This window comes from Semicossyphus pulcher, unplaced genomic scaffold, assembly GCF_022749685.1.
Source record: "Semicossyphus pulcher isolate SPU_LCO1_2020_fin unplaced genomic scaffold, fSemPul1.0.p SCAF_16, whole genome shotgun sequence".
NCBI classification, from domain to species: Eukaryota; Metazoa; Chordata; class Actinopteri; order Labriformes; family Labridae; genus Semicossyphus; species Semicossyphus pulcher.
This window is the reverse complement of record NW_027211670.1, coordinates 17560091-17618111: the sequence shown is the minus strand read 5'-3', so window position 1 is coordinate 17618111 and position 58021 is coordinate 17560091. Positions and strand designations below refer to the sequence as shown.

Below are 58021 nucleotides of genomic sequence, written 5' to 3'. Positions count from 1 at the left end.
TCACATTACACACTGACTATTAAAAGTACTGTCATGTGATTTATTCCTACTTTTACTTCTGGATTTTCTCCGCCTCCGAGGTTAAGATATCCTGTCAGGACCTGCTGTAGAATTGAGCCAGAAAAGCGCAGGCCGGAATACAGCGTCATGATGAAGGCTGAGTTGGGCCCCGTTCATCATTTAAACAGCAGACGCTCTGACAGCGTCTGGCCCCATCCTTCACAGAATCAAGATTAAATGCTTCCTGCTGCGGCTCGGACTTAACTGGGCCTGCAGGAGCAGCCGGATCGTCTGTTTCACTTCTGACAGACCTGCCGTGACAGTCAAAGTAAGAACTCGGAAATTAAAAGCAAGGTCCAGAGATGTTTCTAAACTGGCACCAAAGTCCACTCAAAAAAACACACATTTAAGAGAGGCTCTCCAGGGAGGCTCCACGTCCACACCATAAATATAAACAGAAATAAAGAAGAGAGACAAATGTTCATGGAATTACGAGTGTATTGAAAATATTGTGAATTTTATTTCAGAATAGAATACAGTTGAGATTTGATGCAATCATTCATAGTGACAACCTTTTTGAGCCTCCTCACCGCGGGGGAAAATATCGATTCTGGCGCTATGGGCTGCAGGAGTTGTTTGCATGGCTTGTGATACATATCGTCAGGTTTGTTAGGTGCTTTAAGAATCTCATGACAGTACCTTTGATTGGTCGTTTTCAAAGTAAGATGGGTTGATAACAAGTTGGCACATCCATCAGAGCCCATATTTTGTTAAATCTGCTGATTGAATGTTGCACCAGGCGTCTGATACACGTTATCCTCTATTTTGCATTCACAGTACCGTAATGTTGTCATGCTACCATTTGCCTAAATTAAATGCATATGTGGTTTTCAGAATAAAAACAACCTGGTGCTTCAGCCTGTAAACATGGACCTCGGTCAGATCGGTTTCGTGGTACTTGAACCCTTTTTTGTCTTAACTGACAGGACGTGAAGAAGTTCAGGAATGGATGCAAGTCATAAGGCATTCGGTTGTTTCCTGACTCTTGGGAAGAAACATAAACAGGTGCTTTTTATTTTGATATACTTTTTCGAGACTGTCTGCCAAATATTGGAGTGCAGAAAAAAACGCTTTGGGTTTAAAAGTCAATTAAAGGAAATAAATACATAAATAAGGTAATAAAAGCATTCCGCACACCAGAACATGAACATCGATGCATCGGAAATTTTGCAGCGACAATCAGCGTTTTTTTAGGACATCGAAGGGAAACCAGACTCGTCTCAGGAATTACAACGGCAGCAGTTCTGATGCTCCAAAAAGCGATGCAGCTCCACAGTACGTTACAAAAATAGACACGGCTCTGCCGTCAAGAGCCACCGAAGAAACACCTCACTATGACACCTACTACGGAATATCGTCATGCATGAGTTGTTTTTGTAACACCAGAACTGTCACATGACCAGGCTGCTACATCGACCAACCAGGTCTCTGCGGCCGCACGTTTCAGGGTGAAAATGACGGAGAACAAAGAGGAAGCAAAGCCGGGATGTTAAAAAACTTCCACAATGATGTTGACTGAAGAAGCAACATCGACTTAGTGTGCTCTATTAAGATGGTTATAAAGATGCTGACAGTTGGCACGATGAAATAGTCAATTAAACATCACACGGTTCAAAGATTACATTTATCACTTGCTTTTGATATTAAATGGCAGTTTTGATTGAATGATAAATGCGTCCCTTATATTTGGTTTGGTTTTCTGCAAATAAAAACCAAGTTCCACGCTGCACATTTTGGCAAGCCGCTTCGTCAGGTTATAAAGAGATGGTCTGGGTCCCCTCGCTCTAGCATCATGTGCCATATTTCTATAAAGCCAGCTACTGTTTTCCTAACAAAACATAATTTAAACTCTTCTCTCTCTCCCATTCTTAAACTCTCGGAGTGCTCAAAATGAAGTGAATTTATATCAGAACAGTAAAAACTCGCTGTAAACTGCAATAAAGGCAACAGTCTCCAATCAGTATCAGTTAAACCTCCACATGTCTGTGCTCCACTTGTCGTCTACTTTGATTAATAGTTGAGTAATACTTACATAAAAATGACGGGCTACATGACTTTGCATGAAGACAGCAGAAACAGCGGAGAATGACGTTGACTTTTGAAATTGATCTAATTCAAATCTAAAACATGTTTGCAAACACTTTGGCCACGTCTGAACGGTAGGAACCAAAAGGCCAAGAGCTTTGCAAAATGTGTTGGGTTGTTATCCATCTTGAACAATTTGTTTAGTTACAGCTACAAAAAACCACAAAAACAAGCAAAATGTGGTCGAGGCCCTCATGAAGCTGACTTATATCCTCAGAGGATGAGAAATGGAGAGCTGTCAAAGGACTGTGAAGCTTCTTCTGTTACGGTTGTTTTCGCCTTGAAGCTGACCACAGTTCAACAATCTTAGCCACTCCGGTGGCTCCCGTCTCCCGTGCGCTGTATTCGGGCCAGGACCGTCTCGTGGGACACCCTCTTGCGGTCCTTGGCCAGGCCCAAGAAGCACATGAAGTCGATGAAACACGTGGTGAGGTTCAACTTGCAGCCAAACTCGCTGGTTGCATAGTCAAAGGGGAAGGAGTGGTGGTAGTTGTGGAATCCCTCGCCTGTAGGGTGCAAAAAACCAAGTAAAAGCATCAAAAGGTTATAGAACATGACGTGTATCAGACTCTGCAAAGCTGGAGGATGCTTAAAGTTATTAAGACTGCTTTTCACTCGTTATATTTAAGGTTGGTGCAAAAATCTACATGTACCAGGATGCATTGCACGAGCAGCTGCAGTTTGTCCGTTGCTACGCTGCATTTCTACAGCTGTGCACTCTTCTAGGATACTGAATATCTGAATCAGCTAAATGTGTCTCGTCCATAAATTTCTCTGCACTCATATTGTCATTTTCACTTTTGGAAACTCCAATCAAAGCTGGAAAACTTCTTTCGCTGAACACAGAAAAGCAGACGTGCCGAGATGTTTCAAGAAACACAGAAAACATCAGCAACAACCACAAGTGTTTTTCATGCTATATACCTAACTCTGATAGAGATAAGGTTGGAAATCAGCGGGATGTACAGTAGGGTTCATTTAAACACATGTTTAATGAGCGAGACTCCACACGGTGCCCGGCTGTTTTGGAGGAGATTTTAATGTAGTGGCCACATTAAGAACTTCTTTACACTATTTTATCCAATACACCAGGGCTTCTCAACCTTTTTGGAGCCAGAGAACATTTTTTGACGACCCCCTCATAATCGTAACACCGATCTGCCCTCTTAGATGCCATTAAAACTATTTGCATTGTATCAACTCATCAATACTTCCTGTTTCGTAGTGATCAACAGAAAAACATTCCCATTTGAATCATGGTAATACCACTTACATACTTTCAAACAAAGGGTCATTTTATTCAAATTGCTTGCGGACTCAACTTGACAGCATTTATACTTCCTCAAGTAACTGATCTTAAAAGCTCTCAGAAAATTAACAGCAGCGAGACAGCCGCAGGAACGGTTCGCTGCGACCGGAATGAGTTGAGTGATTCAGATTGACGTGACGTGTCACAATCATATCAGTTTCTATTGGTCCGAAGCAAAGGAATTAGGTTTATGAATCACGTTACGGCTGTATGTGCTCCCTGTTCTGTTTGTCCCTTCTCCCCTTCTGTTCTCAGCTCTGCAGGTGAACCTAATTGCAACGAGGTGCACCTGGCCTTTGATCAGTAGCCTATTTAAGACACCAGCACTGACATCAGGAGAGGCTTCTGGAGTGGGGACTGCTGTGGTTCTGCCTGTCAGACTGGGATTTTGTGTTGTGTTCTAGTTGCTTTTGTTAGACTTCAGTTAATGATTCAGTTGTTAGTATTGTCTATAATAAATCCCTTGGTTTTGACTTTTTTTAAGGTGTTTCCTGTGAGTTTGTTGGGTCAAATGTGGATTGTTGTTAGTCCCATAGGGCCGCCTTAGGGTGGGGCGTAACACACTAAGACTTACAGATTTGATGTTGCTCATTTTATCTGATCTTTAGAAAATGTGGTGCCTAAAATGTTTAAAAGGTTATGCATTTAATTTGGCATGCAGTGCACTGACTCTTGAACCCGCTGTGCAGCCAAATGTTTGCAACAGGTGCAGCTATCAGCTACAAGCATTACTGCAAGATGTATTGGTGCTTTGTCTATAGGTAGACTAATCAAAGTTCCATGCATATACCATAAATATCCTTCTTATGAGTCATGAGTCTCTTCTAAGTTCCTGTAATAATTCACTCTCTCACTATCTTGACACGTGCATGCGTTTCTCTTACCTATGGCGCTGAACGTGACAAACTTGTTCTCCCGGGGGTTGATGTTCTTGTCATAGGGCCTGTTCCCCCACATGTGCGCCGCGCTGTTCACCAGCCAGGTAGCGTTCAGCACCAAGGTGTACCTCAGCAGAGCCGGGACGAAGTAGGCCACCCACAGAGACTCCCCCCACAGGTACCAAGGCACGAACATGGGGACGAAGAAGCACATGAGCAGCACGGACGGCCTGTAATACCTAGAGGGGGAGGAAGAGAGCGGAGAGAATGGAGCTGTTTACTCAGTGCGGCGCAACTGGCCTGATTGTCAGACCAGGGATTGTTCACTTTGCTTCACATGACACCGTTAGCACTTAGGCCAACATCGGTGCATGACATGTTGGTAGCTGTCAGCCTGTTTAACCAGAATGACGCATGATGCAACCCGCCCTATATAGACACAACTCTGCAGCGGTTTGTGAGCAAACGGTGGGGGGTGGGTACGTTTATTTTTTGCTCTTTATTTATATTTGACAAGTAAGACAAAGTGAAATTACAGCCTGATTAGTGTCCACACTTCCTGCCTAAGTAGAAGGGGCACTTGTGTAAATCCGAACACTCATTGACGCCACTTACTTCCTTTGAAACATCACAACTTTGTCATTCCGCAGGTCAGTGAGCTCCAGCTTGCGCCCCTTCTCGATGACGTCGGGGTGCTTGCGCACGAGCAGCCAGCCGATGTGGGCGAAGAAGAAGCCCCGCACGGCGTTGTGAGGGTCGGCATCGGTCTCTGAATATTTGTGGTGAACCCTGTGGTCTCGAGCCCATTCAAAGATATCATTCTGTGGGTTCAAGCGAAGACAGAGATTACACACGCTGTACTCGCAACATGGCACTTACACAGCGATGAAAACAGCTATTATCACAAGTGTGTGCCGGTGTGTGTCATTTTTCAGGTACCTGAAATGCCATGGAGTTAGCAAAACCAAGAAAGATCTTTAGAGGTAATGTGGCCTTGTAGGATCTGTGACTCCACAGGCGATGAGCTCCTGCAGTGACTCCTAAAGCACTTATCAAAAAACAGAGTACAGCTGTGGAGAGAAACGCATCAACAAATTAGTTTGACCACTTCTACTCCTGTCTTAAGCACTTTATTGACTAATTCTGCACACTGCAATGTCTGTGCATTCAACATTTTCTGTGCACTTTTACAATTTAAGGGCTAGGAAGGCGATTAGAGAGCCTAGATTACATGTTTGTTGTCCCTAAACTGTGAAACAGTTTGCCAAAATACGAGAGGAAAAGATGGAGTATAGCATTTGTTTACCACGCTGTAGAAGATAATCCCTTTCCCTCTTATTTAGGGCAAAATATTAATGTATTTACAACAAGATTATCCTCATAACACAATTAAATGTATCACTTTCACTTTCTGCACAGTATTTCTAGCGGAAATGGTTCAAATGTATCTATAACTGAAGGTGATTGTCGTCTGTTTTGATAGGGATTTACTAACATTTATCAGAGCATGGCATTTAATATGGACCTGTGATACACTCTGGGTAATGTAATTATTACATCACATTAGATGATGACTGGATGGATGGATAAAACCATTTGATGATTGGATGTATGAGACTGGAAGCATGCAAATCCGTTCAGAAGTGCAGCCTCTGTCGTTTTGATCACAAGAAATACACACTACAATGACTTCTAACAAATGTTTTAAGAAAGAAAGCAGTTTATTTACTTAACTGGCTATATTTTGTTTGTCTGCATTCCTACCGTTACCTATACTAGGTTACTACCTTATACTATTGCTTAATCCAATAAAACATAATAGGTGTTCTCTGTCATAAAGGAGTGCAAGATGTTTTCAAGGCAAGCATGCACTGTAAAATTTACAACTTCAGTATACATGCTGTGACATGAAATCTCTGATGGTGATATAATCCGAGCACATGCAGGATACTGGGAGGGATCATGCACAGATACATGCATGCAAGTGGGCTGGGCTGCTGACATAACAGCAGAGATTTGATTACAAAACTGTATGTAACAGAAAATGCAGATACGCCGTTAACAGGTTGGATTCATACTTACACCAAAGCAAGGTCAAAGGAGATGCGGAAGGGATGAGTAACACGGCGTACACGGCACCTATATGCAATAGAGTCATCAATATGACATTTCTCCATACGATGGTCGTGGCCGGTTTGGGGCCTTCTTTCTCTTTGTATGTGTGATCGAACACGTCTTCTCTGTTGGCCTCTGGAGGAACATTTCCGTTGCTGGGCTTGTGCTGCTGCTGCTTCTTCTCCAACGCCTCCGCCTCCGTCATGGTGCTGACAGCGGTTTGGTGATGCTCTGCGCGGCAAACATTAGAGAAATCCGTCATGTGGGTGTTTTTGTGAGGAGCTAACGTCACGTTGGCGATAAAACAGCTTCACGCGGCGAATATGTAAATTATTTTTATGCTAGCGGGGCTAAGCTAGCTGTTGAGGCAGAGGATGGTCATATAACGATGATGCTGACTTCTAGCTGACACACGACATTTGCTATGTTGCGTAACACTCATATTACACCTGTAGCACAAATACATTTTATAGAAACAACTCACCAAAAGGCCAGAAGAAGAGTAGAAATTATTTGCGTTAAACGGAGATGATGCTGTTCTGCCAAAAACTACAGTAACCCAGAAAGAGAGAGTGATAGTCAGATCTGCAGCGAGCGAATCAATAAGAGCTGGAGCTCCGAGGTGAAACTGACCAATCAGCGCCCAGATGCCGCCTCAAGCTAGGATTCTGATTGGCTGCCGGTTTATCTGCTGTTCACCTTTTATTCATTCTCTTGCCAGATGTACATTTACCTCCCCTGGAGAGAAGCCGCTGCTGTCTAGACTTGTATTGAATTAACTGCACTCATGTTGTCGTTCACGCGCCAGTATTAATGAATCCAGTAAGAAGTGACGCGGTGTTAAAAAATCAACGATGAAACTGGGACCGAACAAGTTACTGTACACCCAAAAAAAAATCCAGCGGTCGAGGGGGAGGACCCCCCGCCCACCCCACTCAGATGAAAAACACAGATGGATGGGTGCTCTGTGACGTCACCAACAGCCCCTAAAAAGTCCCTAAAATGTACAAAATAAATGAATCAGGTGATAGGAAATGAATGTAAATATTCAAGTAATGTTATAGCAATAAAAAATATATATTGATTAAGGCCGCTTTATTCATTGTGCAGCACCACAAACGGATTATTTTTTATTAATAGATTTAGAAAACACAGCAAGAGAATAATTTTGAAAGGGATTTATTATGATTCATTATTTACGGAATTCCAATCCACACTTTTAATAATAATAAAAGAAGATAAACAAGAAGAATAAGAAAAAAGAAAGTTCTATATTGTAATCTTCCCACAAGGAAATATAAGCACCATATTTCAAATGCTAAACAAAAAAACACCAAATAGTATGAAACAAAATTCACTCAGAGAAAAAAAAGTTGTTTTAAAAGAAAAGCTTGGATTTTATAATTTGAGATAGATAGCTAGATAGATAGCTAGATAGATAGATACAAAGTTACACACCAAATGTACACATAGCTCCCACACACATATGGAACATAGACTGTATAAATAAGGATATGGAACATAGACTGTATAAATAATATATATAGATACGGAAGCAGAGTTAAAATGGGTGGAGTGGGTGGGGTCATGTGCTATGGTGTGTGATCTGTGAGTAATGGCTTATCAAACAATGTAACAGAAATTAAAAAAAACATATTAGTAAAATATACAGACAATGTGATGTTGAACTGAGCTGAAGAGACGGTTACAGATACTTCACAGGAAAGAGTGTTGAAACATCCATGGCCGACCCAAATTTAAAAAAAGACTATTTGTCTCCATCTAGTGGATAAATGAAGCAGCACAGTAACCCAACACTGTGCGCATATCGTGCAAACAGAGCTAACCTTTCTTAAACGTATGGGCTCCAGACACCAGCTGCAAAAACGTTATAATACCGTCAAATTTGTCACCAACTTACACTCGTTACATTTGCAGCATCCGCATGACGTCATCAGCACGCGACTTTATTTACTTCTGGTCCAGTTAGCCGCTGCCCCGCTGCAATGGAAGTAAACAGGGACGAAGCGGAGCGCTGCATTGACATTGCAACCGCGGCGTTAACCAGTGGGCATCCGGACAAGGCGCAGAGGTTTTTGGAGAAGGCGCAGAGACTCTTCCCCACGGAGAAAGCGAAGGGTGAGTTAAGATGGCCGAGCCCTAAGTGAGGGGCGCTTGGCCCGGGGAGATACGCAGCATCATCACCGGCCGGCAGCATCACCTGCATCCCGGATGAGCTCTGCAGTGCATTTAGCTGGGGCCTGTGATAGCACAGAGCCTAGCTGTATGTCATAATGTTGTCATTTCAGACAAATTAAACCATTCCTGCTGTAGCTATTGTTTATGAAATGCTTAACATTAAACAGATGTTGCTTTTACGATAGCTAAGCCTATAACTACAGGGCTGAAGTGGGAGAGGGGCAATAAGACCCTTAGACGACCAATAAACCCGTTTTGTTTATTGGTTTTACAACACATACATAAAAAATGATACCACAATGTAGCAACAGGGCACATAAAAAATAAAATAATAAAATGTGAAATGGATTGGATTGGATTTAAGCCTAGATATGAGATGTTTGTTATAGTGGTGTAAGTATTTGGTAATTTGGTCTTGGGGACTGTTTGATAGTAAGTAAAAAGAAATCTGAGATGATCACTCTCACTAGCTGTCCACAATATGTAAAAAAAAAAAAAAATAAGGCTAGTTTCTTGTGTCTACTGTGAGGCTCCTTGTTATGTTACTTACTTCTGTAGAGAAGCTTAATATTTTACTGTACTGCAGGATCTGCCTGGCTAATTTTAACAACACTGTTACTATATCCCTTCTAGCACTGCTGGAGCTGATAGCAAAGAATGGATTCACACCTAGACAAGGCGGTCACTCAGACTTTAATGGGGTCCCGGGGCCTCGGCAGCGACAGACCACCAGCGAGAATACCAGACCTGAAGAGAAGCCCTCAGAAACATCGAAACCCTACACAGTAGATCAGCTAGAAGCTGTGCGGAGGTGAGGCTGACGATCATGTTATTTCTGAAAAGGAATACTGTATATATTTGACACATTTTCAAACTTTATATGGAACACTTTACATCCTCTCGACAGGATAAAACAATGCAAAGACTTCTATGAAATTCTCGGGGTCCAGGCAGACTTTTCTGAGGATGAACTTAAAAGATCATACAGAAAACTCGCATTAAAATTCCATCCAGATAAGAATCATGCTCCAGGTGCTACAGAGGCGTTTAAAGGTGAGCAGCATTATTAGATGCTGTTACAGGAGGTATTTTAGCTCTTCTGACCTCAAACATTCTTATTTGTAACAGCTATTGGGAACGCGTATGCTGTTCTGAGTAATGCCAACAAAAGACGACAGTACGATCAATGCGGAGAAGAGCGGAGGCATCCTTCAGGACACGGCCCAGACAATGAAAACTTTGAGCCTGACATTTCCCCTGAAGACCTCTTCAACATGTTCTTCGGTGGAGGATACCCGACAAGTGAGATTCCTTGTTTTGTGTTTCATGCCGAGCCTGTGCGAAGCATTGATTTCACTGTAAGACACTTTATGATCTGCCTTTTAAGTGCTACATGTGCTACATTAATCTAGGTAATGCTAATGTGTATCCCAACGGGCGGATGCGCTTCCCAAGGCGAGAGAGACGAGAGCGGCAGAGAGATGTAAGTTTGATGTTATTATTAGAGCTCCTGCAGACTGCAGATGTGCAAAAAATGTGTCGTGATTGTCGGACAGCAGGGGGAGACATCGAGTCATCTCTAAATGTTTTGGGGTGCATTCAGGAGTATTCAAGTGCCTCTTCTTTGCAGGGAGGCCTTGCTCTCTTCGTGCAGGTCATGCCCATCCTCATCCTGGTTATTGTGTCGGCTCTCAGTCAGATCATGGTCAACAGCCCCCCCTACAGCCTCAGCTTCAGGCCGTGAGTGTGATCCCTGCTCTGACATCTGCCTGAGAATAATTTGAAATAACCAAACTTCCTGTTAAACTGCAGGAGATTAATTAACTGTTGCATGAATTTTAAATGAAAGTTAATTACATTTTTGAGAGGTCACTGATTTATAGGTTTATCTGCCCCCAATATAGATTAGCTTTCATAATATTTGCAGTTATAATTCTTCCTAAGACATATTCATTGTGTTGACTTTTTCAGCTTCTTGTTTGCTTTAGAAAGAACATCTTGATGCCGCCTCAGTTTGTTCCAACACACCTCGTCTCTGTTTGCAAGGATTGCTGGCTCCATGGCCACTCTCCATATTGTCTGCCTGTGTGTGTTTCAGATACACTTGTGTACTTTCTGGCCCATCTGTGCGCCATAATCAGCCCTGAGTCACGCAAACAGAGACAGACGGTGCCAGAGTTGTCATCCTTGCGCCGTGTTCGGTCGTATGATATCTCTCCCACGCTTTGTTCTATCTTCGCAGGTCAGCAGGTTACACGCAGAAGAGACTGACTGAGAACCTGAAGGTGCCATATTATGTGGGGGAGCAGCTCTCCAAAGAGTTGACTGGAGGGAATCTGAAGAATTTGGAGCGGACGGTGGAGGATGATTATATTTCCAACCTTCGCAACAATTGCTGGAAGGAGAAACAACAAAGTATGTTTGCCAGGGAGACAAGCAGCTCTTATTAATTTAGTTAAAGAGCAGCTCCAGTCATGTTTTAAGACATAATACTCTGCTTGAAATTAGAAATTGTGTCTGATATGTTTTTCTGCTTAATACGTTTAATTACCTTGTAAAAATCCTCCTAAGGCATCTCCTCCTTCTCCCTTATTGAAAATTCTGCATCGTCCCCGCCCACTATGCACATTTCCATCTGTTTAGTGGCAACTTAGCTAGCTTGAAATGTAGTAATTAGCAGTGGTAACGTTAGCAGTCAGTAGTGAGTTTGCAAAAATTACGATGATGGTTACAGCTGGCTCGCACATCGCCGAAGTGGTTGCCAAAGGTTGCACGTAATGATATGCATAGCGTCACCCCGTCCTTTAACAGGATTGGCTCCTTAGGTTTGTGACGTCACAAACCTGCCAATCTGAAAACGTGTTGTTCAGCCTGTCCTTGGTACACTGCAGTTTAAAAGCAGACAGGCCCAGCCATGGAGATGACTGCTGATGTTGTCCCTGATATGTCTTGTAGCACATGAAGAACACCACATGGAGATGTTTACAAGGTTAAACACTTGATTTTCACTGGAGGTTGTTAAATATACGTATTAAAATATGTTTCTGCCTGTATAAATTATTGGATTGTTATTATAGACATATATCTTTCATGAGTTGTTCTGTTGTTTCCTGCAGAGGAGGGCATGCTGTACAGGGCTCGCTATTTCGGAGACACCGATCTGTATCAAAGAGCTCAGAGGGCTCGCACACCGAGCTGCGCCAAGCTGTCCGAGATCACAGCTTCATTACATGGATGAAGCTGCTTTCCTAATCAAAAAGCAAGTCCTCCAGAGACTTTTTTTCTCATTTCTGAACCCATTTTGTTGTGATTTCCTGCATGTTTCATCTCTTTCTTTCTCTGTCTTTTTGTCTGCAGGTTTCCAGAATCAACACAAGAGATAATCGGCTGTAAATAGATGAGCTTTAACTATCTGGAAACTGAACATGAATCAACAAGCAACACGAACAAACCAGCACCAATCTGCATCAAACTGACCACATGAATTGGTTGCAACCTTTTCTGTGGAACTTAAGTCTGTGAAAATGAAAATATAATGTTAATATATTGTTTTAAAAAGGAAAAGCCACTTAAAATAGCTTGTCCTCCTGACAATAAAGGGGTTTGGACGACCTCCAAGCCCCAGTTATGAGGAGCCATGATGAAGCTGGCCGAGGCCTCTTCATAGTTTTTGTGCAAATGCAGTCAGAAACAGGACGTAGATAAAGTCGTACGGATGTAAATTATGTAGCAGCTGAGTAGATATCACACCAAATGCTTCCTCTTTCTTTTCACGCCGTCAGATCAGCGGAGGAGATGAGTTTGAGGGGGGTTAGCTGATTTAGCTTCAAATGCACATTCTGAAACTATGCAGGAATATTGTGAAACCTCTGATGAATATACACTCATGTCTCGGGTTTGTCAGACACTTGACCATCTGATTCGTCCTCTGCTGCTGCGTGTATGTGTGAGAAAAAAAAGTCCCCTTACACTTTGCCTCTTTTAACTGTTTTAAGGGTAGAACTGTATAGTGTAACTTTATGGCATTTCACAATAAAAGCCAAGAGAATAATAGACATAGTTACCCACAAAGTGGGACTTTAACAAGTTCTGGTTTTGCAGCTTAATATGTTTGATGAACGACTGTTGGAAAAGCATTTTTGTCACACTGTTTTGTTTATAGTATGCTATTTATTTTAAGTATTATTTATTTGAACGATGTATTATCAGACTAAGCAAACAACACTGACCTTGCTCACTTTTTCCACCATGTTTTTACTCCCTGATGAAAATAAATATGGATGCTCAAACGCGTTGGAAGTGATTCATTTTCCTCCGAGCAGAAGAAGCAACAGAAAACAGAGACAAAAGCTGAGTCAGCACATAGGGCACGTAGAAAGTCTGCCGGCTGGCTCAAACTAAGGAATGGGGAACTGGAAACATGGCTTGCAGCACGTCCACGTTTCGGGGGACGTGCAACATGTGCCTGTTTGGAACTGCAGCGTCACAGACGCTCACCGCAAATGTTCACCACTGTTTTTGGCAGATGTTGCAACTCTGCTTTCTATTTTTGACTTGGCACATGTAGTTGTTTGTTCTTCTTCAGTGGTTAATGTGTCGGTGTGCACGACGTGCAACACATCAGGATATAGCCGAACATTATCCCTCATTACAACAGGTACCCAAGTATTCTCTTTATATATGATTGTATATTAAGCATAACTAAAGAATTTTTTTATTCACTTTTCCAAATTTCCACCTGAACCTGGATGTAAAACTACAAACGGATAATATAGATCTGAAAAGTTTCATTAAATAAGTCACCGGAAAACAGAAATGTTGAAAAAAATAATTTATTTGCATCATGAAAGTACAAAAACAGTGCAATGTAATGAGTATTTGAATGTCAAATAAATAAAGTTGAATGCGAACAGGTCCACACAGATACATGGTAAAGTTACATTTAGATATTCAGCTGCATCTTGCACACAAACTGCACAAGGCAAGCAGTGGTAGGCCTTTGCTCTTGAGTTCAAGCAGTCACTAAAGTCCCTAATGCTATGCTTGTAGTAATCATCACAATTAATTGCCACTTATTAAAAAAAAAAGAATAACACAATGGTCTTGAATGAATACAACCATATAGCTAGCTGCCATTTATGTTGTTTCAATAGAAACTGAGGTACGCACTTTAATGCTCTAAAAATGCCTATATAGCAGATACATCATGATGGTTACACACTTTAAAATTGGACCATCGGTCAGGAGGTGGTGCTAAAGAACACCTGCTCCGGGTACCATAAACTTGAGCTCCCTTACAATAGGAACAAAGAGGCTGCATCATGACTAAGTCCATCCTTACACTTCAGAAGGCATCATATACATGTAATTACAGTCATAAGGCCCTTCTGTGAGCTCATTTTAGAGGCGTAGACAATAAACACTTCTTAACATTCCTCAATGAGCAGTTCCTCAGAACAATACAGTTTCTTCTTGATCACTCGGAAACCAGTGCTAAGTTTAATTGCTTGTCTCACGACCGGAGTGGAAGGAGACTTTGTGCTAAAAAGTCCTTGGATCTTTGGCCACAGCCCACCGGACTCCAACCTCAAAACAAGGGTGAGCTGAAAGGTGGGGACAAGGTAAGGGTCCACAGATAGCTGCGCCATGCTCTCACAGACGGCCCCTTGCTCGACGCAGAGGTCAATGAGAGCCCCTCTTAAGCCACAGGGCTCACTAACTGCCAGGTGAAGGAGCTCCTGGCCGATGTGCTCCAGAAGTTTCTCGGGAATGAGGAGTTTTGTGCATCGTAAGGCGCAGTCTGAGTCTTTGGCTTCTCGCAGGCTTCGTGCAATAAGGTCCACTACTTCTTTCAGGATGGTCTCCTCCATTGGATCGTAAAACAGATCTTCATTGCAGGGGGAGATGTCACTTGAGACATCTGAGCCTGTTGAAAAGAAACAATGGTTTAGACCCTGAACAATGCATATAAAGGACACCGTAATTAAACTCTCATTAAGTGATTTAGAAATGTTTGCACCATTCTTTACCTGAGTCTGAGAGATCACTCCTGCTGCCATTGTTGGACACCGACTCTATACTGCTGCTGTTAGTTGATGTGCTGAAATCAGTCAATCTTTGGACCAGTTTGCCCCAGGACAGCCTTCTGGGACTGCTGTCCACCGGGGAAGGGGGTGAGCTGCCGATATCAGTGGGTGCAGAGAGAGCAGGCATGGTTGTCTTCTTTGCAGTATTCAACAGTATCAGCTGCTTCTGTGGTCAGCTGTTTATGAGGAGACAAAAAAAACACATAAGATTTCAAACTCGAGATAAAATGCAGTAGTTAACAGTTGAAATAAACATAAGTAATTTGTTATACGCATTAAAAGTATAGCTCATAAAATGAGGTATATACAGGAGAGGTTAAGCAATAACACCTTTGTTCAAATAGCTAACAGCTCTTTAACCGTTGAAATTAGCTACCAAGCTAACAAAAAGAACAATTATAACTTCATACTTACAGCTTATTTGAAAACGACGTCGTTTGACTCCGTTGTCGTCCGTTTTAGGTAGTTATGTTAATGTTCATTGTCTGCAAAAACAACTACCTAGAAACTTCTCTCCCCGACGCGTCCGTTGCCTACAACCAGCTGCCAAGCTCTGCGGTTTCTCCTGCAACAATGTTTATATAGGGGCAGTGACGCCACGCCCACTCCCTCTCCAGCCAGCCAATCAAAAAGAGAGGCACGCCATCTGCGCTGTATCTTGCCTGGTAACATGCCAGCAGAGAAGAAAGACAAACAGGAGGAGGAGAAGGGGGGTTGGTGGGTGATGAATAGCAGACCCCAGTGTTATGGAAATGTACAGGGACTTGCCTGGGCTTGCAGGCATGTTATTGTATTTCTTTGTTTAATATTTTTCATGAGCATTAAAAAAAATTGCTTTACTGCATGTGCATTTACAACGTATTGACAGCATACAGGTCCAGCAGCAAGTACAGGCAGGCTGAGCTCTGCTGGTTCAGTGTTGCAGTGCACAATTACGTCACCTGTTTTGCTAAAGCATTACATCAGAATTTTTCATCTGCCACACAGAGATGCCAACATTGGCTTATCAGCACAATCAGATGCCTAACACAACCCTGGATGCATGACAAAATGCATGAAATTATGTTTTATATTCACTTCTTGATCCCTACATCTATCCTTAAAAGAAACAATAGGATTGCACCATAAAGGTAGCTGACACTATAATGTATCTGTATCTGTAATAAGCATTAATAACTGTCATTAAATTTGTCCTTGTGCTTTTAAAGTGCCTTAAGCCAAAAAAACTGCATGCAATCAAAGGACTGTACATTTGTTATACAGTGAGTTGTCATAAACACTCACTGGCAGCTTATAGGAGAAACCACATCTGCGGTCGGTCGTACTGTACATGACATACTCAATGTTTGCTTCAAGAAGAGTTTTTGGAAAGCAGCCAGTTATACACTGCTTTATCACACGTGAGTGGGACGGACTGTACTTTTTATCAGGAACTGAAACATAAACACGTGTCTGAGGCACAGTCTGTTCTGAGCGGGATGTTTTGTGTAAAGAGTCAGCCGCAGAAAGTTTTGAGGGGGAATAAAAATGAACAAAGAATGTGTACGAAGGTTAAAGGCTTCTGCGGTGCACAGAAGAGAAAACAGTCATTAACTTTTTAGAACAATGAGGAAACAACTTGGTAAGTTGATTCCTAGAAAGTGTGCAGCTGGAAGAACTTTCGACCTCCTACAAAAAGGACATTTAAGCTCCAACTAGGGGCGTGTCTTATACTAACCAGGGCCGTCCTTAGACATTTACACCCAGAACAGTACATAGTGTACAGTCCCAGCCCTCATTTGTTTAAAAACATTCCGCTGCTGAGCAAAACATCTGAGATCTGCACGCTTCCTTGCGGTCAACAGAAGTCAAAGAGTACAAAGTGTACACTTTTAATCGACAGCTATGGAAATAAAACTGTAAAAAGATTTGACTCCCTGTTTATGATTTAACAGAAATCATCTCAGAGAAGTAGGTTAGGACAGCGCAGAGTAAACACACAGCTGAGCCAAGGAATGTCCAAGTCTGACTTTATTTACAAGCTCCCTTTGTGCTGCCGGAGCGAGCAGCGATGAGGACCCACAGAGAGAGGAGAGGCCGAGCAGGCAGCAGGTTTTCAGATTTATGAGTTACAAAGCAGCCATGTGGAAAAACAATGCCTCACTTCAAGGGGTTTATTACGTTACCAAAGATGTTTTCTCCCTGAACACTGAGCGTATGAGCAGATTCGACTGGAAAAAAACACGTTTATTGGCCTAAACAAGGTGGGAAATATCACTCATACAAACTTTTGAGTTTATTATTATGTAACAGGGAGGTTTTTGTTGACAGGGGTTGTACGCTGGGTAAAATAAAACAAGATGTTATTAGAAAGCAAACCATGCTCACACAACAATAAAAGTGATCTCACATTCAGTAACTCTGCATAATGTTTCACACTTCAACCATAAAGAAGGAATATACCTATGAACATGAATAAACAACCTCCTTCTATTTGGCGTATTTATTAACCGAAGGCACCAGGATGTCTTTATTTAGGACGGTGTAAATCCCAATAGCTGTTCAATGGGTTTATACCGCCACTCGTCTGCTTCCAGCTCCTCCACCAAGCTTGCAAGTTTCTCCATTCGAGACACTTGTTGATCTGCAAAATAACAGGGTATCAGATTTACATGGATCAACCTAACCACACGATAATTTGCCTATACATTTGCATATACTGTTAGTGACTTACCGTGTTTAACCTGTTTAAGTGTGGAGGCAACTTGGTAGCTGAATACAGACTCACATAAAAATCTGTCTGAGCCATCTGAAGAGAAACAGAGAGTGAAAAAGCAGTTTAATAATGGTGACTATTTCTCCGAAAAAGCCTTGGTTTTCTCTAGACGAATACAAAACATCAAAACAGAGCTGAAAGAGAATTTCAGATTAAATGTGCAGTTTTCAGCCTTATGTAAAAGTGGCCTTCAGAACTGAACAAAGAGGAACAGCTTCCAGACCGTCAGCATCTCTGTGTCCTATTCATCACGTTGTTGTCGCTTTCTAACCTCGCAGCATTCTGCGTTTTTATACAAACGCCAAACTAACCACATCAGTTAGAGAGTTTTCAGCAAGCAGAGTGGGAGTAAAGAGCCAGATGTCCTTTACGTCCCACACATACATCCCACGTGGAGAGGTAATGAAGCGCTATAGAATGGAGGAAAGAGGGTGGACAGTATCTGGCAGCTGGATTACAGCTGACTTTGCAGCAGGAAATTGAGAGATACGAGAGGAACGCTTTAAATCAGACATGTTAACAAAGGAGTGCCATATACAAATGTAGTTAAAACAAGGAGGATGTGATCTTTCTTCTTTCTGGATAGCACCTTTTAAATCATGGCTTTCATACACAAGACTTGCCTTGCTAAAACACCAAGCAGCAGACCCAAACCCTGCACCTCTATCTACTTAACCCAATTTCCAAAGTACCTACCAAAAAAGAACAATTAAATAATTATTAATCAAACAAAAATTGTATTATAATACTATTCTCACGACTACTAACAATAATAATACTATTTTATGAAACAGTTGAGCTGGTTAGGATTACCATGGTATTAGAAAGTCAGGTGTGTGCGCGATCAGCATCAGCCGTTTTGTCAGGGCCAGCTTTGTCACATGCGTCAGACTGTTTTTTGGAGCTTGCAAGGCTCAGGCAATTTTGACCTCGAAAACATCAATATGTCAATCATCTATTGGAATGTGATGTGAGTCAGTATTAACTCCTCTATTTGTTAGGTCTTTCAGCAAGGCTCTTGCAAACTATTGCGAGAACCACAGTTTGGAAATCACTCCTCTATAAGATAACCACAAGCCAAACTTGGCGGGTTGTTTGACAACACATATGTCTCCGTTTTGAGATCTAAAATTATTCATTCTGCTGCCCAATAATGAAGATTTATCACTACTTTTCCAACTTTCGCTACGTTTCCTGATTCCTAGGAAAAGGAAAACCAGAGGTGACATTTTGCACAATACTGAAAAACATATCAAAAGAGCAAATCCAGATAAATGGTGATAAATTAATCTGATAAACGAAAAATAAGTTAAAACAACTCAGATTAAACTTTTATTTATTCATCTTTTTTTGGTCCAGCTGCATTGAAGCAGCACTGAAGGATCTGGAACAGCTGCAATCCTTGCAATAATGGCAGTTGCAATTTGTCTGTATTGATCATTCAGAAAAACATATTAAAATCTCTGGGACCTGAGTGTAGCCTTAAATACCCTGGTGAAGTACTATCAGCCATTGATTTGAGGATACTAGGTCACATGACATGAAAGCTATTGAAAAGAAACCATATAAATATTAATATAAAATGAAAAAGCAATAAAATCCAACATAAATATGTGTGTCCTATTAGTCCAATTGAGTATTAATTTATCTTATTCATTCTAAGCCATTAGGTCACATGACCCTGAAGCTATTGGCAAAAAAAACCCTATTCTATATAAAAACATAGACAATTAATGAATAACACTTAAGCATGCAAAATTAGTGGGCAACATGTACCCAATTTAGTTGTATTTTATAATCCTAACTTTTATACATTAAACAGTCATTTATTGATGGTCCCAAGATCTGTCCAATATCCAGTTTAAAACTTTGCTGCAGTTACAAACACTGACTGCACACACTGGCTGAGATACACTACTTGGGGCAGTGCTTTTTAAAATTAAAATTAAACGCACAATGTGCTGAAAAGTAGGGATGCACGATATTATCAGCATGTTATCAGCATCTGCAGATTATGGCTTGAAAATTACAAATCGGCATCGGCAGATGTGGTTCCCTTAAAAAGCTTGACGTAATGCTATGACATTACCTCGGCGCGAGTGTGTGTGCGCACTGCATGCACGAAGCCTCTTCCGTCAAGCATGAAGAAGGGTGGAAGATGTCAGCGTTATGGCAGTTTTTCAAAGTTTCCAAAACAGACAGCAAGGTTGCTATTTGCAATATTTGCTCAGCATCGGTCATGAAGAGGAGGGGCCAAATCTGACCATCCAAGCATGTCTAAGTTGTATGAATATACAGTTTTATTTGAAAGAAAATGTTACATACAAATAAATATGGCATTTTGTACATAACCTAAGTTTACGTAGTTTTCTTATATTGCCCAGTCAATGTGTACGTTTTGAAAAGCACTGTATTATGTTATTTCTGCATCTGCCAGTGGACCCCTACAGTAAGAGTAGGCATGATATCAATTCCACGACAGGGGAGAATTATTGTTCTCTGCAGTTAGGTTGAAAAAAAAACATGTGCCTAACATATCGGTATCGAAATCAGCAATCGGCAAAAGGGGTTGGAAAATATCGGATATTGGCAAAAAGTCCAATATCGTGCATACCTAATGCAATGTTCTGAAAAGAAGTCACGATTCCATATATCCCATCTAGGTGGAATGGAGGAGAGACTGCTAATGACAGATCCCAATGAGGCCTCTTTTTTGCCTTATGTCTTACCTTCCATCATTTCACCTGCGCCTTTAGGATACGTGTAAAGGACTTTCCTGGGAGGGATGAGCTCTGAAGCACTGAATCCAGAGCCGGTGACCGAGCTACCGCTCACACCTCCCGCAGAAGAGGACGAAGAAGACGCAGCCATTGCCCTGGGAAACTTTAAAAAAGAAAATACAAGAGTTGACGACACTATACCTACATAACATAAGTAGCTACAACACAAAAGACAAGCAGTTAAATACTCTCAAAGGTTGTTAGTTCTAACCCAAAAGCTAACATTAGTAGGTTACTTCCCTGGCTTTTAAGAACCCTGTGTTAGCAACTATGCTAGGTGGCTAGCAAGAAAGCTAACTATCTAGTATGCAGCAATGTAGGCCACGACAATTCACCGTTTATGTGACTAGACAGTACACTGCAGTAATTACGCTTTTTTTGTGACAATGTTACTTACCGTCTATGTCCCAGTAAATCTCTAACGACTTTATATCCGCGCAGTTGGTTCTGTTGTTTGTTTGGATGTGTCAACAGGAGTTTACGACAGAGGCAGCACTTTACGTTCAAATCACTGACGGTAGATTTCAAACATATAGGGATGGGTCGCTCATGAATGCTTTCACACAGTGGCTGTTCATTTTCGTTTATAGATCTAAAAAAATATTAAAACAGCTTCCTGTATGACGTAAAGCAGGGAAATCCATACATGAACGTCAAGTAACTTGTACTTTGTGAGCAAGAAGCTAACGTTAGCTTGCCAAATAAGTGTTGAAGAAGATACTCTCTCTTGTTTTACACCTTTTTTCGTTTAGCTAAATAGCTAGCGCGCTAGCTAGACATCCATTTAAATTGTTAAGTGAGCTTAGGTTTAGCAAATTTTAGCTTCTTTTCACTATGGAGGTTTTACGTCCACCTCTAATAAACATAGATGGAAGAATATACCGAAGGAATATCACTAAGGATGAACACTATGAGGAAGAAGAAGACTTCTCTTACATGGGACCACCGGGTAAGTTGAATCCTGTCAGTGTTAAAAGCTAGTATCAATATTTGCATGAACTCCCAAACAGTGCTGTCAGACTGTGGCTACAGTTTCTTAAAAAATGAAACTAATGATGTGTTTTTATTTTTATGGTTTACTATATTTAGAGAGCGAAGACCTTGCAGAAGACGAAAGCTGTGACGTCAACTTCATTGAACAGACTGATAAAGGATACCGCTGTGCCATTGATGTCCCAAGTGTTCTGTACAAGTGAGTTGTTAACAAATTGTGCATGTGTTGATTGTGCTGTATCTTGTACAAGATGTTTGGTTTAATCAGCATAATGTTTGGCTGTGTGTGCTTTATTGTTTAACAGATACATCATTGGGAAAAAAGGAGAGACGCGCAGACGTCTGGAGTTTGACACAAAGACGTCTATCAGCATCCCAAAGCAAGGAATAGAAGGACAGATTGGTGAGGATTACGACCATCCCAATAAAGGATGGAAAGCACAACCTAAAACAAAAGATTTACTCTCAACTTTCTTCATTTGCCTCACAGTCATCACAGGTTCCCATAAAGCTGCAGTCTCATCTGCACTCACACGAGTCGAGGTCCTTGTGGAGAGTTTCCGGAAGAAGCAGCCTTTCACGCACTTCCTGTCATTCCCTCTGAATGATCCCAAAGTTCAAGAAGGATTCCTGACATTTAAAGAGGAGGTGTTGAAGCAGTGTGCACAGGTACTGTAGAGGGGAAACATGAATGTAAATAGTGATTATTAGGGGCAGTAGTGGCCATTATAACAATAATAACAGATGCTAAATTCACAAAGTGTTGTTACCTTATTTATAGGATCATGGAGTCGATGGAAGCATATTTCAGAACCCTGCAAAGCTTCACCTGACTATCGGCACCCTGGCTCTGTTAAATGACATGGAAGTGAAAAAAGCATGTGACCACCTCCAAGAGTGTCAAAATTTCATCAGGTAAGGGTCAGACAAGGCATCATACGATGTTAATTGTTTAACTAAAAACACAGATATGACTACTTTCGAAGTATATATCCCGTGTATTGATATATTTTTCTCATTGTAAATAAAGCCCACCCAACAATGAAATGATCCGTCTCACAAGCCGAAGTCTGATATAACTTTTTCGCATGTGCCAAACACGCATCAATGAGCCACACTGGCTACGTTCACACTGCAGGCAAATGTGGCCCAAATTCGATTTTTTTGCTCATATGTGACTCAGGTCTGTTTTTGTCACAACAGTGTGAACAGCACAAATCGCATGGAATCTGATCTTTTTAAATCTGGTTTGGGACACTTTCATATGTGGGCCTAAATCAGATACAGGTCTGATTTTTTGCATTGCGACCTGAGTCTGAACTGTTGGAATTCATGCAACTTTTACGTCACTCTCGATCGACAATCGTCACAAATTTCTTGCCCAGAAGTCTTGTGGAGAGGCGCTCGCAGATCAAGTTAAAATTAAAAATTTTGGATGGAATCTGTTTCTTCAAACTATTCACGTCACGATGACACCACTCTTGACTCCGACTCAGCGTCCACACACACCTCTGTACTGATGTGGCAGCCTTCGCTCCACAAAAAGCCAGAATTAAAAATGTGGCTCTCTTTCTCCTGGTCCTCGTCCTTGTTATCATCTGCTGTCGATTTTGCTGGCTTCCACGGCACATCAATTTATACATGAAACTGTAAACGCTGACTTCCATGGCACCTGTGTTTGTTTACGTACGACGTCTTTGTTATTGTTCTTTTGCGCATGTGGGTCAGGACAGTGAAAGTTCACACTGTAATCTGATAGTGGCCACATTTTAAAAATGATGTGAGCAGCCAAAGAAAGAATGAATAAATAAATCAGAATGTAGCCACTGTTGCATTGGTTGACACGTTCCCTCATTTCTATGAACATGGGCACTGTAGTTTATTTTAGAGTTAATTCAGTATACAATGTCCTGCTGTTGTAAATACTCCTAATGCATAAAAAGCACAGAAGAAAATAGTCCCTGACAAATACAATGTGTACTCCTGTTTGACTAAAAACTGCACTGTTCAGCTGTTTTTAGAAATTATGTCACTTTAAAAATGAAGCTGTATATTTGTCACACATTTTTAATCTCCACTAGTTGCATGGGCTGGTGATTGTGGCACATAAGTCACTGCTTTTTTCCTTTTGTTGTGTTCCTTCAGGGACATCACAGAGGGAAAACCCCTCCCGCTGAAGGTGATGGGTATAGAGTACATGAATGACGACCCAGCCATGGTGGACGTCCTGTACGCCAAAGTTAATGTGAAAGACGGATCTGACAAGTAAGTTGATCAATAATAAATCCTGTGAGAAGTTAAGTAATTTTCAAGTCCAAATTTAAACGTTTATCCTGGGCTGTATGTTCTGGTTCTTCAGGTTGCAGGTGATTGCGGACCGCCTGGTCGAGCACTTTGTCTCAGCTGGTCTGATGGTCAGAGATTGGGACAGAGTGAAGCTGCACGGCACTGTGATGAACACTCTGTTCAGAAAGGACTCCTCAGGTAAACGCATCACACACACATGACAGGCCAACCGGCACCGTGCCTGTGACGTGTGTAAAAAAAACATTATTGACCCGTCTTGATCACATTGGCAGCTCTTGCCCTGAACATGTTTACCTAATGTCCCCTCATTATCTTTTGGCTCGGACTTGAGCTGCGCTGACGACAGAGCTGAATCAGAACAATTACGACAACAGAGTCCTGATGACAGGCATCAGGCTGCTTGCTCTGAGTTTGGCCACAGCTCTGTTTACGTGCTCCCAGCCCCGTGTTTTCCAAGTACTGTGACAATGGCTTCATTCATTTTGGCCATGGATTAGATCCAGCCCCAGTTCTCAAATGTGTGCTCGGCTGACCAACAACACCGCACAAAGGAGGGGCCGTGTCACTGCTCACAGTGTTTGCCAACACGGACACGAATCCTATTAAAATCGGTGTTTTCATCTCTGATTCACAAACTGAACGACCTCAATTGTCACCTTACTGACGCAGCAAGAAAACATGTTTATGTGATCGGAAGATAACTTATCTGTGTTTTATTGTTCTGTGTTACATTGTTCACTTCTTGGTGTTTTTCCAGTTGAAGACACAGGTGGAGCAGGAAGACAAACCATGAATGAAAGAGAGGCTTTTGATGCCAGAAACGTACTGAAGGTTAGTGGAAATTTACCTCCACCTTCCTCCTATTTACCGCTGAATTAAAAACCTCCAGCTGTGTGCTCACTGCTACACCGCTGTCAATATCATATGACAAATACTTAAGAGGATTTTAGAGCTATAATCTAAGTGAAACCATAAATATAGGACTGCTTAAAAGCTCTGCTGCATACAGTCCCAGTCAAAAGTCCGTGTCATCTGGCGGAGGCCAGGGAGCTTGCTAAACTACACTTCCTCAATCTAGGACGCCCGCCTCCGATGTCATGTCTCGTTCAAAATCGTCAGGTTTGAGATGTAGACTGCAGACCTGAAGATTTTTTAGACGATCCACCGGTATATTCTCATCATGTTTCTGGCTCTGAGCCATTGCCTGCAGCGAAACGTAGCGTAGTATTTCACTCCAGCTTCTCTCACTGGGCCGTTCATTTAAGAGGGAGGGGCACAATGCACGCTGGGTGTTGTAGGAATGTAGAGTGGGCAAAACCACGAGCTGTTTGTACAACTTTCTCGCCAATTTCAAATATTATTGCTTCTACACCACCAGCTTTGACTTACAGAGGCTTTTTCCTGGGATAATTGCTCCTTTAAATTTGGAGAAAAAAGCCGAAAAATACTAAAAGAGGCTTCCAGAATTTAATACAAACTATAATTTGAATGCTCCCATTAGGCACCGCCAGCCATATCACACCATGCAACACCGTCTGCATACGTGTCATAATGTGTGTGTTCAGCTTTTTAAACTGCGTTTGACATTTCCTCTGCGTTTGGAGCCCCGTCGGGATTCGAGACCTTTCCAATTCATTAAAAGGTCTTAAAATAGAGAGCTTTAGGTCTTTGAGGTGGGACGCTCTGAATCCACTCCGGTGTGCTCAGAAGACCGTCAGGTTAATTTCAACCTCTGACTCACTCCAACCTTGCAAAGCAAGAGGTGTCAAGATATCAGGCTGCTACTAAATGAGTCTGTTCCCAGAGCAGCTGCGATATGTAATCAGACCCAGCTGATCTGCTTAGAGGCCACTTAGGCTCGGCCCGATTTCAGATCACAAACATGTTTAGTACTTCAGGACCCTGGAACAGGAAGAGCTAAATTGAATTCAGCCTGTATTGATTTATTTAGTTACACCTGTGCGCTTCCTGTTGTGACATGTCAAAATATCTTCCTTTAGTTTGTTTACCCTCTGAGATGTGACATTATTCTCACATCAAAATGGCAATAAATGGAGGAATAACTGCTTACAGACCAGGCTGTTAAAGATCTGATCATTAGGGCTTATTACCAACAACATAAAAGGTCAGAATCATGTTTAATATTTCATACATGTATCACTCTGTTGTGGTTACAAATGTTACATTTAAAGAGCAGCTCCAGTCATGTTTTAAGACTTATAAAATGCTCTTCTTTATTCTGCAAAACACGTTTAATTAGCTTGTAAAAATCCTCCCAAGGCGTCTCCTCCTCTTCCCTCATTAAAAACTCCTGAATCTGCATAGGCCCCGCCCACTGTGCACATTTCCAACCGCCCCCCATCGCAAAAACAGAACACGTCTCTGCCATCGTTTAGTGGCAATTTGTTGAAACTTAGCTGGCTTGAAATGTTGTAATTAGCAGTAATAACGTTAACGTTAGTAGTCAGTAGTGAGTTTGCAAAAATGACGGTGACTGTTACAGCTGGCTTGCGCCTCGCCGAAGTGGTTGCCATAGGTTACACATAATGATATGCATAGCGTCACCCTGTCCATTAACGGGATTGGCTCCTTAGGTTTGTGACGTCTCAAACCTGCCAATGTGAAAACGTGTTGTTCAGCCTGTCCTTGGTACACTGCAGTTTAAAAGCAGACAGGCCCAGCCATGGAGACGACTGCTCATGTTGTCCCACCACCAAACCACATGGAGATGTTTCCAAGGTTAAACACTTGAGTTTCACTGGAGGAAGTCTTTAATTGTATCATGACTGCCTTAGGATTTCAACATTTTCCTGATTAGACCCGTCACTTAGTGGAAAAAGACAGAGTTTGGATGGATTTTATTTTCAAGAAATACTTGACAGAGCCAGACTCTGAAATCTTCCAGAGGCTGTTTCTGTTCTAGTGACGACTGAAAAGTGACACAGCAGATAAAAACACTCCTAAAGTCACTTTGCTTTTCTCTCTGCTGCAGAGAAGGTCTTTCTTTGAAAAACAACATCCTTGATTTTCTGTTCCTTGAAAATAACAAGAGGGTGCCAAGTTGCCCGTTACCATGTTAACACCGTGTCTGTGAGTGACAGCTAATCCACCGTATCTGAGTAGTGATTAGAATGCCTTTTATTGTGCTCAATTCTAATGTAAAATAAGCTATAATGATGCTGAGGTTTTTGCTGTTTTCTTTACAGACATTTGGTGCTCATCAATTTGGAGAGTTTGATCTGAACACCGTGCTGCTGTCCCAGAGATATTCCACAGATTGTACAGGATACTACTCCTCTGCAGGCAGCGTCAGCCTCTCATGAGCTTCATCCGTGCAGAGCATACTCTGAGGTGAGACAGGACATTGAAGCGGCCTTGAACAAACTGTCCAGTAGGTGGCAGTATATGGTTTTATTATGATTGCAGACGGCTTGGTACGTCTGTGTCTGATCCAAATTCTTTGTTTTCTAAAACCTCCTGGGAACAATTTATGCAGAAAAATCCAATGATCAGAGTGCAGAATGATTGAAATGATGAAACATGCACACATAATCACTCAGAAGGGCTCTGGGTAGGCAAATTTCTGTTTGTGTCTTTCAGCCTCCAGACAATTTGTTCTCCTCAGGGAGCCGAAACAGCATCAAAGTTAATGACACAAAATAGATTTTAATGGAACGGCAATCACAACAAAACATGAGCAAAACAAGAATGACTTTTGTCTTGATTTTGAAAGTAGATTTACTTCTGTAAGTTTTGGGGATTTGACTTTCCCATTGGACAGATTCTTTTATGACAATCACTGTGTAATGATGTTACTTTGTCTCTTCTTTTATTAGAGGAGACTGTTGGCCATGTGTGGGACTGTTTAGAATTTAAAAGTCAGATAAGAGTTGGTCTCAGGCTTTAAATAAGTCTTAGGTCAGGGTTAAATAGTCTAAAGAGACATAAGAGAATAAGTGGCATTTGGTTAAAATGTAGAAAGCTGCACCGCCCCGAGTACTGTTCTTAAAAGTGTTGTGATGTTTGCAAAAGATTGGATTCTTTTCAACGACTCTCTGATATGAACAATTAACCGAGTCAGACTTCAGAGCCAAGATTTTTTTTTTGGCCTCTTGCCTTTATTTATAGGACAGCAGAAGAGAGACAGGTAACGTGAGGAGTAGAGAGTGGGGGATGACATGCACCAAATGTTCGGTAGCCCGGGAGTCGAACCTGCGATCAGTGCAATGAGGACTGTAGCCTTTATACGTGGGGCGCCTGCTCTACCAACTGAGCTAAACTAGCACCCCAGAGCAAATCTTTTTAACGTAAAATACAAGTCGGCGGCTGTAATGCAGCTCTTAGCTTGTTTGCTAACCACAAATACACAAATCAGAAAGCCTCACCTTTTCATTTCAATATACAGTGAGAACCAGCCATTCAGAAGATGTTTTTTTAAGGAAAAAAGAGGCAAACTCTGTGTTACCAACTTTAACCCCCTTAGCCTAATTTTAACCAACATCCCTGAAAAAGAAAAAGACCAGGACACTGGTTTAGCTCGGGTTGTAGAGCAGGCAACCCACATACAGAGGCTGCAGACCTTGACGCAGGGGCTGCAGGTTGGACTCATAGACTGTATAAAATGATGGACGACATGACAGCTTCCTAAAAGTGAAGCCAAAACCTCTCAAGCGCCCCCTGCTGACTGGCACTGAACAGATGGGACATGAGTCAAAGTATAAAATCAAAATACACGCTAAATAAATTTTTTTCATTATAGCTAGGACTACTTTTTTTTTTTTAAATATTACTTTTTTCCCTTTACATTTATTGGATAGGACAGAGGATTGAGTGGGAAATAAGAGAAGAGAGAGTGGGGATGACGTGCAGCAAAGGTCCGAGTGTTGGAGTTGAGCCTGGGGGACCGCTGTGTCGAGGACTGAGCCTCTGCACATTAGCCGCACGCTTTAATCGCTGAGATAAAGCTAGGACTACTTCTAATACTTTTACCTATACGAGTACTTCTTCAGGCACTGGTTCAACATGTACTTTAGTCACCTGGTAGGTATAAACATCCAAACACACTGTTTCTCTACAAGCCATTAATAAAGAAATTAGTGAAGCTGCAAAGCATGTTTCATGCCGATTGACCCGGCCAGTCTTGGGAGGTTCCTCTCATATATGGAATGGATGGAAAGTCACACAGGAAGTCAGTATTAATGGCACATTGTGAATAATTTAAGCCTTCCTGTACCGTCTCACCTGTCGACCATAAACAGCTGAAAGTTTTCACACCATTGTCTCGACAGAAACTCTTAAAGATTTCCTGTTTTAGCAAATAAAGAAAGGAAAGGCCCTTGCAGGAGTTTCAAAATAAAAGGTGTGAGAAAATTTGTCAATCAAGTTTCATCTTAATCAGATCTAAGTCAAAAAGTAACTTTTACCCATTTCCTTCCATCTCTCTGCCTCATGAATGTGCGTCACTCTCGGATTTATTACCAAACTCTAGCTCTATTTTCTCCATCTTTTCTATCAGTGCCCTTCCCACACCACCCGAAACCTCGCTCCCACTCCCGTCTGTCGAGTTTGTCCGCGGACGCAGACGTCGGACACGGAGCCTCGGCCACTTGATCTTGCCGTCAGAGCTTTTTCCGTCGCTCTCCCGCCAGCTGGCGATGCTCTCTGCTTGGCATGCAGGAGGGCGATCTCAGCGGCCAAAAGTTACACTGATGAAAACTGAGGGCGCTTTCTGTTTGTCAGCGCTGCCATCCTGTGCTGTCCACCCTCCCTTCTCGGCAGTGGCGTGACTTCTTTTCTTTTTTTTTTCCCCTGTCCTCCTGGAGCCATGTCAACAGACGCCATTAGTCAGGGAGATGCAAATTTCCGCCAGCCAGCTGAGCTGTCCAGGCATTGACTTTGGCATTTTCTGGCCATAAAATGTATGTTTTCAGGAGCCTAATTAGCCACTTCCTGCCTCCTGAGAGCACGCTCGTTACTGGGTCAGGAGTACACTTCCAGCATAACCCACTTGCAGGTGACGCATACAGTGAGGACTCTGGGAGAGAGAGAGGGAGAGAGGTGATTTGCAAGTTAATGAATTCATGGAGAGTGTGCATCCTTGTTTTTTCTGGCAGGGACATGATTAAGGATGCGTTAGGCAGATGTCCTCAGTAATGATGATACTGAAAACCCACGTGAGGGAACGTACGTCATCCGCAGACACACACTGCAGACGTAATTATTGTGTTGGCACTTTGGTAGATGTTTGGACTACATGTTTATTTAAATGTTTTGTTGGATTGATCAGGTACATATTGGGCCAGGCCGGCGTTATTTTCCAGCATCTGTCAATGGATTATTTTCTCAAAATAAACAATATTAAAAAAAAGTCAGAAATGACATTGAGGCCATTAAATTGATATTTAAGTCCTGTATTTAAGTATTTATTAAAGCGATACGAACAATTAATAAATGCTTTATAAAGCATTATAATTAACTTGTCAACAGGTGTGTTTTACACTGCTGTTGCCAAGCAACCCAAACATTCTCCTGCACTCTGCTACTTTGTTTGTGTCTATACATACCACAGAGCAGCTACTTTGTATATGTTTGTTTTAATTTATCATCAACCAGTGAAATATGCGTCTGCTGTGTGATTCAGAGGTACCAGCTTGATTAATGTTGACACACACACAGTCTGCTGTAATGGTAATTAACAGTATTCAGAACACCTGGCTGAGGCGGAGTGATACACAGAGTGAAAAGTCCCAGTGATGTTGTTCTCTTTATCAGCGCTTATGAAATGCCTCTTGTCCAATCAGATTACTTGGTCAGAACTAACAGTTGTATAATTCCTTATAATAAACACATATACACTTATACCTACTCTGTAGATTGTTGAGGACCTTTTATCAAATGATTATAGGCTACTGCTTATCACTGCAAACTGACAAACATCCAAAGACATTTAATTTACATAGACACAAAAACGAGAAAAGTACAACATTGTTACACTTGAAAGCTGGAACAAGCAAATGTTTGCCATGTTTGGTTGATAATTGAAAGAAATGGTGATGACAGCTAGTGATGCACGATATTATCGGCACGTATCTGTAGATTATGGCTTGAAAATGACATATCGGTATATGGCCTTTTGTAACACGCCTCTTCCGTCAGGTGTGAAGAAGGGTGCGAGATGTCTGCAGTATTTTGGCCATTACAATAAGAGTATGCAGGATATCAACCCTTACATGAGAGACTTGATGTTCTCTGCAATTAGGAGGAAAAAAAACATGTGCCAAATATATCGGTAACGGATCATGTTTGTTCGATTTGTTTGACACACACCATTACCACCTGGTGTGTGTGTTATGCGTTAGATTGGTGGTCAAAAACAACCACGTCGCTCTGCGTGTCTGTGTGGGTGAGCTTGCTTACGTACATCCAGGCCACAACACACGTTTTGTCTCTCCCTGCCACATCTCTCTCTCTCTCTCTCTGTCACTAATTAGTCAGCTCTCTGCTTCCTGTCGTGTGGACTTCCAAAGTGACCCTTGAGAGTTCGAGACGAGCATGTGTCCTTTTCAATAAGCTGCATAAATGAGACCTCGCTGTCTGTTTGCGTTACGGCGGGCCTGCTTCCTCTGTGGGTCTGCATCAATATTTCTGAGGATCTGTAGCAATGGAGGAGCTGGGTTTCAATTTAAATGTTAAACAGCTTAGATGTCTTTGCAGGCATGTGTGAGTGAGCTTGTTTACAGGCATTGATGAGTCACTATAGGCTGTATGTTTTAGAGGGATTGTTCGCTACACCCACTGAAAAAAGCCTCTGCTATGCAAAACATGTTACTTATTAGCTACTTAATTTAGCCTTTTTTCATGTTAGGTAACCAAAGATATTTTCGTATTTTAACCAAATATTCTTCAGGCATCTATCAAAGTTGCATATTTAGTTTAATTTAAAGTCTATTTAAAATTTAACGTCTAACTTGATCAATGTCAGACATTTTTAACTCATTTATTTTAACATTCAGAACCACACTTTGCACTTTTCATAGCTTAATTACAAATTAAGCTTTCATCCAGGAGTGTTGGAGTTAACATCTGTCGGCAGGGGGGGAAAACAAGATGATGTGTGACAGGCGTGACCTTTTAATACAGGAGGTATGTTTGATCTGCATGCTCGGAGTAGCTAATAACATGTGAAATCGATTTAGCGCCTAATTACTTTCTAAGGTCACGCAAAGTTTTACCCGCATGTGCTGTAAAGCGCGGACGTCGATCGGGTTCGTTTCACAGAGCGATGCATAGAATATTTAAAGCATCTAATTAACTGGGAAGATGAAGTTGATGGCGAGGGAGCACTGAGATGTGATGTTTCAGCAGGTGCTACACTTGTCATGTTTGCACGTTAACAAGCTTGACTCAGACATGTCATTCAACACGAGGCTCTTTAAAGACGAAGCAGACAGATCTCTCTCTCTCTTATTTAGTATTCCCAACACCAACTTATCCAATGGCGTCACCTCATCCATGATTAGCATAGCGCTCGCAATCAAACATGACCCGGGCCATCCACTGCACCAGCACTTCACCCTCCTTTCCTTCTGAATGCAGGTTCAGAGTATCTATGAGCAACGGTTTGTTCCTATGACGGTATCTGAAATCCAGCTTGAGCTGTGCAGTGTCAATCCATGTTTGTGTTTCTGTTCTCTGTCTCTGTTGTGTAATTAAGTGTCCCTCCATTTCCTGTGTTTTGTTTTACTCTATAAAGAGCATTGAAGTCCCTACAACGTAAGGTATTTCATAACTCACCACTGACTATAAACACATGGCGGCTATTTTCCTCTGATGTCACGCTCAGGGTGGGAAGCCTGACAAATATCACTTATTATATTCTATCACTGCTCCCTAACGATTCAGCAACTGAAAAGGTAATTGATAGTAATAATCCAGAAAGACATAAGACCATATTTCAAGATAGAATTAGGTATTAGGCAGTGTTTGTGACCAAGTCATCTTTGCTCAAGTCTCAAGCACGTCTCAAGTCATTTTTTTCTTGGGCAAGTCAAATCAAGTCACAGGTTATATCAAGTCAAGTCAAGTCACAGGTTATGTCAAGTCAAGTCAAGTCACAGGTTATGTCAAGTCAAGTCAAGTCACAGGTTATATCAAGTCAAGTCAAGTCACAGGTTATGTCAAGTCAAGTCAAGTCACAGGTAATATCAAGTCAAGTCAAGTCACAGGTTATATCAAGTCAAGTCAAGTCACAGGTTATGTCAAGTCAAGTCAAGTCACAGGTTATGTCAAGTCAAGTCAAGTCACAGGTTATATCAAGTCAAGTCAAGTCACAGGTTATATCAAGTCAAGTCAAGTCACAGGTTATATCAAGTCAAGTCAAGTCACAGGTTATATCAAGTCAAGTCAAGTCACAGGTTATGTCAAGTCAAGTCAAGTCACAGGTAATATCAAGTCAAGTCAAGTCACAGGTTATGTCAAGTCAAGTCAAGTCACAGGTTATATCAAGTCAAGTCAAGTCACAGGTTATATCAAGTCAAGTCAAGTCACAGGTTATATCAAGTCAAGTCAAGTCACAGGTTATATCAAGTCAAGTCAAGTCACAGGTTATGTCAAGTCAAGTCAAGTCACAGGTTATATCAAGTCAAGTAAAGTCACAGGTTATGTCAAGTCAAGTCACAGGTTATGTCAAGTTATGTCATAAGTAGTTAGTAAACTTACAGTATTGTACTAGCTAACAATATTGTTAGGTTAGTCACAGGTTGTTAGGTTAGTCACAGGTTATGTCAAGTCAAGTCAAGTCACAGGTTATGTCAAGTCAAGTCAAGTCACAGGTAATATCAAGTCAAGTCAAGTCACAGGTTATGTCAAGTCAAGTCACAGGTTATGTCAAGTCAAGTCACAGGTTATGTCAAGTCAAGTCAAGTCACAGGTAATATCAAGTCAAGTCAAGTCACAGGTTATGTCAAGTCAAGTCAAGTCACAGGTTATGTCAAGTCAAGTCAAGTCACAGGTTATATCAAGTCAAGTCAAGTCACAGGTTATGTCAAGTCAAGTCAAGTCACAGGTAATATCAAGTCAAGTCAAGTCACAGGTTATGTCAAGTCAAGTCAAGTCACAGGTTATATCAAGTCAAGTCAAGTCACAGGTTATGTCAAGTCAAGTCAAGTCACAGGTTATATCAAGTCAAGTCAAGTCACAGGTTATGTCAAGTCAAGTCAAGTCACAGGTAATATCAAGTCAAGTCAAGTCACAGGTTATGTCAAGTCAAGTCAAGTCACAGGTTATATCAAGTCAAGTCAAGTCACAGGTTATGTCAAGTCAAGTCAAGTCACAGGTTATGTCAAGTCAAGTCAAGTCACAGGTTATATCAAGTCAAGTCAAGTCACAGGTTATATCAAGTCAAGTCAAGTCACAGGTTATGTCAAGTCAAGTCAAGTCACAGGTTATATCAAGTCAAGTCAAGTCACAGGTTATGTCAAGTCAAGTCAAGTCACAGGTAATATCAAGTCAAGTCACAGGTTATGTCAAGTCAAGTCACAGGTTATGTCAAGTCAAATCAAGTCACAGGTTATATCAAGTCAAGTCAAGTCACAGGTTATGTCAAGTCAAGTCAAGTCACAGGTTATATCAAGTCAAGTAAAGTCACAGGTTATGTCAAGTCAAGTCACAGGTTATGTCAAGTTATGTCATAAGTAGTTAGTAAACTTACAGTATTGTACTAGCTAACAATATTGTTAACTTGGAGGTGGTTGAACGCTAATGTTGGCCATTGTTACACAGCAGTTGGTAGCTAATGAGTTATAAAGAATGTTGTTTAACTTAAAATGGGACTTGCTATTCATTGTCTTTCCAGTTGCCGATCAATTGAAACCATGTGGTATCAGCAGGAAAAATGGAAAAACTACGAGAGCTTGACACTCGTCGAGGTTAAGACGAAGCTATCCAAGGCCTGGTTTTGATCTTTTGTTGGGTTAAAAGAATATCTTCCCTAGTGATTCTGTCAAATAGTTGTAAATATCAAACTAACTTCTCGCCATCCGGTTGGGTAATTTCTCTAGTTGGCTTGTTTTTACACGTAGCACTGTATGTCTTACTTGTTGGTGTTATGTATGCACCTACTAGGGAAAAAAGCCCTCCTTGAGGTCAAATAAAGTATCTTTTAAATTAGATATAGTTTGGCAGTGAAATATGTGCACCTTCCTTTGATGGTTCTCTGATGTAGGATGTGACTCTACAGCTGAGTGTCACCACCGTTTGCATCTCACTGATCACTCTGTCACTAATGGGCACGAGCGGCCTTGACAGACAGCCAAGGAGAGAGTATTTGAAATGTTTAATCTGTGTCTCCAGCGCGCAGGCAGGTGATCCCTGCAGCAACTCTTTATCATTCAAAGTGCTGAGTCTGGAGGCCTCCTGCAGCTGTCCACGTCTGTTTACTGCTGGAAGCATTCACACAGGCATGAGAGGCACAAAGCCCAGTGTGTTTGAACAGCAGGTAGTCGTTCAGAGCTGCTGTTTACTTTATGCATCCTCTGCACAATAAGTGTTTAAAATAGGCTTCAACAAATGCCTCGTATAGATTATCACTTATACTTTTTTAAAAATATTATTTAATCCAGAAAATGCTGGAAAATGCTCCACACTACCATAGCAGTAAACAGTAGCTTGATTTTGTTTGTTTTACCCCAACAAACAGACGAACACCAACATTTCCAATAATATAAAATATAAAAGCAACAAATCTGCATATTTGAGAAGCCGGAACTTGTGAATATATTCCTTGTTCACTTTTCATTCAAATCTTTGGTGAGCAACAGAACCAATCAGATCTAAGACATAAAATAGAGACATAAAAGCCGTATATAAAGCTATGCTGATGACTGTCTTTATTCAGGTTAGATGGGACATTAAGGGCCTGTGTCCACTAACGGCATGTTTTCCACATTTTCAGCTCTCAGCATCCTAAGCACAAAAACGCCCTCGGCGTCAGCTGTTTGTTGACGCAGCGCTCTCAGCGTTCTCAGTTGAAAATAGTTTTGGACTACCACCGCACTCGTCAATGTCGCTTCTCCCTCACTGACCAATCAAAATCAAGAAAGGGCGGGACTTCAGATATCAACTTTGTCAACAACAATGGCGGAGGAGAAGCGGATCATTTCTTTTTTGCGAGGGTACAATTTCCAGGTCTCGAGCTGCTGCTAACGCCAGGACACGATTCCTTTACATTGTTTTTACGTTTCTTTGAGGTTGTGGCCACTGCCAGCGTAAACATGCTGTTAGTGGACACAGGCCCTAAAGCAGCAGAACAAGCAGCATTGTTATGGTCAATTTGTTAGGGTTAGTATGCTGCCGTATTAAACAACATTAGCATTCACACCGAGTTCTGTTTCTAAGGAGTCCAAAATTCTCTTTACTGTTTGGTTACGAGCAGGTTGTGCACAGTTGGATTGTTTTAAGTGCAAAATGTCTCTGCCAGAGTTTGAATTATCACTGATGTGAACCTCAACGAAGCTGCAGGTCGCAAAACCAACTCGATGAGCTGAAAGATACTAAACTGAGATAAATATGTGTTGATACATCATTATGAGCGACCCTATTCCTGGTGCAAAAGTGATGTAATCCATTGTATTAGATACAAATATTGATTAGTGTAGCTGAAAGGCATCAATGATGACACAGGGTGATTTAAAAGGAAGCTGTGGTTGGTAAATTAGCTCTTTGAATGTTTTATCAGCCACTCCAGAGTTGCTCAGTGTGAAATCCCCTCATGCAGCACTTAAAGCTGCTTTTATTTGTAGGATGTAGAGTGGGACTGATGGGGATTTGTCGTTTATAGTAGTTGGTATAAGCTTCATAAAACAGACTAAATATAAATCCTCGAAACTGAGCATGTCAGGAGTTCACAATGTTAGCCAGCGTCTGTCTGTTGTGGACATTCAACTGAAACGGGTGCTGCACTCTCTTCCACCCCTGCCGCCGCGACCCGCAGTGCAAACCAGCAGCGACAGTTCGTTCCCAGCAAAGGCAAACTGCTGTCAGACTCCCCTCCACTAACTTTGCACTTTTAATAGCTGTGTGACCCAGTTTGAATCCAATTGAATTAGATCTTTAGCGTTTAAAGCAGCTCCATTTACAGCTGTAAGTCAGCGGAGATTACGCATTAAATGCCTCCTGATGTGGTTTATTCTCCCTTCAACTTTTAAAATAACTTCTTTTGATGGTTTTTCTGTCAAGGAACTTGCTTTCAGGCGAGTTATTTTTTTAATGGACACTTTAACCGTGGCAGCACCTTTCACGGGCGGTGACTGGCTCACAAACGAGCATCAGCAGTGACTGTTGTGGAAGAAGTGCAGGAGCTGACTGTGTTTCTTTAATTGTGTCGATTAAGAACTTAACAGAATATACAGGGAGGAAGATTTTTTATTAGTATTAGTTTAATGGGTTTTTTGTGTATTAATATAATAAATGTCAGAACTATTACATATGTGATGCAATCTACTTTTATCCCACTACATTACAAAATGTTCAGTTTCACCAAGTCTACTGCTTGTATTAGGGTAGCTTTAGCCTTAATTATAATGACATTAGTCATTGATCAAGCATTTGTCACTTTATTTTGTTTTACACTGAACAAAAATATAAACGCAACACTTTTGTTTTTGCTCCCATTTTTCATGAGCTGAACTTAAAGATCTAAGACTTTTTCTACGTACACAAAAGGCCCATTTCTCTAAACTATTGTTCACAAGTTTGTCTAAATCTGTGTTAGTGAGCACTTCTCCTTTGCTGTGATAATCCATCCACCTCACAGGTGTGGCATATCAAGATGCTGATTAGACAGCATGATTGTTGCACAGGTGTGCCGCCTTAGGCTGGCCACATTAAAAGGCCACTCTAAAATGTGCTGTTTTATCACACAGCACAATGCCACAGATGTTGCAAGTTTTAGGGAGCGTGCAGTTGGCATGCTGACTGCAGGAATGTCCACCAGAGCTAGAGCTAGGCCTTTTTCTATGTACACAAAAGGCCTAGAAATAGAATATATTTTTGTTCAGTGTATATCAATTTTTTTTTGATTGATCACAGGCTCAACTCCTGGTCTGCTGATCATTTGGTGCATCCCCACTCCAAGGGTGTAGAATTGGGTAGGGACAGTAGGGACACGTCCCTACCAATATTCAGAAATAACTGAACTGTCCATACCAATAATTTAGTCCAAATTACACTTGTTGCACTTCCAACCAGCAGAGGACTCGCTTATATGAGACAGCCATCACTGTCTCTGTCACTGTAAAGAAGGACTCCAGTCTACAGTTCATACACGTCACTTAACTGAAAATGATACAGCTGAACATGTGTTCATATGCATGTGCACTCTCTCTCTCTCTCTCTCTCTCTCTCTCTCCCTGGGTGAGTGCAGTTTGTTTAAATATTATAAATAATAATATTAATTTATATCGCTGCCCTAAGTAAGTTCTACTTTTCAGTCTCCAGCAGTAATGAAACAATAATCACCAGTTGTCGTCCCCACCAATGTTACAATGAAAACTTTGCCCTTGCCCACACACATTTCCTGCCTATCTTCGGCTGTCGTATAATTAAAGGCAAAAAAAAAAATATATATATATATTGATCACCTGCTGTGTGTTTCAGGTCATGGATGGACATGGCAGCAGGATGGACGGTGCTCTGTGTGGCTGATGAAGAAATCGTCGGTTGACAGAACAGCACTCGGGGAACACGTCTCCTTCAGATGATGAACATAAATGGACTCACAATAAGCATCTTTGCTGCATCTTTTGTTGAAATCAGTTGGAAAATTAAAATTTTACATGTTTATTTTTCCCTTGACGGTAGCAGTTTCTACATTCTAACATTCTGTCAATATCTGGCAGGAATAAATAAATGTGTAAAGCATTCACCCATGGCCTGTTGCAATTAATCGTTGTGTACCAGGAATCCCTGAAGCGATGCTGCATGTTTTTACATGTGAGAATATGTGCTGCCTTGATAAGCAACACAGCCCGGGTTAGGCAACATGAGTGATTCTTCATACAGAAAATAGATATTGTTTAAATTTTAAAACTGCGAATATTTACAGATAAGCCGCCTTTTAAATGTTGTCTGCTGTTATTTAAATGAAGCTTCCCTCCCTTCATCTCCTTTTGTGTAAACTGAGTGTTGCTTGGTGAAGTGGATAGATAATTTTGATCAACATCTGCCCTGAGAGGAGCAGGGGGAACTGATGACATCAGTTAATCTCTTTACAATTAAAGGCACTCTTCCGCAGCCTGACTCTGAAGATGTTAAACAGGTTGTGTGGAGCTGCTTCAGTGTTTACAATACAAGAGGCTGCACATCATGTCTCTTGGACGAGGGTGAGTTTCCAGTCAAATCTACTCAAACATTTTTCCTGAAGCAATCACAAGAGGAGTCTTATGACCTGAGGCGATATGTACACACTCCATATGGAAATAAAAGGCAACTAAAATCAAATCAAGCATTAACGCCAACGTTAGTGGGAGTTATCATCTGTTCATAGCTGGAAATCAAGGAATTACTTCTAGCAAATCAGGGTTAGCTGATTAAGCTAGGTTTCTCTTTTTGACCTGGTCCCATATCTCTGATTTGTTCAGTGATTTAAGACGGTGTAGCGCTGACAAGTGAAACAGTCCGATAAGAGCTTCATGGGGAAGTCATCGGCTTACGTCTATCATGCTACCTATCTTAAAATACAGCGATAGAAAGATGGGGACAAGTATGGATTCGATAAACTTAGCTGAGCTTACAGAAATAACGACTCTTAAAGTGATAATCTCAAAGTTCTTAGTTTTGTACTATTTGGCGGCAACTTATGGCGATAAACGGTAATTGCGGGCGCACACTTCCCAGATATCCAGACAGTGTTGCATGTGTGACATCCACATTTGGCTTCGGTTGTAACTCTTGATTTTCCTCGCTGACGGTCGCTTTCCTTTTCAGACTGTTTGTCTTCATCTGAGCGTCGAGTTTGTTTCTTTTTCTTTGGATTTTCACTTATTTTTGAAGTTGTATCTGTAGTCATCGATCTTTTCTTTGTTTGTTCAGCCATAGTAGATTACTGTTTACTCGCAACACTTGCAGAGACCAGAAAAGCAGCCGCTTAGCTCCGCCTACCCTCTCTTGCAAACCAACCACTGCTGGGTGATGGAAAACGCGTCACTAACTGGGCGCTGCTTGGGATTTTTTTCCACTAAAGTAGCCACAGACACCCAGTCTGTAATACTGCAAATGCAAAAGCTTTCATCAGTGGGCCATAGGCTCAATCACCATTGTGTTACCTCATTCGGCTGGGGGAAAAGATTTGCTGTGGCAGGATGGACACTGCATGTAAAACTGAGCCTTAGTGAATTAAACGCAGTGAGAATACATTCACATATAGCTAGCTATCTTGTGTGCTCAAGATTTTAAGTATTGTGGTTTAAAAAACAGGTCTGTCACAAGATTATTTTCAGTTTTTTGAGACAGAAGAATCTGAACTTGTCCTCGTATTTTCTTCACTTTTCCACCTCGGCTCTCTGCAGGAAATAATAATTCTGACAAATATCAGATTACTCTTTCAGCATTCAACAAAAACATTCCACAAAAGTGCCACCAAAGCCCCCGAGAACAATGAGACCTGTCGCTGAATGCCAACTAGATGATTAGGTGTTCAAATGTGATGTTATTCACCATTCTCATCAAGCCTGAGAGGCACAAATGGTCACTTTGTAATTAGCAAAGAGGGTCTGTTTGTCAGTGGATTGCCCATAAACAGATATATGACAGAATGTAAGATTCTCACTGCTGCATCTCATCTTTAATGATTATACTGGTAGATATTGATGTCTGAATTCTCATCAGTGAAGCACACACATGCCAGAGAGTCATTACCGCCTGAACCTCAAATATAAAAGTGGTCTGCTGTGATTACTAGTCCTTCAGGGCTCCTGGTCACGGCGCTGCTGCTTCAGATATTGATGGAGCAGAAGAAGGAAGCTCATAAGAGCTCGCTGCAATTAAAAAAAAAACATGCTTTGAGTCTCCAACACTCAAAGCTTTCATCAACATGTTTTCCACTTGCTGTTCTTGCAACATGTAGGAGAGCCCTCGAGAGACTTTCCTCCGACACCCAGTCCAGAGACTCACTTCCTAAAAACATCTCCAATAATCTTTAAAAGCTAATGGTGCAAAGCTGAGCGACTATCCCTGATTAAATGATGCTCTAACTCCAACTGATCGTTCAGACAAAGCTATTTTGACAGCAACTCTAAACATGCTGTGCAACAAACCGTAACAGCTGAAAGAAAAAGAACTGAACATATTACTACCTTTTTAAAACCTTAAAAGATGTATCGCTAAACCCCATTTAAGGTTTAAGGTTCAATTTCACCCCTTTAAACCAAATCAACAAAAGGTGCATTTTAACGCACTTATTTAAGCCCACTTTGCCTCATATATTGTTAATGCAAAATACACACTCATAAACAGCATTTTTTCAGCTCAGCACCCGCGTTAGAAACTTTAAAAAAGGCTAATTGCTCGGTCACATAACCGGAAATACGATATAGAGCTAATGCAGCATCCTTGCTATAGCTTACACACACACATAAGCTGTGTCCCAATCCAGGGGCTGCATCCTTCGAAGGCCGTGTTTGTATCACAGCGGCGTGTCCAACGCTGTCCCAATTCAAAGGCTCCTTCAGCCCAGCTAGAAATGTTTTGTTCTGAGAATGTTACATGCGATGTTCTGGTAAAGTTTTGAGTTCTCTGAAAACAGAAAGTTGCAGTGAGAATGTTCAAATCCCGTTTCAGGAACGTTTTATGAATCACGTTCTGATAGTTCAGGCATGTTCATGTCCTTTGTTTTTCTTTAACATTGAGCAAATGTTTTATAAAAGGCGTTCTGACATCCCAGGCCTCCGTAACATCCTGAAAACATCTTCAGAATGTTCCAGTTAAAACGTTTTGTCTGAGTTTAATTTTTAACGTTACAAGAACTTTATTTGAAATGATAAACGTTTTCTTTCAAACGTAACTAAACTTGTAGGTAATGTTACACAATGTTATGAATGTTCCCTGCTAGCTGGGAGATGCATGCGGCCTCCTTTTCCCCGGCCACGAAGGATACAGCGGGTGCATCCTATCACGAGATGCACGCCGTCACGCGGCAATTCAAACGAGATGGCCGAGGAATACACTTTTAAATCTAAAAGTTTGTGGTTTCAACTCAATCAAATAGCTAGTGATACACATGCTAGAGATAAACGAAACAAAATTATCTTTAAAATAAGTTACGTGACGTTAGTTATGCTAGCTAGTTAGCCCGCTAGCTACCTGTTGCTAGGCGTCAGGAGCGGTGTTGGTTGACGCAAGGGTAACGGCGGGAACAGCTGGTGACGCAAACAGGAAATCCGTATAGCCGAAACCATCTCATTTCAGTTCAGATTCAGCGGCCTTTGCAGGCTACACAGTCTACGGAGGATACATAGCCTCCGTAGAGCGCCTCCTTCGAAGGCTGCAGCCCGTGGATTGGGACACCGCTTTATTCTTAAACTTCTCAAAACTATAGAAGGTGGTTATAAAGTCACGCCATGTCCAGCGTTATAAGAAATTAAATATTTACAAACCTTGTGCCCTCATCATACAGCTATTTAACAGAAAAAAAGTACCATGTTTTCCCTCGTTTTGGAAGACACTTGCTGTTAAATCGTTTTCGCCTACCGCTACCACCTTTTCAAAATAAAAGCACGATGTAGTAATGTATGTAACAGAAAATAAATAAACAGTAGATTATTTCCAGCGATCTTCTACAGCTGTTTGAGCATTAATCTGCAGCACACATCCATCCTAATCATGACACGACTGATGATGACCTCTTGATTAACACATCATGTTCAGCGTTTCACAGCGTGGACGTGCACAGCTGGCTGACACTGCAGGACATTTCTCCTGCTGCCCTTGCCTCCCAAAGCTCTGCACACTCAGGAAAAAGCCCGCATCTGCCACATCAACTGTTTCTGAAGTCAGTGTCAGAGCTGGTTCGGCCAGCTAAGCAGCATCCCGGGAATGTGATCCCGCGCCTGGCTGCTCAGCCTCGGCCAATATTGGTAACCTTAAACTCAAATGAGTGAGCCGAGCGCTGGATTACGTTTATCTTCATGGGGATGAAATGGAGAGTGAGGGAGAGAGGGCATGGAGAGTTGAGGTGGAAGCAGGAATGACGTGGGCAGAGTTTAAATGATGTGCAGGTACAGCAGAACCCTGTAGGTCACAGATTATTGAGGAAAAGTAGCAGTACAGCAGCAGCTCGAATACGTCTCATATTTAACCTCTTCAGCAGCACAGATCCATCCTCATGTTATGGTGCTTTGGCATTGTTTAATCCCTTGAAAGATTGTTTTCTTTTATTATTTAAGTCAAGGACACAAGGTTTTGATATCAAACAGACTTTCAAATAGAGGGAATGTGAGAAAGCACAAGACATGCATAAGACATCTATAAATGTGTTTGATGTAGTGGCCTACTTAAATCTTACAAAACGTGGTAGAAATGTTGCATGGTCCCTGAGCCCCACCTCACCCCAAAATTTAAGGTTGAAATTATCATCCTCTAGCTGTTTATGTATCTATGAATGCTAAATGTATGCTCTTTATTGTCTTTGTAATATATCCACTTATGTTTAGAACTTTTTGAATTGGACCTTAAAATAATATTACAAAAGACTGGAAGCAAGTAGTGTGACCAAGGTCACATGATCAATCAGCAGAAGTAGGCAACTGCCGCCAAAAGATCCAGGCTAATTCTGCGTCAACGGTTAGCCTATATGCTAATTTAGGAAACAAAGCTAGCTGTCAACTCATAAAAAGGACCTTAAAAAGTTTGAAAATTTGTATTCCCTGCCTGTAGAAGAGTAAAAAGATAAGGTTGATAACATACTTGTCCATTACATAGTAGCCAGTTAGCTTAGCTTAAAAAGACTGTAAAATGAGAAAAAAGAAAAGCTAACGTTGCTCCTATAACTGTAAGCTAACAAAATACTGTATGTCTACCAGCAGCTCCTTTTAGGCTAACTTAATAACACCTTACATAGTAGCCGGTTAGCTTAGCTTAAAAAGACTGTAAAGTGAGGGAAAACACTAGCTTGGCTCCTATAACTGTAAGCTAACAAAACATGTCTACCAGCAGCTCCTCTAAAGCTAACTAAATAACACCTTATGTTTTTTTAATTTGTATACAAACTAAAGTGTAATGATAATTTGATGTTTAACTAGCAGCTACGTGGCTGGTAGCAATCGCCAGAGATTCTTGGAAGGTACTGCTAATAGCGGTGAAATAAATTGCGATGTAACCGTCCTCATAATGTCAATTTGTGAACTTTAAAGGTACTGTTTGGCTTTTTTTTTAGCTTTGTTCAGAGACAGGCTAGCTGTGTCTTTGCACACAAGCTAAGCTAAGCTAGCTAGCTAGCTGTTGTCTGTTGCTTCATGTTTACTGTAAAGACATGAGAATGGTATTGATCTTCTCATAACTCCCTGCCAGAGAGCTAACGAGCACATTTCTCAAATGCCTTTGAGGTGAACTGGTCTTACACTTGTCTCTCCTGTCTTGAAGAGTGTTTCTCTGTAATACCAAGATTTAGGAGCTTATTGTTTTTTTTGTCAGTTTTTAGCTGACATTTAGCGTATTCCTAAATGAATTTGTGTTAATCAAATAAAAAAAACAACGCTCTAATCCCTGGGTCTGGTGTTATTATCACAGCAAAGCGTATGCACAGCTGGGAGGAACATGGAGTCAACAGGAGACAGGAGCCTTGTTTGCCCCCAGGCCCTATAATAAGCAAATTGGCCGCTGTATGATCTATAGTATAGTGGCAGGAAGGTATGGAACAGGACCTTTGGTTGTTTTGTTTTGTTGTTTTGTTCTGAAATACACATATTTATTTATGTACGCCATGAAAAAAATAATATAATGGCAACCTTTCATAAATGCAGGAGAACCTTCTGGACTGCAAACTTGCTAATGATTAGTTTGTTTATCGTTTAGTCGTTAAACTAAAAATATATTGGGAACTATTTTGTTAACCAGATAATTGTCTGAGCCAGTTTCTAAGGAGTCATACCAAACATGTCCTTGTTCAAACTTCTGCAGGTGTAAATATTTCTAGCTTTCTTTGTCTCTTTGTGCTAAACATCTTTTGCAATGTCACCTTGGCTTATCTTGAGCTGCTGGGAAATTACTGTCTACTGTAGTCCTGCTATTATTCTATTTCTTATGAAAGACACTCTTTAATATGCTTTCTAACCTCAACTAAAACAGATTAAATAAATATTAAACTTATACACTCTACATAATTAGGATTCTGCCTATGAACTGCATTGGAACCAGCTTATTTAGAGGACATTTAGAGAGAATTTAAGGTCACATTTTAATAACCAATTAGTGCATGTTGCATTAAGACAGCTCCCCAAATAACTCGCATTAAAGAGACGATTACTGAAAAGTGTTTTGACCACAGAAAAACCAAACCAGAGGAAACCAAAGTGTATGAACGACATTTTAGCTAGCAAATATGTACCAGACTATTTCCTGGCTGGGAGCAGGTACCAGAGACTCTTGGAAGCTGCGGCTAATAGCTAAGAAATCTCAAGTGTTTTCACCACTGAACCATGGTAAAAGTGTGTTCCAGGTTCTTACAAATACGAGAGAAAGTCAGTGTAACGGTAAGACACCTTACAGACACGGCTGATCTGACACATTCACTCCATTTCTGTGCTGCTAATGAACATATTAAGAGTGAAATGGAGCTCATTTTAAGCTAAATTTAACCTCATTTTCCCAGAGGCCACTTGGGAGCCTGTCAGTGACCCTCAGCAATCCACGGAGCAGAGTTTTAGCACCAGTGCCTTACGCTATTAACTCAATGAAGCAATTTCCTCCCTCTTAAATTTCATCCGACTTTATCTTTATTGTTTTAATGAGTCACTCATTTCTCTGCGTGGCTTTATTGGAGCTGAATTCAGTGAGACAGACTCTGGCCTCCTTCCAGAAACATTTTAATATGATAAATAAAATGTGATTGATCGTCAGCGCAGCAATAAACATCTGTTCCACTCCTATGACTCATTTGCAGTGTGACATTAGGATGTCTGAGTGTGTGTGTGGGCTGCTTACAAACAGAAAAAGACCCAAAAGAGAATAAAATAATGAAACCAAGTGAGCAGAAATAAATGATTAGTGCAGGATCTGATCTCTCCTTTAACTCTCTTCCTCCTCCCTCCCTCTCTCTCCCTCTCCTCCTCCTCTCTCTCTCTCATTTTCATTCAGTCTGAAGCAGCAGCAGCAGCAGCAGCAGAGGGAAGAGGAGATACATCCCAGACCAAAAAAAAAAAAAAAACTGCACGAGCAAACATGGTCGTTGTGCGGATCGTCGCGTGCCTGTCCCTGCTGGTGGGGTTCTCGCTCCAGGTGGACGACGCGAAAAGTGGGAAAGAGGAGGCAGGAAAAGCCGGGAACTTCATGGAAGACGAGCAATGGCTGTCAACCATCTCCCAGTACAGCCGGAAGATCAAACACTGGAATCGCTTCAGAGACGTGAGTGCTGTGTTTGGTGTAATTACACACGCGCGTGCTGTCGTATCGCATCTCGGTCTGTGCTGCTTTTCTCAGGTGATTTTGCGCGCGCAGTGGACTGTCACTCTGAAGTGCTGGTACGTGATATATGAGCAGTTTGTGTTTAAGAAATACTTCAGAAAACTGAAATATGACACAGCGTGTTTAAAAATATAGGTGGGAATAAATGCGCTCGTGCCGGAATGGTAAATCATTTTTTTTGCAAGGCGCCTTTTTTCTTAATGATATTTCATTTTGTATCATGTCAAACATGCTACTATTAAAGTAAGCAATTTAAAATTGACACTTTTATTTATGGATCACCTTTTATGAAATAATAAAATAATCTATGACATTAGTCCAAACGCCTTATGGGTAAGTGTACATTTCTGAACAGTGGCTCCATTCACTTATCAATATCATTGATCTGTCATATTGCACAGAAAATGTAAGGGCTCACAGTAAGGAAGCTTCCAGAGTAAGTGTGTGTTTTCTCTAGATCTTAAATATCAAATAAAAGGGAACAAATATTTCTCATTCCTGTTTCAGACCTAACTCTGCATGGGCTGGAAAGAGACAACATTGTTCAGTTTGTTCAGTCAGGCCAGTAGATGGACATTAAGTTAATTTAAATTAAAGAAAATGAATCTCGTACTGATAAAAATCTACTAATATTTCTGTTAGAGGAACGAAATAATCATGAGTCCATCCAAGGAAAATTAATTGTATTTCTACGCAATGATTCTCAAATCAAACGTGCTTTGCTCATCTCTGTCGTAAATCGTGCACTAAGTATTGTGCATTTTTTCAGATTTCAAACATTAACAGACAGAATCCAGAATATAATGAGCAGATTTTGTGGAGATGTAAATAACCCCGAGTGCAACGCCTTCTCGTACATCTTCAGGTTATAAAACAGGTGTGGGAATCGCGGGGTAACTCACGATACGATACGCAATACGTGGCCCATAACAATAATATCACGATGCAGCGATTCTGCGATAATTGATATATTGATAGATATACCAAAGACCAAACCAATCAATACCTGATTAACTGAAGAATACAAAATGCCCCTATAAAGGTGAAATGCAGAATTAATGTATTCTTCACCGCAATTGGGTGTCAGTTTCACAGATTTTGACACAAATTGAGATAAACAACAATGCGGTGACTCTGTTTAGAGCACTGAATTTGTTTTTTACTTAAACATTGGTGCCAGTTTAGCTTAGCGGTTTAAACAGCGACCATGTACAGAGGCTATACTCCTTGATGCGGCAGACCTGGGTTCCGCCCTCAGCCTTTTGCGGCGCGTCAGCCCCACTCTCTCTTCCCCCATTTCCACCACTATACACTGTCCTCTGTAAAAAAAAAAGGAATAGAAATGTAAATATCACTTTTTGGCGCCAGCGATCCGATAATTGTATCACACCAGTCGGGACGACAATATATTGCGATATCGATATTTTGTCCCACCCCTATTATAAAATGCCTCCAATGGTCAGATACAAACAAGCATATAGCCGCCGCATGGCTAACAAAAGGCTATGCTAACACACTGTTGAATGCAAAGGCTGAGTCCTCTTACAAGCAGTCTTCACGTTGGTGGGTTGTTTGGAGGATAATGTGGACTTTTGTTGTTTGAGTCAGTTTTGATGGCTGGATTTACACTAGGTAATGGGCTATGTTTCCCTTTGTGGAAAAAAAGTTGTGTTGAATCCAACATGTTCCAACTGATAACAAGTCAGATGAACCCAAAGAATCTGCCGTAAGTAAGTACCCATCTGAGCATGCCAGTGCTATTTTCCACACTGAATTCGGCCTTAATGATAGATGTTGAAATTGTTTCCAAACAATTGGTTAAACTAGTTCATGATGTAATGTTTATGGTGCTGTTGAACTGAAATGTGTTTAATCATGTATCGCTGATTCAAGAAATTATAGAGCCTTGATAACAGGGGATGTGTTGGCAGGCAGTTAGCATGTTTAGGTGTCAAAAGGTCATGGTGTCGGGTTTGGCTCGTTGGTACAGCACTGATAAATCCCCGGTATAAAAACACTGCCGTATATGACATGAATCACGATGTGAAAGATCTTTGAGAAGGAATCAGTTAGCAACAGCTCAGATCAAGGCTTTCGCAATGACAACAAGACGTTCGTTTGATCTCACTGCTGAGAAATATCACCTCAGACAGATAGTCTTATCAATGTTGGCCAGACAGTAGTCGTGTTAATTTGAACCATGCTTGGTGCTATGCAGGAATGTGTCCAACTGCATCAGAGCCCAGAAGGCCCAGGAAGCTTGTAATCGAATGCAAATTTGTCCTGTCATGCAAAATTGAATTTTATCTTTGCTTGGTTTTTTTTTTGCCTCACCTGTCTGATTGAATCAATGCTTGACTAATCGAGGCCTTTCTGTTGGGCTTTTAGTGGCATATTTTGGGCATGGACACCGGCACTGTCCTGAGAAGACTTTGAGAAGTTAGGTATTAGATGCTACACACGGAAACAGGTGGTAAAAAATATTTACCTCATGCAATTCAAAATAAGTAATGCATGATTAATGGTGGGGTGAAAAGTGGCAGGGTTTGGATTGGCCTTCAGCTAAACTACAGCAGGATTTAAATATATACTCTACGAGACACTTTATGTAATTTGTCTATTAGGGCTTTAAGTAGTAAGTAGTACTATATATTCAAATGTCTTTCCCCAGTTTTTACAGTCAAAAAACCAAGACATTGAATTTAAAAAGATATAAAAAAATATTATCGACTGACTTCGCTATCCTGCTGTACAACTTTGAATCCCAGTGGGTTAATTAGGCTTTTTGCAACAGATCATTATGGGAGTCTCTTAAATGTCAAAATTAAAACTAAATTTCAGCTTCATTAAAGTTTAATTAATGTGCTGTGATTAAAAAAAAAGTAAGACCATAAATAATAGAAAAGTCTCAGTAGGGGGCGTTTTATATTCACTAACTCTGTGTTTGTGTGTGTGTAGTCAAAACTTTGGCATTGCCACAACAGACTAAATATTCATTTATCGAGTAGATTCATTGTTGAAATGAGGTGAAGGTGAGACTGGTGCATTTAGTTAAATTGTGTCCTCTTTTATTGGGTGTTTTATTTATATGTTAAAGATCTACTTAAACACAAATTGCAAAGTCACTTTCTCAACAAGAGCTAGATGAGAAGATGTACAACAATTTTGTGTCTGTAAGCCAAAATGAAGCTACAACTAGCAGACAGTTAGCTTAGCCTAAAAGCTGGAAGAATAGCTAGCTGGCTCTCAGCATCTTTAAAGCTCACTGTATAACCCATGATGTATATATCTTGTTTATTTAATCTGTACAAAAAAAGAAAAATAGTTACTGTGGTGTTAAATGCTGTACCTTTCTTGGTGACTACAAGCCATGTTGTTGCTAAGCTACCTGCCGCCTAGCTGGCTGCAGTGTTGCCAACTTTTTTCCAATGAATGTAGCTAGCACTAGCTGCAAGTTGCTAGAAGTCCGCAAATGACGTTATACGCTAATTTGCACATTGGTGACGTCATCACATACTCATTTGCAAAGCGCTTAGTGGTCACTTAGCCTGCTGCCCTGACTGCCTGTGCAGTGCTGCTGCGCACGGAACAAGAGGAGAGAGCAACTCGGAGCTGTCGGCAGAGGATCGGTGAACTGCGATTACTCCAGGCGGCATACATGAATAACAATATAATATATTTCACAGGTCTGAAAATGTTATTAAATTTGTCGCTAGTTGCTTTTTAGAAAACAAGTCGTCGCAAGGGTCTAAAAAGTCAATAAGTCGCTATATCTAGCGAGAAAGTCACTGAGTTGGCGACACTGGCTGGCTGTGAGGGTATAAACATTTTTGTACAGACTAAAAAGGGGTGTTGATCTTGTCATCTAAATATTGACAAAAGATAGAAGATATTGTCAAAAATTATTGAACACTTGGCTTCAGTCGGGATTTTTCAAGTTTAGTTTGCTTTGGTTTAAAAGAGGAGGTGCAGCAAAGTTTGGCGCTAGAGATAACAGACGGCTAGCTAAGCCCAAAGACTTCAAAGAAGGGGAAACAGCTAGCTCCTTCCTAAGTTAAAAAATAGATCTACTATCATTTTAAAAGGTCACAAATGAACATTTTTCTCATTTGTTGAATTTTTACACAAAAAGAAATGTATAATTGAGTTTTATTTCACGGGGCGTTATAAACTAACTATATCCTGATGATTAGTTGCCTTGTTGTCACTAAGCTAACGGCTGCCTGGCTGTAGTGCTAGCTATGTGCTTTACGTACAGACATGAAAGTGATGTCTCATTTATCATCTCTTGACAAGAAGAATATTTTAGATATTTCCAAAAAGATTGAACACTTCATGGTGTAAAATTATTATTTTTTTAAATCTTATTTTTATATTGAGCTTTTATATTTTAGCATTTTGCTTTAGAGTGAAAGAAGTGACGAACAACATGATCAGAAAAGCCTAGATTTTGGTGGAACACCATCAAGTATGGGTTTGTGCCCTTGCTTATTCATGCCTGTCTTTGTGAATCTCATCAAGTCAATGTTGAACAACAGCACATGAGGAGGTATGATACTGACAGCTGGTTCTTCTCATATAGGACTATTCTTTGCTGCAGATACACCATCTGAAATGTGAAAGGTTGGTATTTGTTTACTAGCTGTCGTGTGAAACAGGTGGCGTGAAAACAGCAAGCAGGAATATTCATACTGCATCTAAATAAGAACGGGGTGAAAAATCAGTATGTGAGCTTTTTAAAACTGTGACGGCAGCTTGATTGGTGTGACTGGTGTTTCAATTGGACCCGTGTAGCTTACATTATCCGGTATGAAGACATAATGAGGATATGTTGAAAGGTAGAACAATAACACCAACAGCTGCAGAGGCAGGAGGTGTCGAGATAATCCACAGCAGGTTACAGCGTGTTATACAAGCGCCACTATGACTGGCATCTATGGTGAAGCTGTAATCATGACACACTGCAAATGTCAAGACGTCAAATCTTTCACGTTAGCTATCCACCCACATGTAGCCAACAGGTTACACAGAGGATATAAGCCTGGCTGTAATTAGCTGCATCTTCCTGAATCGTCTAATTAGTTTAAAAATACTTATTCAACTACGTGATGCAGGTTTTTTTATCATCCGAGCACAAGTTCCACTTTGCATTCTGGTGCGTTCGGGTGAATCTGCACGTTGAGAGCTCAGGCCACCGCTCATGTGAACAACACTCTGCTGTTCAGTCACAGCCAGACTCTCCCATCTCTCTGAGCAGGGCAAAGAGGGATCTCATTAAGGAGCCGCGCAGCCTTTCAGCCAACCACAGAGGTCTGTTTAAAGTTTGCACCTGCTTCTTCTGCCAGCTACATTTATAGTGAGGGGAAATTGCCGTATCTTTCTCCGGTAAATGGCTCAGCGGCTCCTTTGGTTGTTAAGATAAGTAAAGAGTGCGGCAAAAATATGAAGGCTCATTAGCCTGGCGAGTTCATTTGATTTAGGACAGTGATAAATGCATTAATTAGATTACATGATTGGTTCTTTAAATTTTACTCAAGCCTCTCACTGTGCCTAAATCGACATAGTTAATATTCATAAAAGGTTATAAGAATGAAGGGAGGAAGAGAAACTGTAATGATTTATACACTGTACATAGGCTATTAGTGTCTGAGCTATTATTTTCATGATCAATTAATCTATCTATTTCCATTATAAAAAAAAGACGAGGTTACAAAGTCATAGCAGAATAATTTAATGCTAACATTAGCATGCTAATAACGATAATTATGATTAGCTGTTAGCCTTTTTTCACCATCTTAGTTTAGGATGGTATCATGCTAACATTTACTAATGTGCACCAAACACAAGGTATAGCTAAGGCTGATGGGAATCAGTTATTTCATCAGACTACAAAGTATTTCATTTTCTACATGGTAGTTGCTCAAGAGGACAAGTTAAGGTATCATCAAAAGTTGCCTGTAAGAAATCATGCTGTGGTGGAATGACAGTCCATCTAACAGTCAAGACATTTCCGTTGTTAGCATGTTGTTGACGTTAGCATAATACCTCACAGAGCTGCTAGCATGTCTGTGGAAAAGTAGTGAAGAATGTAGCCCAGCCCCGAAACGGTGATGATTCAAATCATCTGCTGATAACACCCCAAGTAACTTACAACCTTAGCTCCTTAGCTGACTTATATTCTTTTTTCCAGTTACATTATTTTGTCAAAAATGACGGTGACGCGACTTGAAAAATTTCGAAAGTCGTTGGCCAAAAATGTTCTAACTTCCATCCAACAGCCAGCGCTTCAAACTCTGATGAGTGTGGTTCCTGAAGATAAAACATGAGTATTCATATCGGCCCATATAGGAGTTAATGTGGAGCTGAACTGAAAAAAGAGAAACAGTCGAAGCTTCATATTAAAAAGGCAAATCTGATTCGACTGACAAAATTCTGTGTATGGCATCCAGCCTAAGAAAAACGTCCATGCAGGGCTTAAAGCCAAAGATTGCCCTTCTAAATTATGTGATTTGTCTAAAGCAGTCTGAAATACGAAGACTGCTAATTTACAAGCATATAACAGTATAAAGAAGTGGACCGACTTATCAATGGATGAAATTCTTAACTTTTAATTTTATTCACTATACATACAGCATATAGGAACAGCAATTAATCAGCTTGGTTGAACCAGTCGAGCTCCCAACCTGTTGCTGCATCCAACAATGGATCAGCTTCATATTTATCCACGCTGAATGGAAGACGGCAATGACCCGGTCACAGATCTTCAGATCAGAGAACACCAGGGTTCGCTCTATTTTCCTGCTGAGCACGATGCTCCTGCATCTTTAGTGACACCGAGCTCCTCTACTTAGCTCAAAGACACGCAGCCAGATGTGTGTTTCGCTGCTCCTGTCATCAACCTCAGCCATTTATTAGCCTCCCACAGGATTTACGCTGCAGCACTAACAGCCAGTGTAATTACGGGTATGAAAAAATAGAAAAAATTAGAGCAAGAGGACAGTGTGCAATTGTAGAAAATATGATAATGAGGCCTATTTCCAATTAAAAGCGAACGGCAGTGCGGGGGCTGAAAATTAAGACGAGAGAAACCATAATGAGCTAACAGTTAGCTGTATTTCCGCTGTGTGAGTCTGAAGATCACACTATTGAATCAACTATCTGTTGCAATCTACTCGTTGCACACTAATGAGATCAAAATGGCAGAAGTGGTGGAAAAAGAGATGCTTTCTTGTCCTCCTTGTCATTACCATGCATGTCTCTCACTTGAGGTGAATGTCAGGGGAGATTTGGACGGCTCAGATACGACTCACAGTGGAAACAGAGAAGAAAGGAGATCCTGTTGGCTTCCTAACACAAGCGTGGGTGACTCCTAATTGAGTGGAGAGGCTGTTTTGTGTTGTTGGTCCTGTGGAAAAGCGCTACTTGCCGGAAAAGCAATTTACGCTCTGCAAAAAAAAAGCAAAGGAAACAGTGAGAGAAGCTCGACGGCTGCTTCAAGGCTGCCGTGTTCCACAGCTTGTCTGAATATACAGAACCCCTACCCTTCTCTATGGAAGCTACTTCTCCTGATAGGACAGTATACGTAGATGAATGTGTTTCATAACGGAGCCTGGCCGCACCTTCTACATCAGTGTATTAACGCACGCACCCTGGCAGCAATGACGGACTGAATCCCATCTTTTTTAGCCATTAACTTCTCTCTGAGTTGCTGAAAAATGTCGGTCTGAATAATTAGCGGTTCCAAGGTTCTTCTTCTGGCTCTATTGTTCATGCATTATTTATAGTGGCATCTGCCTGAGAGTCGTCTCTGTACTGGTGAGGCTCCTCTATGCCTCGCTGCAGGCAGAGCGATAAATGCTGCCAGTCTGCTGGTGTGTCTGTCTGCATTCAAGGCTGGTATAGTGGCACAGCTAATACTCAATCAGCGATATCGCTCATTGACAATGTGCTTACTTTCATATGAGAATGGAAACTGAAAGGTTGCAGGTAGGGCTGCAAATATGTCAGCGGTTTTGTCATGAACCAAAGTGTTGGAAATTTCTGACCAAGGTTAATGATAATTAAAGCATCATCTAAGTGATTTAAATTTGCCCTTTTGAATATGTAAATATGTGAACTCAAGGCAGTTGGTCAACTAAAACTCACATTTTGAACTCACAGAGGAAAAATAGGGAGATCATCAAAGTTGACAGAAACTTATCTGCCGGGCTCCATGACTGTAAGAGCAAAACTTAATTCCAATGCATCTTAAAGTTGCACTGACCAAAAGGCCAAAAAAAAAAGGTGGCGTCCCTGGAGCCACTCTGCTAGTCTGGCTGAAAAAACTGTAAAGAAGAATTAAAAATGCAGCGAAAATATAGATAAGCATTTCCACATATAAAAGACTAAACCCATACTTTATATTTAATAAACACAGCACTCTTATGTAAGTGGTTTTGGACTGTGTAGATCTCAGATTATTTTGTTCGGTCTGCAGAGACATAACTGAACCCTCTTGACATTAAGAGAGCTCCTTGTATTTGAGATGAAAAGAGATAAAAATATCCGTTTAAAATAGGGAGCTTCATGATAAATCCACCTTTGCTTATTGTCAGCTGGAAATTCAAATGCCTCCTGACAACAATGACATCCCTATCTGTTTATCTGCACTGACCTTTATTGTTATCTCTCACAGACACGAGGCAGAAACCTCGGTTTACCCTTCACTGGGTAAACACTTCAGGATGGCTTCACCTGCTAAAATTCATATCCCTCTCCAGTAGAGTGGAGTTATGGGACCTGCTATCTGAGTGGAAATTATTAAACCTGAAAGAAAAAATACTGCAAACATCGCTGGGCATATATTAGCCAGATGGAAATATATTAAGGTGCTTTTCTAAATATATTCATGTCTTCTTCAGCTGTATTTGATACATGTGTGTTTGGCGCCAACACAATTCACCATATTCACAAGGCGACCGTTTTTTTTTTACCTACACTCAGGGTGGGAAGCTCAAATACTTTTGTGATTTCATTCTGGTGTTTACCAGATAACAAATCATTTATACACAGGGGATCAGACTAATCGAAGAGGCTGTCACTTCGACTGATCAGCAACTTAAACAATGGATAGTGAAAATCTGGATAGACATCTGGCCATATTTTCAATTTAAAACATGTCTAAAAACCCACTAGCTATCCTAAGACAACAGATAATGTTAGCATTTAGCCACTTCCAAGCTAACATTACTGTTTAATAGTGGTACATGATATGTAGGTATCAAATAAGTTGCCAGTCCAAGCTTACAGTAATGTAAGTTAGCAAGTGGTTGAATGCTAACACTAGTTTTTGTCTATTGGTAGCTAATGGGTTGTCAAATATGTTGTTTTAACTTGAAAAACTGTCAAATAACTAGCTAAACGTTATTTTAGCTAGGAAGTAGCCTAGCTGAATGCGAACACTAGTTAATGGTTGCTATGGGTTGCTATGGGAAAGTAATGTTAGCTAGAGAGTGGTTGAATGCCTACACCAGTTTTTGTCTAATGGTAGCTAGTAGGTTAAGATATATTACGTTATTCATGCTGGAAAATACAGCCCAACAACTTGCTAACAGTAGTGCTAGCTAGGAAGTTGCTAACACTACCTGCTGTCTTATGTTATCAAATATGTTGTTTATACTTGAAAAATGGTCCAATAACTAGCTAACAGTAATGTTAGCTGTGAAATGATGAATGCTAACACTAGTTGTTGTCTTATGGTATCTCACGGGTAAAATGTTGTTTATACTTGAAAAATGGTCCAATAACTAGCTAGCCGAAATGTTAGCTAGGAAAGGGTTAAGTGCTAACACTAGTTGTTGTCTACTGGTAGGTAATGTTATCAAATGTGTTGATTGTACTTGAAAAACAGTCCAATAATTAGCTAACAGTAATGTAAGCCAAGAAGTGGTTGAATACTATAAGCTAACACACAGGTTTACAACGTTAAAACAGCATTTAGGCTTCCCACCCTGAGCTTGGTGTCGGTGGAAAATGGCCACTGTGTGAATATGTTGCATTGTTAGGAGCAGACAGAGCTGAACTAAGGACACAGTCTGAGCAAACACAGCCGTAACGCTTTTGTTCGGTAACAAAAGGTGTAATAATGTAAGGTGCTCAGGTTCAACCTGGCATTGATAGATTCTTTGCTTTAGGCCACAAATCACTCACTGTTGAAACAGCAGGGCAGGTACGGTACAATTAGGCCAGGCAGCTACCAAAACTTCAAGGACATGCTCTTGCCTGAAGAGAAACGGCTTCTTTTACTGTCTTCTGTATGTTTGATTTTCACGTTGAACACGGCGGGTGCCTGTTCGGCTTTGGCTCGAATGTCCCAGAGCTGCATATGGAGGAGCAGGGAGAGCCGAGCCTCCTCTTGGTATTAACTGTCAGAGCAAGAAGGAGGTGTCAAGGACATGCTTGGAAGGGACTGTGATCCTGTCTGTGAACAAGCTGTATTTAGTATGTGAGCCATGTGGTGGATATTTGTGTTTGTGTGAGTGGGAAGGAGACTGTGAATTTGTGGAGTTGGCAGTGTAATGGATACACACTACAAAGTCATATTGAAATGACCTTAATCAAGCAATTCGTATAGAAGGGACAGGGCGGAGAGCTAAGGCGCTAATAGCTTTTTTCTCAGTTGAAAGAACCTGACAGAATCTCATTTATGCGTGATGTAGTCCTTCCTAAAGCCGTAACGTGACATCTCAATGAGGCTCCCTGTTTTACTGTAATATCCCAGCGCCACTGCGGGAGATTAGCATTATCAGCAGCCACAACAACCCAATTTGTTCTCATTGCCATGGCAGACAGGGGGAATTAAATGTAATCAGCCAGCTAGCATATTTAACTTAGCTACCCCCTGTGAGCTGCCTCATGCAGATACCCCTCAGTATTTCAACTGGGACGGTTATCATCATTATCTTCTTCTAACCGTGCTGCTGGTTTTAAACTCATGTGTTTGACAGTTGTAATAGAGATATGGCTTCAATGCATCTGCCGTTGGAGTTTTACTATTTAATCAGCATAGTTGTTAAAATGTAGGGATACAGCAACTACAATAACGATGAGAGGCACAGACACATGGTGGTGAAATGATATTGTAATTTTTGGAGGTTTGCTGAACACAAATGCTGACAGGGAACTTCTGCACACTCAAATGGTTACACAGCTGCTCAGTGTAACAAAAATCTTTACATAGGATTGTGGCTACAGCAGATCAGTCCAGCTAAAGGAAGAGGCTTGCATTAGTTTTGTACTTTTCTCTCTCAGTGTGTGATCTGCCTCAAAATACTTCCCAACTTTCCTGCTCTGTATGTGGCACTCCATGGCCTGAAACCCATTTTTTCTACTGAAGACATAAATCTTTAAAAACAAGTCAAATATATATCGTTTCATCTTCTGAGGATGCTTAGAAATTCCCTCAAACAGCTATGGCTATGTAGTTCATAGAAATGTTAGTCAAACAGTATTAAACACAGAATTTCTTGGGGACTATTTTCAGCAGTGGATTAATACACGTTTGTACTAGCCAGTTTAAGATTCTGAATTCCTGTCCACATCTTTCACTTTTAAGTGATTTTAGCAGCTGGTTGGTGAAAGAATTGACTAATCAGAGCTTTGTTTGCAGGGATTAAAGTTACTGACAAGTAGGAGTAAACACAGCATTTCTTGGGGACTATTTTCAGCGGTGGATTATTACACATTTTTGTTAGCCTTGATTTAAACCTTTGAATCACAGCCAAGTCTTTGATTTGTTTAGTAAT

General features: G+C 41.0%; 5 protein-coding genes across 7 annotated transcripts; 2 read left to right on the top strand and 3 right to left on the bottom strand.

Annotated features, from left to right (window-relative positions):
• Window positions 1-500: 500 nt before the first annotated feature.
• On the bottom strand, window positions 501-7019 carry scd (stearoyl-CoA desaturase (delta-9-desaturase)). Its single transcript, XM_069664075.1, has 6 exons — window positions 6932-7019; window positions 6415-6678; window positions 5272-5402; window positions 4948-5153; window positions 4339-4571; window positions 501-2651 (listed from the first exon to the last, which is right to left on the bottom strand). The coding sequence occupies exons 2-6, from the start codon at window positions 6650-6652 to the stop codon at window positions 2452-2454; spliced, it is 1008 nt and encodes a 335-aa protein (XP_069520176.1). The 5' UTR covers window positions 6653-6678; window positions 6932-7019; the 3' UTR covers window positions 501-2451.
• A 1333-nt stretch (window positions 7020-8352) lies between these two features.
• dnajb12b (DnaJ heat shock protein family (Hsp40) member B12b) lies at window positions 8353-12931 on the top strand. Of its 3 annotated transcripts, none has more exons than XM_069664073.1 (8): window positions 8353-8586; window positions 9280-9457; window positions 9554-9699; window positions 9775-9948; window positions 10059-10129; window positions 10277-10386; window positions 10889-11061; window positions 11763-12931. In XM_069664073.1, the coding sequence occupies exons 1-8, from the start codon at window positions 8454-8456 to the stop codon at window positions 11882-11884; spliced, it is 1107 nt and encodes a 368-aa protein (XP_069520174.1). In that variant the 5' UTR covers window positions 8353-8453; the 3' UTR covers window positions 11885-12931. The 3 variants fall into 3 exon arrangements, with proteins under 3 accessions (XP_069520174.1, XP_069520173.1, XP_069520172.1); XM_069664072.1 differs by having other exon boundaries at window positions 8404-8586; window positions 10250-10386; XM_069664071.1 differs by having other exon boundaries at window positions 8404-8586; window positions 10059-10386.
• Window positions 12932-13462: 531 nt separating this feature from the next.
• On the bottom strand, window positions 13463-15267 carry ddit4 (DNA-damage-inducible transcript 4). The gene is made up of 3 exons (XM_069664825.1): window positions 15147-15267; window positions 14676-14908; window positions 13463-14572 (listed from the first exon to the last, which is right to left on the bottom strand). Exons 2-3 carry the CDS (start codon window positions 14857-14859, stop codon window positions 14073-14075), a joined length of 684 nt encoding a protein of 227 aa, XP_069520926.1. The 5' UTR covers window positions 14860-14908; window positions 15147-15267; the 3' UTR covers window positions 13463-14072.
• A 1457-nt stretch (window positions 15268-16724) lies between these two features.
• On the bottom strand, window positions 16725-20755 carry anapc16 (anaphase promoting complex subunit 16). Its single transcript, XM_069664851.1, has 4 exons — window positions 20665-20755; window positions 20217-20370; window positions 17446-17520; window positions 16725-17355 (listed from the first exon to the last, which is right to left on the bottom strand). Exons 2-4 carry the CDS (start codon window positions 20356-20358, stop codon window positions 17246-17248), a joined length of 327 nt encoding a protein of 108 aa, XP_069520952.1. The 5' UTR covers window positions 20359-20370; window positions 20665-20755; the 3' UTR covers window positions 16725-17245.
• A 214-nt stretch (window positions 20756-20969) lies between these two features.
• ascc1 (activating signal cointegrator 1 complex subunit 1) lies at window positions 20970-38485 on the top strand. The gene is made up of 10 exons (XM_069664766.1): window positions 20970-21216; window positions 21357-21459; window positions 21566-21663; window positions 21751-21929; window positions 22042-22175; window positions 23406-23525; window positions 23620-23744; window positions 24325-24398; window positions 26774-26918; window positions 38220-38485. The coding sequence occupies exons 1-9, from the start codon at window positions 21102-21104 to the stop codon at window positions 26888-26890; spliced, it is 1065 nt and encodes a 354-aa protein (XP_069520867.1). The 5' UTR covers window positions 20970-21101; the 3' UTR covers window positions 26891-26918; window positions 38220-38485.
• Window positions 38486-58021: the final 19536 nt, after the last annotated feature.

Bases quoted from the DNA above. Each gene is read 5' to 3' on its own strand.
- scd (XM_069664075.1), bottom strand. From the start codon at position 6,652: ATGACGGAGGCGGAGGCGTTGGAGAAGAAGCAGCAGCAGCACAAGCCC. The intron at 5,403-6,414 runs GTAAGTATGAAT...TTCTCTCCACAG, and splicing joins TCCTTTGACCTTGCTTTGGT to CTGTACTCTGTTTTTTGATA. The intron at 4,572-4,947 runs GTAAGTGGCGTC...CTCCCCCTCTAG, and splicing joins GTTGTGATGTTTCAAAGGAA to GTATTACAGGCCGTCCGTGC.
- dnajb12b (XM_069664071.1), top strand. From the start codon at position 8,454: ATGGAAGTAAACAGGGACGAAGCGGAGCGCTGCATTGACATTGCAACC. The intron at 9,700-9,774 runs GTGAGCAGCATT...TATTTGTAACAG, and splicing joins TGCTACAGAGGCGTTTAAAG to CTATTGGGAACGCGTATGCT. The intron at 10,387-10,888 runs GTGAGTGTGATC...CTATCTTCGCAG, and splicing joins TACAGCCTCAGCTTCAGGCC to GTCAGCAGGTTACACGCAGA.
- ddit4 (XM_069664825.1), bottom strand. From the start codon at position 14,859: ATGCCTGCTCTCTCTGCACCCACTGATATCGGCAGCTCACCCCCTTCC. The intron at 14,573-14,675 runs GTAAAGAATGGT...TCTTTTCAACAG, and splicing joins GAGTGATCTCTCAGACTCAG to GCTCAGATGTCTCAAGTGAC.
- anapc16 (XM_069664851.1), bottom strand. From the start codon at position 20,358: ATGGCTGCGTCTTCTTCGTCCTCTTCTGCGGGAGGTGTGAGCGGTAGC. The intron at 17,521-20,216 runs GTAAGACATAAG...GTTTCTCTTCAG, and splicing joins CGCAGGTGAAATGATGGAAG to ATGGCTCAGACAGATTTTTA. The intron at 17,356-17,445 runs GTAAGTCACTAA...GTTATTTTGCAG, and splicing joins ACTTAAACAGGTTAAACACG to ATCAACAAGTGTCTCGAATG.
- ascc1 (XM_069664766.1), top strand. From the start codon at position 21,102: ATGGAGGTTTTACGTCCACCTCTAATAAACATAGATGGAAGAATATAC. The intron at 21,460-21,565 runs GTGAGTTGTTAA...ATTGTTTAACAG, and splicing joins GTCCCAAGTGTTCTGTACAA to ATACATCATTGGGAAAAAAG. The intron at 22,176-23,405 runs GTAAGGGTCAGA...GTGTTCCTTCAG, and splicing joins GAGTGTCAAAATTTCATCAG to GGACATCACAGAGGGAAAAC.